The sequence below is a fragment of the Saimiri boliviensis genome, chromosome 3 (assembly GCF_048565385.1).
Source record: "Saimiri boliviensis isolate mSaiBol1 chromosome 3, mSaiBol1.pri, whole genome shotgun sequence".
NCBI classification, from domain to species: domain Eukaryota; kingdom Metazoa; phylum Chordata; class Mammalia; order Primates; family Cebidae; genus Saimiri; species Saimiri boliviensis.
Genome location: NC_133451.1, coordinates 4,190,535 through 4,257,500, shown reverse-complemented (window position 1 = coordinate 4,257,500; position 66,966 = coordinate 4,190,535). Strand labels below are relative to the sequence as shown.

The 66,966-nt window shown below is 58.1% G+C and overlaps 2 protein-coding genes across 2 annotated transcripts; both read left to right on the top strand.

Annotated features, from left to right (window-relative positions):
- The first annotated feature begins 8,193 nt into the window (after positions 1-8,193).
- Positions 8,194-14,092, top strand: GPR78 (G protein-coupled receptor 78). Its single transcript, XM_003934714.4, has 3 exons — positions 8,194-8,861; positions 9,736-9,849; positions 13,855-14,092. Exons 1-3 carry the CDS (start codon positions 8,194-8,196, stop codon positions 14,090-14,092), a joined length of 1,020 nt encoding a protein of 339 aa, XP_003934763.2.
- A 4,884-nt stretch (positions 14,093-18,976) lies between these two features.
- CPZ (carboxypeptidase Z) lies at positions 18,977-45,369 on the top strand. The gene is made up of 11 exons (XM_010345236.3): positions 18,977-19,157; positions 24,656-24,688; positions 26,687-27,061; positions 29,519-29,731; positions 32,263-32,459; positions 32,998-33,159; positions 33,735-33,893; positions 38,847-38,982; positions 39,777-39,916; positions 43,993-44,092; positions 44,841-45,369. The coding sequence occupies exons 1-11, from the start codon at positions 19,073-19,075 to the stop codon at positions 45,200-45,202; spliced, it is 1,962 nt and encodes a 653-aa protein (XP_010343538.2). The 5' UTR covers positions 18,977-19,072; the 3' UTR covers positions 45,203-45,369.
- Positions 45,370-66,966: the final 21,597 nt, after the last annotated feature.

Below are 66,966 nucleotides of genomic sequence, written 5' to 3'. Positions count from 1 at the left end.
CTACTTAAAGACACACTGTGGGTTTCCTTACCTTCTCCCGAGTGAGAATCCTGACTGTTCTCATGGTAAATGTCACGCTTACTGTGCCTAGGGCTCCATAAGAGGCAGGCGAAGGTGCTTCCCACACTAAAGGTAAGAAGAGGCAGGGAGATGGTGGCCTCTCTGCCCGAGGCCACTCACGTCCAAGAGGCAGTGGAGGAGGGGAAGAGGGAAAGGATTTGAATCCAGGGGAGAGCCTGTCTCTTAGGCTGTTCTGACCACCCAGTGAGAGCTGACGGCTCCTCCTCTGTGTCCTGCTGCGTGTGACCTGAGTCCCTCTCCCAGCGCCCTGCTCCAGCCTGGGTGTGGAGGCAGCCACCGACCTCCTGGTTCCTGCCTCAGCCCTGGCGCATAGGAGGTGGAAGCGCTTGTGGACGAGGTGGGTGAAGGGATGCTCATGGGTCTCCTTTGTCCTGGCTGCAGCCCATCTGGGAGTGCATCGAGGGTGGCGTCGTCTGAGCGTCGGTGTTTCTGGGTGGCCGCCGTGGGGGCGGTTGTGACACGAGGTGGTGACACTCATGCCTCTTTTATTTATTAGGAAAAGTTTTTTTGGGCTGGGTGTTTTGGCTCATGCCTATAATCCCTGCACTGTGGGGAGCTTAGGTGGGTGGATCACCTGAGGTCAGGAGTTCAAGACCAGCCTGGCTAACATGGGAAAACCCCGTCCCTACTAAAAATACAAAAATGAGCCAGGCGTGGTGGTATGCACCTGTATTCCTAGCTACTAGGGAGGCTGAGGCAGGAGAATCGCTTAAACCAGGGAGGAAGAGGTTGCTGTGAGCTGAGATGAAGCCACTGCCCTCCAGCCTAGGTGACAGAGTGAGACTGTGTCTCAAAAAAAAAAAAAAAAAAAAGAATTTGAGTCAGGGTGTTGCTCCGTCGCTCAGGCTGGAGTGCAGGGGTGTGATCTCAGTTCACTGCAGCCTCTACCTCCTGGGATCCAGTGATCCCTCCCCCTCACTCCCTGAGTGGCTGGAACTACAGCTGTGGGCCGCCAGGCCTGGCTCATTTTTATGTTTTTTATGGAGATGGGGTTTCACATGTTGCTCAGGCTGGTCTCAAATTGCTGGGCTTAAGTGACTCGCCTGCCTTGGCATCCCAAAGTGCTGGGATCACAGGCGTGAGCCACCGCACCCGGCAACTCATGCTTCTTAATCCTCATAGCAACCCTGTGGGAAAGCCCCTCTGTTCCCATGCTATAGATGCGGAAACGGGCTCAGAGGGGCTGGGGCCGTACTGTACAGAAGAGCGGGTGCAGAATCCGAACCCAGGCTGGAATGGCTCCTTGGTTCCCAGGAAGGAACCTGTCCTTCCTAGTGCTGGAGTGTTCTTCCAGGAATCAGGAGACCCTCTCACTTTGACCACAGAATCTTTCCATCCTCATGTGCTCAATCTGGCTGAGGCTCTGGCCTCCCTCCTCAACCTCCTGCTGCAGGATGGGCCACCCCTGTGGCAGGGTCTGGCAGGCTCCCTGCACTAGGGCTGCCTCTGGGAACAGCTTCCCAGAGCTGCAGGTGCTTCAGGGGAGGGGAGGTTGGGGGCAGCCGGCATCATGCCCTGGCTGCGGGTTGTCTCTGTGGATGAACGGAGCCGGTACGGGTGGTCAGGGAGGCAGGGCTCTGGGCTGCTCTGTGACCTTCAGCTGAGCCTCTAGGACCCCCCCCCCCCCACCCTTCCTCCTCTGGAGGGTTCACACAGGGTGGGGCCGGTGCTGAGCTGGGCCTTCCCAGCTAAGAGCTGCTCAGCAGCAGACGCTCAGGCTGCACTGACCAAGACCCCAAAGGCCTCCAAGGCTGCCAGACTGCAGATTGGCACACAGCCCCTGCCAGGAGCCTCTGCTGACCTCCCACAGCCTCTGGACACATCCCCACTCACTTGGCCTGACATTGCAGGTTTTTAAGGCTCTGCCCTGGTCCGAGTCCACAACCTTGAACTTTGCTTCCTGCCGACCCCTTCCTCCTCCTTACCATCTAATCATCGCTTATTCCTCCCTTCTTTTTTTTTTTTTTTTTTGAGACGGAGTTTCGTTCTTGTTACCCAGGCTGGAGTGCAATGGCGCGATCTCGGCTCACTGCGACCTCTGCCTCCTGGGTTCAGGCAATTCTCCTGTCTCAGCCTCCTGAGTAGCTGGGATTACAGGCATGCGCCACCATGCCCAGCGAACTTTTTGTATTTTTAATAGAGACGGGGTTTCACCATGTTGACCAGGATGGTCTTGATCTCTTGACCTCGTGATCCACCCGCCTCGGCCTCCCAAAGTGCTGGGATTACAGGCTTGAGCCACTGCGCCCGGCCCTATTCCTCCCTTCTTGATCAATCCCTGCTGTCCTTCAAAATTCCCAAATTTCCCTTCAGAATTCTCCCTCTGGGGAGACCGAGGCTGGGTCAGGTGTCACCCCAGGGTCCCCCAGAACCCGGAGCCTCCCTCTGCTCCAGCCTCAGTTATACCTGGGGGAGTCCTGCGGGGTTTCTGGCCTGCCCTTGGCCTCCGGCCCATGAGCTCTCGGAAGACAGGGACAGATCTGACGTGCCCTGTAGTCGCAAGTCCCGGCTCCACTGCACTGGGGGGCTGTTCTGCGCTGCACTGAGGAATGAGCGGGAATGTGTTGCTGCTGAGGGCACACGTGGTCTCTAAGTGTGGGTAATACTGCCAGCTGCGACACTCTCCTCCCTCTCTGCTAAGCTAAGGAACTCATGCTCGTGATTGCTCTCTTTTTGTCTCTCCTTTTCTCTCTCTCTCTCTCTCTCTCTCTCTCTCTCTCTCTCTCTTCCCCTCCACTCCACTGTTCCTCCCTTCTCCTGGGAAAATAATTTCCACCAGGATCTTACAAAACTAAGAAGCTCCAAGGCAGGAAAACAACATTAAATCCTGTCGTGATGGTGAGGCCTCCAGGATGGAGCGCTTGGCCCAGGCTCTTCTTCCTGAGTGGTTTTCTGACTTTCCAAGCATTTCATGCTCTCACAGAAAACGTACAAGTGACAGGAAAGTGTAAAGACACAGAAAAACCACCCCGCACTACTGACTCCACCAGCTGCTGCTGAGCACAGCTGCCGTCCAGCATCAGCCTCCGGTCCTGCCGTGCCTTGTTCAGAGGGTCGAGGGCCCAGTGTTCTCAGTGGTTCCCACTAAACAATCCACAGTGGGACTTGTTCTTGAGACACCTGGTTTTTATTTTATTTATTTATATATTTTTTTGAGACAGAGTCTCATTCTGTTGCCCAGGCCAGAATGCAGTGGCACAGTCTCAGTTCACTGCAACCTCCGCCTCCTGGGTTCAAGTGATTCTCCTGCCTCAGTCTCCTGAGTAGCTAGGATTACAGGTGTGTGCCACCATGGCTGGCTAATTTTTTATATTTTTAGTAGAGACGGGGTTTCATCATATTGGCCAGGCTGGTCTTGAACTCTTGACTTCATGATCCACCTGTATCTGCCTCCCAAAGTGCTGGGATTACAGGCATGAGTCACTATGCCAGGCCTATTTATTTATTTATTGTAGATGGAGTCTCACTCTGTCGCCCAGGCTGGAGTACAGTGGTGCCATCTCAGCTCACTGCAACCTCTGCCTCCCAGGTTCAACTGATTCTCCTGTCTCAGCCTCCTGAGTAGCTGGGAATACAGGTGCACACCACCACACCTGGCTAATTTTTGTATATATATGTTTAATAGAGACGGAGTTTCACCATATTAGTGAGGATGGTCTCGAACTCCTGACCTCAGGTGATCCACTTGCCTTGGCCTCCCAAAGTGCTGCGATTACGGGCATGAGCCGCCACGCCCGGCGGACACCTGCTTTTTAATGGCTGCACAGCGCTCTGCTGTAGGGGAAGAGAATCATGCACTTACTGCCTTCCTGTTGTTGGGAGTTTCGTTCATTTCCGTTTCTTTCCATCTTCCTCCTTTTCCTCTTCTGCCCGTGTATGAGCAGTCACTTCTGCCAACACGCCAGGTTGTTCCTTCCGGATGCTTTCCTGCAGTGGGGGCTTGATGGCAGTGGTCTCCTCCAGCCCCTCCAAGCCTTCTAAGCGACCACGTGTGTGCAGCTCTGGGGAGTGGTGGAGGCGTCAAGTGGCTTCACAAGGAGACTTTGGTGTAACCACTCCCAGCAGCCCCTGTCACCTCTCAGTGACTCCACGGGGAGATGATTCTACTTGCAGGGGAGCAGGGAGCATCTCTTCTGAGACATGAGTGCAGGGAAGCTTCGCCAGCCTGCATTACAGAAAGGCAGGCCATTCACTCATCCACAAGGATGTATTGCGTACCCAGCATGCCCAAGAGAATGTGCTGGACACCGCACGTGAGGCTTGATTCCTTCACTTTTTTGCGCAGAGAGATGTGGCCAAAATGAGATCTGATCAGCACAACCTCCCTGGCTCCCCAGGAGAAGGAGCAAGCTTATTTTTTGAGGCAAGTGAATTGTATCAGTCACGTCATCCTGAAGTTCTGTCCGCAGTGACCAGTGCATTTCCACAGACATACACTGACAGCTTGTTACATGCAAATGGGGAGGAAAGTGAGAAGAGGGGAAAGAATGATGGTTAACTGAGCTCACTTGATTTTAGTTAAACTTATTTTGTTACTAAGCTTATTTATTTTAGACTTATTGAATGTAACCTTATTTAATTCTCACCGCACCCCTCAGAGATGGGTCTTCCTGCCCCCATTTTTCAGATGAGAAAACAATTAAACCATTTTCTTTAATTAGGTAGCAGAGGCATCATTGTTCCAGACCAGCACTACTTCTTTTTTTTTTTTTTTAAGACAGGGTTTCACCATTTTGCTGCTCTTGAACTCCCGACCTCAGGTGATCCGCCCGCGGTGGCCTCCAAAGTGCTTGGATTACAGGCATGAGCCACCACACCTGGCCCCAGACCAGCACTTCTATTGGGGCTGAAATGAAAGTCTCGGCAGGTGCCCTGAGGAGGTGTGCCTCTCCCTGGCTGACAGATAGCGGGAGGCTTAGCAGAGCTTTGTGTTAGAGGAGAACCGTTAGAGAAGGGACCAGCAGAGGGGCCGTTCAGGCCAAGTCAGCAACAGACAAAGTTGGGACGTGTGGGTTAAGTGCACGGGTGAGGAGTAATGGAGATGTGGCTAAATGGGGTGTGTGTGTGTGTGCCTGTGTGTGTGCCTGTGTGTGTGCACGCGTATGTGTGCATGTGTGTGCATGTGTGTGTGCCTGTGTTGTGTGCATGTGCACGTGTATGTGTGTGCGCATGTGTGTGCATGTGTGCCTGTGTGTGCTCACGCGTGTGCGCCCCTGTGTATGCATGTGTGTGTGCACGCATGTGTGTGCGTGTGTGCGTGTGTGCATGTGTGTGCATGTGTGCCCCTGTGTGTGCATGTGTGTGTGCACGCATGTGTGTGCGTGTGTGCATGTGTGCCCCTGTGTGTGCATGTGTGTGTGTACGTGTGTGTGTGTGTGTGTGTGTGTGTGACAGCAACAGCAAAGGTGCCAGCATGAGTGGCTGAGACCCAATTTAGGTAGGCTTGGAGGGGCCCCTAAGGGATTTCATAGGCAGTGGGGAACCATGATCACTAGGCAGGGGAGGGCCTTCGGGAGCCAACCCTGAGCTCCACCGTTGCAGGGCATGTCTCCACGAGAATGAGCAGGCTAGCGTACTTAGGAGGACTGCCTTACTTCTTGAAGAAGTGGTGAAAATATTTACTATTTTAATATACTTTTTCTTTTTGGAAGATAAATGGATTAGGTCCAGGATTTCACCCTAGAGAGGATTTAGATCTTTCATCAGGAATAAGGTTTGAGTGTAAGAAGATTAAATGATGTTATACTGATAAGACCACAGAGTTTAAAACCACCCCCTACAACCCAGGGAAAGGGGGCAGCCAGGCTGGCAAGATCTGAGGCCAGAAGTGCTGGGGGGCTTTGGGGAGAGCAGCAAACAGAACGGAGCTAGACCTATCAAGGTGCCCCCACCAGGGTCCAGCCATCTCACCACACACATTCTGCCATACATGCCAGTGCCCAGTACATCCTTGCAGGTGAGCAAATGGCCTGCCTTTCATAATACAGGCTGGTGAGCTGTCACCGTGCTCATGTCTCAGGAGAGATGCTCTCTGCTCCCCTGCAAGGGAAATCCTCTCCACTTGGAGTCATTAAGAGGTGACAGGGGCTGCTGTGAGTGGCTGGACCAAAGTCTCCCTGTGAAGCCGCCTGATGCCTCTACTACTCCCCAGAGCTGCACACAGCCACTCAGCAGGCTCGGAGGGGTGGGGGTGGGGGCACTGTTATCAAGTCCCCACTGCCACAATGACTTTGTCTGAGCTATTCCCCTGTGACCCTGCCTGACTTGCAGAAGCTGCAGAGTGGCCCACTCTTCCTGGGCATGTCAGGAAAACTTCGACATGGCTGGTCTGTTTCAGGCAAGGTCTAATTTGGTGAAAATTTGAAAGCAAGTTGGTGGGGGTGCCAGGGAGAAATGGGGAGAGAGAAAGATGCTGCATTTGATGGATGGCAATGGTTTGGAGCTGGTGTGGCGGCCTCTCTGGATGACAAGGACATTGCAGTTAGAGCCAGAGGATGGAGGTATGAATCCTGGCATTCCTGGTTTGTAGTTATGGAGCCTTGGCACAGACACTTGAATGAAACTTCCTTTGCCCAGCTATAAGATGGGCCCCTAATAAAGGCTGACTTTGCCCTGATCCTTCCCTGCCTGCTGGGATGTTCTCAGCATTTTGTGCACCTTGGCCAATTTAACCCTAACAGCAACCACAGAGGCAGAGGCTACTGCTGGCTATTAATATTCCCATGTCACAGATGAGAATGTGAGGCCCAAGGGGGTAAAGTCATGTGCCCAAGGCACACAGCCAGGGGTGCTTCAGCAGGCCACGTTGTGCGTCTGTGGCTTTTCCCCTGGCCACTTTGTAGCACTGGCACAAGAACGGCCCACGGGGTGAGCCCCCACCAGATCAGCCACGCTTTACTCCTCAGAGAGGGCTGGCAGAGCCTGCAGGTGAGGGTGGTGGTTGTGGAGAGGGGTGGGCAATGGTCTGCCCTTCATGTCTGTCCGGTTGTGGCTGCCACTGGGGAGACAATGCCAAAAAGTTTCCTGGAAGAAGCAGCTTCCAGAAGGCTTCACCATATCCTTGTCCTGCCAACTGGCCACGAATGGATTGGAAGATTCCCACCAGGTGAGAAGGCTCAGAAGCTACCAGAGGGGATGGCGGAGCGGGGAGAGACATGCATCTCTCACTGTGGGGCTCCAGGAGTCAGGCGAAGTCAGCTGGGGCCCCACTCCGGGTGGGTCCTCCCAAGCGGTCCCCTTCTTTCTCCTTCCCTCTGTTGCTTTTCTCTTCCTCCTCCCTCTTTACCTTTTCTTCTTCCTCTCTCTCCTTCCCACATTCCTCTCTCAACCTTGTTTCCACTTCTTGCTGCCCTTCTTGCTTCAACAAACGTTGATGCAGTCCCAGTTCCTGGGCTGAGGCTGGGGGATGGGAGTGAAGTCCTGAGGGCAGGCACTGCTGTGTCTCTCCAGCTCCCGCCCCAGCCAGGTCACGCCCTCTGCCCCACCCGCACAGCTTCTCACCACTTCATTCCTGCCCCCACCGCCCCTACCGCCCCTATACGCCACCAGGTCGCTCCAGTTTGGTACCAGTGCCTGGAGGGAGAGGCGCGGCCAGGGCTATGCAGCCTAGGATCCACCGATTGGCTCTCGCTGGTGTCTCAACTGCGCACGAACCAGCGCTGGGAGGCTCGGCTGGAGGTGTGACCAGGGCAAGGACCAACCTGACCCAGAGCAGAAGCGCTCAGAGTCCCATCCTGCCACGCCACAAGGAGGGAAGAAGGAAAGACACAGTGGCAGCAAAGAGCCCTCTCTCACCCTTGCGCCCCGCGCCCGCGCGCCTCCCTTCAGCCTCAGGACGGTGCCACCGGGGCAGTGAGTGGGTTCAGCACCCTGGACAGCACCGAGGTTGCGCTGCCTTTTGGGGGTCCCCTGGGCTGCTCCAGCTCCGAAGGGCAGCGCCCTCCGCCCGGGCGCCCCGGACCCCGCACTTGCCTCGGTTTTCCTCTCTGGACATCCCGGAAGCCGAGGCGTGCCGTTCCGCCTCCGGGCGCCGCTCCGCCGCCGCGCTTTCCCAGGCCCGCGCCCGAAGCAGAGCCATGAGCACCGCGGGGTGCCAGGAGAGCCGCTAGCGCCATGGGCACCGGCGAGACGCTACTGGTGGGGCTGCTGGTGCTGGTGCTGGCCGTGGCGCTGCTATCCAACGCGCTGGTGCTGCTCTGCTGCGCCTACAGAGCCGAGCTCCGGGCGCGCGCCTCGGGCGTCCTCCTGGTGAACCTGTCTCTGGGACACCTGCTGCTGGCGGTGCTGGACATGCCCTTCACACTGCTCGGAGTGCTGCATGGGCGGCCACCGTCGGCGCCTGGCACGTGCCAAGCCATCGGCTTCCTGGACACCTTCCTGGCGTCCAACGCGGCGCTGAGCGTGGCGGCTCTGAGCGCGGACCAGTGGTTGGCTGTGGGCTTCCCGTTGCGCTGCGCCGGACTCCTGCGACCGCGCAATGCTGGCTTGCTGCTGGCCTGTGCCTGGGGACAGTCGCTGGCCTTCGCGGTCGCTGCCCTCGGCTGCTCCTGGCTTGGCTACAGCAGCGCCTTCGCATCCTGCTCGCTGCGCCTGCCGCCCGAGCCCGAGCACCTGCGCTTCGCTGCCTTCACCGCCGCGTTCCACGCCGTGGGCTTTGCGCTGCCACTGGCGGTACTCTGCCTCACCTCGCTCGGGGTGCTCCGGGTAGCGCGCAGCCACTGCCGGCGCATGGACACCGTCGCCAAGAAGGCGCTTGTGCTGCTCACCGACCTGCACCCCAGGTAGTTGCCCAGTGCGTGCCGACCGGCCCAGGCCAGGGACTCGGGCGCTCCCTGGGCAGCCTGCGGACATCATCACCGTTGCTCTGCCCAGAGCTCACCGCCGTGGGGCTGCCCCTGCATGATGCTCGCGGCGGTTTCCCGTTGGTTCATTGGTGCAGACACGGCAGTGGCCTCTGTTTCCTGGAATATGTGCTCACAGTGCACAGGGAGCTTTGTGCAGAGCGGTGGGGTGCGCGCCTCCGTGAGGGGTTCCCCGGGCCCTGCTGGGGGGACCTGGCCCCACTCCTCCTGTGCGTGGCTGTGGGACTGAGGCATCTGCTCGTTTCTGCCCGCTGCTGACCCAGTGCCCTTGCATGGCCTTGGGCTGTAAGTCTTGGGCAGGGCCCAGTCCCCTGTGCTTTCTGCTCATGACTTGGCAGGATTTCTCCCCTCTCTAGCTGGTGTCACCATGGTTCCAAGTTACCCCTGTAGGGTGTTCACCCTCAGCCCCCCTCCCCCGCCAGAACCCCCAGGAGGCTCTCCTGCTGGTGGGGAGGGACCCGATGAGGTGGCTTCTCCCTCCCTGAGGGCCCTAGCTTTGCCCCTCCCTCTGTCAGCAGGCCTGCCTCAGTTCCCTCTGTGTGGAGAAGGACGAGCCTGAGGGAAAGGAGGATCCAGCCCTTTTTTCCAGGCCTCCTTTATTTCACCTACAAAAAAGCAAGCCCGCTGCCTTCCATCGTTCTTTCCCCCTCTGCCATCCTTCCGTCCTCCTCAGGTTCTAGGCTAAACATCCTCCTGAAACCCTCCCGGCTCCCTCACTCCAGCCCCTGGGCTCTGAGCCTGGGCTCTGTCCCCGCCCTTCCATCATCCTGACCACTGTCCTTTGTCCCCACAGCGTGCGGCAGCGCTGCCTCATCCGGCAGAAGCAGCGCCACCACCGCGCCACCAGGAAGATTGGTGTCTCTATCGCCACCTTCCTCATCTGCTTTGCCCCATACGTGGTGACCAGGTGGGTCCTCGCAGTCGGGCTCCTGTCGTGGGAACAGCAGTGTGGGCTTGGCCTCAGTTGGGCAGGCCTCTGAATTCTCCCAGCTGGGTATCTGGAGGGTGGCCACCATCACAGGACCCTCCTCTACACCTGACGGACTGTGGGCCCTGCTGTAGCTCCTGGGAAAGACCCTGGAAGAGAGGTGACGCTGTCCCCTATCCTGTCCTCGAAATCAGGAGACTCTCCTGGGCACAGGCAGAGATGGGATCAGGGAATCAGCACCTGGCTCTTTAAACCCAGGAAGCTTTCGGTGTTAGGGGCCCTGAGACCAACCCAGACCTTAAACTCCAAGTCTCCTGGGCGTGGAGTCGGGAATCTGGGTGGAAGGTCCGGCTGGAGCCTCGGGGCAGTGACGCCGCCAGGTGAGTGCTCTCTGCTCCTCTTTCCTGGAGTCCTTGGCCTCAGCGCTTGTCCAGTCAGAATTACCTGGAGCCACAGGTAATTGGGAAAGATTGCGTGTAGAGAGCTGCTGGTGCCATTGTCACAGTGCAGTGCTGAGGGGCAGGGGAGTCTGCAGTTTTTGCCTCTGGGGTTCCTGGGTCACCTACTCGGCCACTCGGCCAGTACCTTAGCTCTACTCAAGGAAATGTGTGCACCCTGCCTTGCTGGATAGCACCATGGTTAGAGGGAGGCACGCTGTTTATCGGAGATGCCGACTGCTTGCTGTCATGTCTCACCTTTCTTGGAAGCCCGTGGAATTTTTGACCAGTCCCCTGCAGTGCCCAGGCTCTTTGGGAGGTCCCCACCTTGTGTGTTGTGCCACCCAGGAGGACCCTCTGAAGGAAGAAGCTCCTAGGAGGGTCCATGGCCCTCATCCTCAAGGGCCCCAGGTCCCTGCCTCCGGGGAGGGAGCCGGCAGGAGGAGGGTACCAGAATCCTGGCTCTGTTTGTGTAGGATCCTCCTGGGGTTGCTATCTAGTGCAAGCTTGTAGGGTATGCTGGCCTCTCCAGATGTCTGCCTGTGTTCCCAGGTCTCTGGGTTTCTTAGGTGTTGGGTGGGGGCAACAACTGTGTCCCAGGAACCCGGGAGGCCCCCGAATGCCCATGCAGAGTGGCTCGGGCTCTCCCCTGCCTGCCAGGCTCCCTCTGAACTCTTCAGAATCAGCCCTTGGGACACGAGCTCTTGACCACTGATCCCATCTGGCTTAGGGACAGGGAGCCAGGTTTCTTGGGGATCACAGGCACCCTCCTTTCTCACATGTGTATGTTGTGAGGGCACGTGTGTTTACACACATGCATGTGTGTGTTCATACACGTGTATGCACATGTGTGCAGAAGGCGAGTGCTGGAATTGCAAGAGCTCCAGTATTTAGTTTTGAAATTTTAAATGGATGAGGAGCGAGACTGGCTCACTCAGCTGTGCTGTCACGTTGATTCACGTTTGTGACTGTTATTTTCATGCGTGTGGACAAGGCCCTGAGCATGTGTGTGAGCACACATAGCTATGAGCGCACACATGAGTGTAAGAGGAAGAATCCCAAGCAAAGCCATGAAGCCTGCCTCTCAGAGTTGTTTCCACAGCTCCAACTCTGGGATCTGGGCAGCCGAGGCTCTCTTCTCTGTGAAAAATGTGGATACGGTACAGCATGAATGAGGTTATATCTTCCTTCGTGCACTCACTAAGCATTCCACAAGCTCCTACTCTGTGCTAGGCTTTGTGCCTGGTCCTGCAGTTACAAAAGCAAATGGAACACAGGCTCCTCTTGGTTCTGATGGCGGGAGATGCAGGTCAGCAAGACTCGGCAGGTGTTTCAGCAAGGCAGGGGCCTTGAGGGATGGAGTTGGGAGAAGCACAGCTGGATCAGAGTTCAGACAGACCCTCCTGACCGGCGCCTCTCGTGTCATAGGAGGGAACCCACACAGAGCCTCGCTCCCCAGTGCGTGCACGAGGTTCTAATGTGGTTGGTGGCTTAACCCACAGAAGTCAGAGACCCAGGAGCGCACGGTTCCTGCTGCCCCTTAGAAGTCAGTGCGCTCGTTCCAATCATTCTTCAATTGCTAAAAATATTTCAGAGCGCTTCTCCTGGGACTTGTTTTCAGAACTGGGATGCATTGTTAGACTCTTCTGTGGACATCTTGAAGGTGAATTTAATCTGGTTAGAAATAGCTCGAAGTCACCTTGAGCCAGCTCACATGGATAAAGTAGATAAGAGAGCTGGGGACATAGGAGTTTTCTTTTATTTCTTGCTTGTCACCCTTGAGTTTTACGGACTTAATCAATGGTGTGCAGATTAAGCCCCAGAGGTGTGCAGCACTGACACCGGCGGGGGGGTGGGGATACAGAGCCTCCCTTGTAGAGTCTGTGGTCTACTAGGGGAGGGGCAGATGGACACGGTCACCAGGGGCTGAGCATCAGTGGACACATGAGTGAGCCCCCTTCTCCACAGGGTCTGGCCGGTTGGAATCCTGGTGGTTGACACATGACTTCTGGTCCCAGTGTGGCTCTAGGCACAGCCTCAGCTCGGTGTTTCTGATGACTTCCACCTGCACTGTGGCTTAACCAGGGGACATGTGCATGCTGGGATGCCTGTGGCTTTCTGACTCAACTGCAGCTCAGTCCCCTAGCGACTGAAAGACATGCCATACTTCTCAGACCCGTTGATATGACCCTCCTTCCCACTGGCCTGATGGCTGGTTGTGACCAGTCTCCAGTCCATGCTTGATGGTGGGCTCCCTGGAGGTGGGGGTAACAGTGTACCTGGTGTGAATGTGCTGGCCAGTGGCAAAGCCCTTTCCGGACTATCACTTACTGTAATTGGACCCTCACTGCAGCCTGGGGTGGGCGGTTAGTGTCATGACGGCCTTGGACCCGTGTCCCTGCGCTGGTTTTTGGCTCCTGGATGCCTCTTCTCTGGCCCTGCCCCTCCTCACCTTCTCCCTGCCCTCTCACTCTGGCCCTGCCCCTCAGCTTGGCTGCCTGCCTCCCCACCCCCATCCTGCTGGACTGGCCCCCTTGTGGCGAGGGATTCCGTCTGATCCGTTGCTGCACCCCAGCGGCAGCTGTGTCTGTGGGTGGTCAGCAGGTGGTCTCCAAACTAACGAGTGACCCAGCCAACCTTGTAAGTCACAGGGCTGCAGTCCTTCTGAGTAGGAGTGGGACATCCTGGGGCAGAAATTCACTGCCTGGGGGGTCATCAGACTGACAGGGAAGGCCTTGGCCTTTGGGCCAGTAACTGAGGGGTGAAACAGCTGCCGCTGGTCAGCAGGTACGCTCGTGACAGGTGTTAGAAGCTTTGTCCTGACTCCATGGCCTCCGCCCGGGGCTGTGCTGAAAGCAGAGGGGTCTGTCAGAGTCCCCAGAGGCCCACCCCCTGCTGCTTTCCCGTACTGGGAGCCCAGTTAGTCCCTTCCACTCCGAGTTCTAATCTGGTTTCAGATTAGAAATCAGAGATGCCCTCAAGCCTCTCTGAGTGATGCTTTGAGATGGTGGGTAGAGAAGTGCCCTGCGTGGTGTGCAGTGCCCCGGGCACCCCGTGATGACTTCTGTTCGTGTGGGTGAGGTGCTTACGCTTGCTCAGGGTCTGTTCTGCAGCCCAGGTTGACACCTGTTACTCCAACGTGGTTATTAGCCTTGTTCCGATTTGTTCTCAGCATTGCCCAGCTTTGGGAGACAAATGCCAGGGGGAGTCTGGTTGGGGGCTCCCAGAGCTCACATCTGGAGTGTGTTGGTCTGCAGCTTGGAAGTGGTAGTGGTCCCCTCGGTAGCTGGTTCTGTGAGCAGGTGTCTGTGGCAGGTGTGCGGGCAGGTGGGTGGACTGAGCGGAGTGTCTCAGGAGTGTGTCTTGTCACCCCATTTTAGGAAGAGATTCCCGAGGCTCAGGGTGCTGGTGCAGAGCCCCCTCGCTAGTGAGCGTCAGGGCTGTGGCGTGCACTCAAGTGTGGTTCTAGCGCCTTCTGCCCTCACAGTGCGAGTGTGTGGCGGGTGCTGCCACCGTGGCTGAGTCAGCTGCTCCGCTTCTCCAACAGGCTGGTGGAGCTCGTGCCTTCCGTCACCGTGAACCCCCACTGGGGCATCCTCAGCAAGTGCCTGACCTACAGCAAGGCCGCGGCCGACCCATTCATGTGCTTCCTGCTCTGCCGGCCGTTCCGCCAAGTCCTGGCTGGCATGGCGCACCAGCTGCTGAAGAGATCGCCGCCCCCGGCATCTGCCCACCACAGCTCTCTGGACGCAGAGAATGATTCCTGCTTGCAGCAGTCACTCTGAGGGCCTGGCAGTGCATTGACGCTCCCCGCCCCCTACCCTCATCTAAAGAGCCCTGTGGAAGGGACACTGTCCCTGCCGCAGAAACACTGCTGGGGACCCCCAGACACTGGCAGCTTCACTCTGGGCTGAGGCTGAAGCACAGGAGCGGGGAAGGAGGGGGCGGATGTGGGTGTGGGCAGCAGGAGCAGCGGAAGAGAGTTCCAGGCTTGACCCCCTGGCCGCTGGGTGGTCCCGGGACAGTGGCTTTTCCTCTCTGAGCCTCAGCTTCCTCACCCTTGTTCTGGGGTTGCGGTGGTGCTGCGAGACGGTGGGTAGAGAGGTGCCCTGCATGGCGCGTGGTGCCATAGGCGCCCGGTGATGACTGCTGTTTGTGTGGGTGAGGTGCTCACTCTTGCTCAGGGTCTGTTCTGCATCCCAGGTTGTCACCTGTTACTCCATCCTGGTTAGTAGCCTTGTTCCAATTTGTTCTCCGCATTGTGCAGGTTTGGACTATAAATGCCAGGGGGAGTCTGGTTGGGGCTCCCAGCACTGACAGCTGATAGTCTGCGGACAGAGCCCAGCAGGCGCGGGCGACCCCTGGGATGCACCCATCTCTGGAAGGCCGGAGGTCCCCAGCTCCATGCCTGTCCACTGTGACTGCCTGAGCGGGCACACAGATGGAGCCTGCCTCCCTTCTGCCTTTCTGTGGTTTGCCGGGGGGTTTGGCATCTTGACTGGGGAGGATGTGAAGAGTCTGTGTGCTCAGAGCCTTTTCTGGTGAAGATATCATCGGAGCACATGACCTCTGCTTCCTTCCCCCGAAGGCCACCGCTGGGCCTCTGGATCCTAGACATGAGACAGTCAAGAGATAGAAGTCATGGCCAGGTCCCAGGTGTCTGGAGAACGTGGCAGGATGGGGAGGGCCTCGCTCCTCAATGGCAGCGCTGGGGGGAGCCAAGAGAAGCTGGAGTGCCCCTCAGTAGCGGTACACATCTCCCCCAGGCTTGAAATCTTGGGACGCCATTGCCAGGTGGGGGCACCGGCCATCGGTGTCATCGAATGTCCCCATGGGACAGTGTTGAGGACCTGTGTGCACATCTGTCCTATTTCACAGTGCAGGGAAAGAATGGTGTGCAGCGCACGCGGGCCTTGGTGGAGAGGGGTGTGCGTGAATGAATGAGCGGCTGAATGAATGGACACAGCTCTCTCTCCAGCTCCTGGCATTGCTGTTTTCTTCAAGGCCCAGGGCCGTCCCCTGCAGAAGCAGGAGGGCTGCAAGACCTCCACTCAGGGGACTCTCTGATGGAGAGCCCGCCCACGGGCTCTTGCACATGTGGAGCCTGTATCACAACACCCTACACCAAAGGTCGGCAGTGCAGGGAGAGCGTGGACACCACGTTCTTTCCTTCCAGGGGTGGAGTTCTGCACAGACGCTGCACACGCAGCTGCCACTGGCTCTTGGTATTAACAGTGGACAACCCAGCTGAGGCAGCTTCACAGATTCTTCTCCAAAAAATCCGGGTGTTATTTTTTTAAAAGCGTTTTGAGACACGATCTTTCTCTGTTGCCTAGGCTAGAGTGCAGTGGTGCAATCTCAGCTCACGGCAACCTCTGCCTCCCACGCTCAAGCTGTCCTCCCACCTCAGCCTCCTGAGTAGCTGGAACCATATGTGTGTGCCACCGCACCTGGCTAAGTTTTGTATTTGTAGAGATGAGGTCTCACTTTGTTACCCAGGCTGGTCTTGAGTTCCTGAGCATAAGTGATCCACCGACTTTGGTGGGCCCCCCAAACTGCTGGGTTCCGGGCGCGAGCCACGGCGCCTGGCCAAAACCAGGTGTTATTGCTGACTCACCAATGCCTCCCCCAAAAGGATGCATTTAATTAAGAGAGTTTGTCAATCATGAGGCGTAATTCAAACAAAACAAATTACTGTTTGGAATAACAGCAACTCTAGGTATGTGGTCAGGAAGCAGTTAAAAACATGAGAACACACAAGCATATCCGGCGAGTTCCATCCAACCCAGCACTCCAGCCCTCCGAGACCTCCAGGCTGGGCCCTGCGCCCTGTGTGTGGGGAGTGAGGGCGCCTTCTCCCATTGTTTTGATGGTAGAGCCGAAAGCTTGGGAGGCTTTCCCCTGGTAGGCGGGAAGCAGAGAGCCCGGGACGGGGTGGGGGTGGGGGCTGTGAGGCTGGCAGGGAGCTTGCAGGACAGAACTGCTCATTTATTTTTTGGGGGACCAAGGGATTTTTATTGATTCCATCTGTCGCAGGGCTGCAGCAGTCCATGACGGGTGGGGCAGAGGGAGGCCCTGTGGGAGCCCAGAGTGACAGGCCTCTTGGCTTGACTTCTTGTCCTTTCAAGACCATGATCTGTTTCTCTCGAGCCTCCCTCCTGCTCTCACGGGCTGCAAACCCAGGCCAGATGGGGTTCTGAGCCAGGAGCCCTCTCTCCATCCCCTCTGCACTCGCTGACTTTGGCCCTCCTCCTGCCTCACGTGGGCACCCATCCACGGCCAAGCCTCCGGAGCCCTTCCCGGGCCCTGGTGAAGCGGCCCTTCCCTGCACCCACCCTCCATCAAGCAGAGCAGGTTCCTGGAAACGCGGCTGAGAGCAAGCTGTGCTCCTACCGGAAGCCCCGAGGAGTCCCGCGCTGTGGTCTCTGCTGTGAGCCTGGCATTGCTGGCCCTTTCTGTCGTCTTCCCCACTGCTCCCCACTCCGATCCACATGGCCTCAGGCTAAAGTGCTGGGTGCCCTGGTCTACCGGCCCCTCCTGGGGGCTGCATCCTTTCTGGACCTTCTCTTAGTACTTCCTCCTCCTCTGCTGAGCCAAGTCCCTCCAGCTGGCTGAGACGTACACACCCTCCCTCTTCAGCTCTCACAGGCCCAGCGCCCCTCTCAAGGGTCCAGCCACATGGCAGGTAGGAGTGGGGTCAGATCCACTTTTGTCCCCAGCACCCGCTGTGCAGCATGCACACGTCATGTCTCGCTGGGGCGCAGGCTTCCAGCCACTGATGGGCTCTTCTGGTCTGCCACGGTTCCCTGACCCCATCCCCATGAGCCCCGAGGTGGGCACTACATAATTTCTCAGTGGAGAGGCCCAGGCTCGAGGGGCCAGGCCACTGGCTCAAGACTTTGAGCAGTGAGTCTGTGCTCTTTTTTTTTTTTTTTTTTTGAGAGGGAGTTTTGCTCTTGTTACCCAGGCTGGAGTGCAATGGCCCGATCTCAGCTCACCGCAACGTCTGCCTCCCCGGTTCAAGCAATTCTCCTGCCTCAGCTTCCCGAGTAGCTGGGACTACAGGCGCAGCTAATTTTTGTATTTTTAGTAGAGACGGGGTTTCACCTTGTTGACCGGGATGGTCTCGATCTCTTGACCTCGTGATCCACCCGCCTCGACCTCCCAAAGTGCTGGGATTATAGGCGTGAGCCACTGCACCTGGCCGAGTCTGTGCTCTTTTGATGACACAAGGCGGCTTCTCTCCTAGAAGCTTGTCCTGCAGCCCACCCCCACTCAGCTGTGGGCCTACCCACCTGGCCCGGGGGGGCTGTGCTGTTTGTGCCGCACCTGCTACTTTACTGACCCCACTGTGACTGCGCAGGCGTGGCTGTGTCCTGGCCCCATGGCCCACTGCCCCCTGGGCTGGCTGGACAGTGTGTGGGGATTGGTGGGGCCGGAGGACTTGTTTTCCTAGTCACACCCAGGCATGATTAACCCCGTCCTGTGATTCGCCCCTGAAGAACCATTTGGTGGATTGGACCCTCGTCGGTGAGATGCTGTGAATTAGAGGCTGTTCCTTCCAACTTAATTGTAGAGGAGAGAAGCTGGTTCCAGGAAGGATGACCAGATTCTTCTCCCCCCGAGTCTTAAAAAGTGACACGAGCTAGCACTCACTCTGTCTCCTCAAATCTAAAATGCCTTTGATTTGACGCTGTCTCACTGTTTTATTACCGCTGGGAAGGAAAAACTCAAAGGAAGGGCTGTGCTGGGAGATACCCTCACAGGTGGGCCAGTCATCGCTGGACTAAACCTGCCATAGCAGGGGCAACAGGGAGGCGCCATGTCCCCACCCCAGCGCTCAGGGAGGAGAAAACCCTCCCCACCGGTCTGCACACTGTCTGAATTCGCCCTCAGACTTGGGCTGGAAAACTCAGACAGGGAAGCCAAAGGGCCATGGCCCGGGGGGCTGGCGGGGGCGGTCAGAGGTGCTTCTGGAGGCTCCGCTGTGTCCAGGCAGAGAGGGTGGCACTGGGCCAGATGCCCCAGATCCCAGGGGTGTGGAAATGGGCATCCTGGAGCAGATGACCTCAAGGAAGCAGCACCCACTGGGTGCCAGTGATGAGTTGGGGCCACAGTGGGTACTGTTTCCATTATCCCAACCTCTGGGTCAAGAGGCTTGTCCTGAGTTTCAGGGCTGAGGGGCAGCTGGCTCCGGCGCCTGGTGCTGGTGCACTGGTACAGCTGGTAAGGGAACCCATGAGGCATATGGCTCCTAAAGGTTCAGCCGCCCAGCAAAGCCCACTCTCCTCATCCACACGGGGGACAAGGGTGGGAAGGTGGGGACAGACCCTGGGCAGGAGGACTTGGCCTGGCTCACGGCCAGCTGGGGTCAGCACTGTGGCCAGAGCCCCCTCGCCACACAGACCCAGCCTGTGCAGGACGGGGGTTTTAGGATCAGCAGGCAGTCCCCAGAGCAGCTCCACAGTGCGCTCGGGTGGCAGATGGGAAAACTGAGGCCCAAGGAGGGGCGGGGGTGGGGGCCCTTCGGAAGGGGCGGGGTCCTCCGCCCAGAGCAGACAGGGGCATTGATCTGCTGTCCCACCCCCTCCCCCAGCGGCATCCTTTCTCTAGCTTCTGGCGCTGCCCACTGTAACCCGACTCCTGCATTTGCGTTTGGGGCGCCCTCCCTGCGCTGGGGGCGGGAGCCCAGTGAGTGCAGAGCCCCGGCCTGCGCAGCCCGAGTGCCACATCACTGCGCCCGCCCGCGGGCCCGCCACCCCACCATGCTGCCCCTGCCGCTGCTGCTGCTTGCCGTCCTGGTCGCCGCTGCTGCCCGGCCCGGGTGCGAGTTTGACGGGAGCCTTGCCGGTAAGGCCACCCCTGCCCCCATCCTCCACCCTGCAACTTCCGGGGAGTGTGACCCGTTGCTTCCCAGGGGCCCATGAGCTTTCTCCCCGCGGATCACACGCCCATGGCCCCGGCGACAACATCTCCAAAGTGGGCACCATGTGGCCTGAGACTGGTAGGGTGACCTCGCCCCTGGACGGGGGCACCAGGCGGGCTCTGTGTGGCATCCAGGCGGGGGCACCAGGCTGCAGAGGGTTACCATGCCTGGGCCGGGGTGAGGTCCCTCTCCTGTTGGGCACAGGAGCTGGGTGCCCTACAGGTGGGTCCGAGGGAGCAGGTGCCAGGACTTTGCCAGAGGCCATCCAAGGTCCCGGAGTCCTTCCAGGAACGGGGCGGTCTTTCTGGGCTGTGGCGAACTCTTGACCCCTCCCTCCCAGCCGGGGCTGTGATGTGGACTGCATGTCTCCGGAAGTGGCCCTGAGGGCTGGGTGGGCCCCTGGAGGGAAGGGGTGCTGCGATGCTCTGGGACCTCACCCAAGGTGTGTGCAGTGGCTGTGGGGAGCAGGCAGAGGCTGGGGGCTGGATCCTGGGCTCCCGCCTGGCCTCACGGCCTCTCCAGGTATGGGGGTGCATCTGGCCAACTGCTCAGGGCTGTCATCGGGAGCAGACATCTGGGCTCCTGCAGGGGTGGGGCCCCGTGTGGGTCCCAGGGTGCAGGGTGTCAGGTTCAGAATCGCTTGTTCTCGGGGTTTTGTGGATACCTGAGAACCGCCTGTGCCCGGCAAGAGGCTGTGCCAGGAGAGATGCCTCTCCGTCCTGTTGATGCCTGGATATCCCGCCATATCTGCTCCTCGCCTTACATCTGAATTCTTTTCTCCCCACTGTGTGGGAGCACATGCAGGTGTGTGTGTGTGGCTGTGTGGGTGTGTGTATGGGGGTGTGGGTATGAGTGGGGGTGTGTGGGGGGTGTGGGGGGTGTGTGTGTGTGTGTGTGGCTGTGTGGGTGGGGGGGTGGGGGTATGAGTGGGGTGTGTGTGTGGGTGTGTGGGGTGTGTGTGAGAGTGTGTGTGTGTGTGTGTGTGCTGCTGGAGCTTGTGCAGTGTTGTGGATGGGCCTCCCCTCGGCTCCTGAGAGCCCAGACAGTATCTAGAATCAGGCTTGTTGGAGACCAGAACCCCCTCCTCCAGGAAGCTCTCCTGACCTGCCCTATCCCAGGGAGAGGTGTAGCCTCCTCCTCTGCACGAGGCAGCACAGACCGCCCTGTCCTCACGCAGCTGGATTTGGCGGGGGGCTGGTCTCTGTCCCTGGCAGGTGCTGAGCACCGCTGTGGCCTCGGCGTGTTTCTAGGGTAAATTACTCATCCTCCAGTCCAGTCTCCCCTCTTGTGGGCGAGGGTGGACGTCAAGGACCTTTCCGGCCCACAGGCAGAAGTGGGCAGAGCCGGGCAGCTGCAGCGCAGGCCCCCCACCCCGAGCTGCTGTGTCCCTGTCTCGCCATCTGGGGCTCTCTCAGAGCAAGCATGGAGCTCTTCCCTCTATCTCACCCTTTCCTGGTGGAAGGATTCCCTGTCCTCACCAGACCCTGGGGACTTTCTGATTCAGATTCTGACTCCTCAGCTCTGCTGTGTGACGCTGGGCAGATGGCCTGACCTCTCTGACCTCATTCAGGTCTCATCCCTGACCTGGGCACAACCATGGTCAGTTGAGGAGTGGGAGGGCTGGCTCGATCTCACTCCCCCATCGAAGAAATGCTGCCACCTCGTGGTTAAGAGGCTTAGAACCATTTCAAAAGCAGCTTTCAGACCAGCGCCGTCCAACAGAAACACAACGCCAGCCACACACACAACTTTACATTTTCTAGCAACCACACTGAAGTGGTAACAGAAGCAGATGAAATTGATTTTAATAAAAAATTCTGTTTAACTCAGTATGTCCAAAATATTCCAGCATTTTGACATTAACATAAAAATTATTAATGAAACATTTAGACCGTGTTGAGTACTGTCTGAAATTTGGTGTGCATTTTACACATCACACACGTTGGTTTGAACGAGCCACTTGTGAGGGGCTCTGTAGCCACGTGGCTTGTGGCTGCTGTACTGGAGAGCAGGGCTTGAGAACCTTCTAAGGGCACAAGCTTTCATCCCGCTGTGCATTTGCGAGTCTGCAGGGGGATCTGGGGATGTCTGTGTCCCACGGTGGGTGGGGTGGGGAAGTGATGGTGAACAGACCAGCCACCCACGTGTGTCCTGGCTTTGCTCTGTGGCTACCAGGGCAGGTGTGGCCTGGGATAGGCACATAGTGGGCTTTGGGTCAGTGGGCCCACTCCCGTGTGGTGAGGGGCAAAACCAGAGGCCTCTGGAGGCTGAGCCCGCTGGTGAAGGTCCAGCCACATCCTGGAACTGGCTGTGTGGTCTTGGGGCAATTGCAGCCCCCGTGGGCCCCTGCCAGGCCATCCTCACTCTCCTGTGGCCACAGCAGCACCCACTGGGGCTTGCTGATTGTTGGGGGTAGAATTGCGTCTTCCAGAAAAGACATACTGATGACATCATCCCTGGTACCTGTGAATGGAAACTTCCTTGGAGATAGGGCCTTTGCAGATGAAATCAGATTACCACGAGGCCACACGGGATTGGGGCAGGCCCTAAGCCCAGTGACTGGCATCCCTAGAAGAAGAGGGAGATTTGGACAGGGACAGACCCAGGACAGAGTTCATACATGACAATAGAGGCAGGGACCAGAGGCTGTGGCCACAAGCCAAGGAGCACCTGGTGCCACCAGGAGCTGGAAGGGGCAGGAGGGGTCTTCCCTTAGAAACCTTTGGAGGGAGTGCTGCCCCGCAGACCCCCTGATTGCAGCTTCCGGCCTCCAGGACGCTGAGTTTTGGCTGCTTTAACCCACACATGGCGGGCACTTTGTTAGGGCAGCCCTAGCAAACAAACCCACCCCCTCTGTGCCTTGTACATGGCGGCCAGTGGAAGGGGGGTGACCGAGCCCGCAGACACTCTTCCGGCCCCCTGGGAAACCCCGATGGGGCTGCACAGCTGGTTGGGGGTCACGATGAACGGTCCTGCTCCTGTCTACCGTGTGCCCCCAGCCTCTGTTGAGCGCTCACTGGGCACCTCACCCTGCTGTCATATGAGACTCGATGGGTCCTCTGACAGCCCTGTGAGGTAGGGGTGACCATTATCCCAATTCACATGAGGAAACTGAGGCACAGGGAGTGGTTCATCCTGGAGCCTTAGTGCCTTCATCTGGGAATAGGGAAGACCCAAAGCCACAGGAAGCCAGGAGGGCTCACCTGTCCAGGCCCTGCATGATGGTCACTCATGTGGCTGCTCAGTGGCTTTGGAGAAGCAGGTGCAGGGATGGACACCTCACCTTGCAGCTCCCAAGGCCAGCGGAGGCCCCGGGGTCAAGTGTCTTTAGCCGCACAGACAGGCAGGTGAGGGCAAAGTGTTCCAGGCAGAATCCCAGATCAGGTTTTTTTTTTCATTCCTTTTTCCCTAAAGTGTGGGTTCAAGCTGTCATGCCTCCTTTATGCTGCAGATGGGTGGAGTCTGGGGACGCTCTGGACCCTGAAGGCCTGAGAGTCACTGAGGGTGCCCGGAGACCCCACGCCTACAGGCCTATGACAGCTGTCTGGGGTACTCAAGCTCCCTATGCTCACCCCAGAGCATGTCATGGGCACCCGTGGGCGTGGATGGGCGGCCACAGGTGGGCAGGCACATTACAGCCCCCTTTCAGATGCTTTAGGAAAAAAATACCCTTACCTGCTACTCTTCCCTGCTTAGCACAGAACGGGCTCCTGCAGCCGGTCTCTGCGTTGTTCTGAAACTGTTGCGGTAATGATACGCATCGTGACTCGGAAGCCTCTAACCCGTGTCAAATCCTGGGCTGGGCCCGGACTATGGACCATCTCATCTCAGTATTTCTGCAAAATGATGATAGTGAACTCATGTGAAATGGGGGAGACAGAGACACAAAAGAGCCTCGTGTCTGGGCCCCCCGCTGCGATGCAGGGTCTGCATCTGGGCCCGGGGGTCTGGGGCTGGGCGTCTTCCCTGCCCTCCACGGCCCTCGTGGTTGCCCATGGTCCATGTGGCCCATGGTCCATGTTCCCTACCAGCTTGGACAGGGAGGGAGAGTGAGCCCAAGCACCACTGAGCCTTCCCCAGGGCCGCCTGCACACACCCCGTTCCACACCGGGGAGCACTGTGCCCACCCCTTTGGTGGTCGCTTACGGGCGTGGAAACCCGAAGTCTCCTAGGAGCACCTAGCGGTGGACAGGGCCCTAAACGCCTCCATCCCACGCTTTTGTGAGCCGATTGGTGTGGGGATCTGGGACTGGGGTTGCCCAGTCCACGGTGGGGTAACGGAGTCCCAGGAGGTTCCCGAGAGTGGGAGCTGCCTGGCCGCCGAGCAGCCCAGGTCTCTGTGACCGTGAGGGTAGCTGGCCTCTTTGCTTCCTTACCTGTGCTCAGCCACGTTTTCACAGCCCCCAGATCCAGGCTGAGCGTGGAAAAGTGGCCTGCGTCTCCCAGCTCCAGGCTCCGGGTTTCGGCCGGAGGTGCAGGGTCACAGCCAGGCCTTTTCCTCCGCTCCAGCCTGCTTGCTGCCTCCCCCTGGCCTCCCCACCCACTCCACACGACCGGAGGGTCACGTCCCCTCTCCGGTTCCCACTGCTGCCACTGCCCAGCCTGCGACCCCTCTGGCCGGATGGACTCCGGCATGGGCTGGATTTTAAACCTGCCGCCGGGTCCCTGCCTCGGAGGTGTCCTCCCGCTTCCTGCACACAGAGCCCTGAGCGCTGCTTCATCGGGGCCCCTAGCAGCGGCGCTGCCCACGGTGGGTGGCTGTGCTTGGCCTTCCTGGGGGTCTTACTGTTGGGGTCTGTGTCGGGGCTTTGGAAAGGGCCCTCAAAACCCAGGATTGTGAGGAGAGTTTTGTGCGTTGACCCTTCTTTCTTGGAAGAGAGCCCCTGACTCAGGAAACAGGGAGAGGTCACACCCTGGTGGTGGCCTTGGGGGCCTGGAGCCTGCGTGGCTGACTCTGGGAGGGTCTGAGTCCGTGGTACGGCCGTGCCTGCTGGTGAGGGCCCCGGGGGCAGACTGTTAACACTTCTGGAATCTTCTGAGGACTCAGCAGCTTACTGTGGGAAGCTTGAGGTTGGCCCCGGGAGAGGGACTTGCACCACGGTGCTCACAGACCCCACGTCAGGGCTCTTCTGCCCCGGACAGCAGGCTGTGGCCACTGCTGCTCAGCCCCGGGCTTTGAGCTAGATGCCACTGACCCCCACTGCTGCCCAGGTGTCTGACCTTAGGCAGGTCATGTGAGCTCTCAGACGCAGCCTTGGCACCTGGGAAATGGGGGTGACTGCTGCAAAGACTCCATGCGGTGGCACTGGCGGAGGGCGGCCCAGGCTGGTCCCCGCCGGCGCTCAGGGGCGCTGGGTGTGTGTCGCCTGGTAAGTGAGGTGGGCGAGGCAGGCCCCTAACGGTGCTGTGTCTCTCTTTGCAGGTGAATGCCACAGGCCGCCAGCTGCAGACAGCGGTACAGTACCGGGACCTCCCTGGCTTCTGTTCTCTAGGAGGGCTGCGGCCCCCACACTGTCAGAGCACTTTAGGCAGCTGAACACGTGATGTCAGAAGTGGGTAATGGATAACACAGCCCGTTGATCAAACCAGAACCCTCTCGTAAACAGCCAGAGAAAAATTAGACACAACAAAAAAAACATCAGCCAGGAGAAGGTTCCCCGGCTTCCCACGGGGCTACGCCCAGCCTGGCCCCTGCAGAGACGTCCTCTCCATCCGTCCCCCAACCTGCGTGCTCCCGTCCCCACTCCAGGGGTCAGCTCCAGGTGGGCTGGGCCAGGCCTCGAAGTCACACGTGCTGCGTTTGGCCCTTGTCCACGTGCATTTCGTGGTCTCTGGCTCTGTGCCAGGCCCCTGCTGAGTCTGGGGTGTGGGTGAGTCCCCTCCCCTGCTGGGCCCCGATTTCCTCCTTTGTGAAGTGAGGAGGGCTAGACGGAGCTTGTGAGATGGTTTCAGAAGTGATGTGAGATCCAACCAATGTCAAGTGCTCAGGTCAGGGCTTAGGACAGGGCTTTTTCCCTGAAAGGAGCAAATGTTTTATGGCGGCCTCCTGACAGATTTGGGCGTCTGGTGTATTCGAGTGGGGAAACTAGGCTTTTAAAAAACCAGAAAAAAGTTTTCCCGGTACAAAATCAATGACATATGTAAAATGTCTCTTCTATTTTATTTTTTATGTATTTTATTTTTAGTTTTAGAGATGGGAATCTTGCTATGTTGCCCAAGCTGGTCTCAAACTCCTGGCCTCAAGTGATCCTCCCACCTCGGCCTCCCAAAGTGCTGGGATTACAGGCGTGAGCCACCACACCTGCTGTAAAATGTGGGGAGCAGGGCAATGTGAGGCAGAAGGAATCCTGTCCTGGCCGGGGGTGGAGGCTCACGCCTGTAATCCCAGCACTTTGGGAGGCCGAGGTGGGCAGAGCATGAGATCAAGAGATTAAGACCATCCTGGCCAACATGGTGAAACCTGTCTCTAGTAGAAATACAAAAATAAGCTGGGTGTGGTGGAATGAGCCTGTAGTCCCAGCGACTCAGGAGGCTGAGGCAGGAGAATCGCTTGAACCCGGGAGGCAGAAGTTGCGGTGAGCTGAGATAGAGCCACTGCCCACTGTACTCCAGCCTGGCAACAGAGCAAGACTCCGTCTCAAAAAAAAAAAAAATAAAAAAAAAAAAATATCCCGTGCTTTCTAGACTTTGACATGAGAAGTGGCAAAATGTCGTGAGTTGTCCCATGCGATGCCACATCTGGAAAGTCTAACTGAAGAAGAGAGAAGGCCGCCTGGGGGTGCGGGCGTGGAGCCAGCAGCTGTGGGGACACAGTCTGCTCCCAAAGGGGCTGGAGGGCCCTGCTGGGCTGACAAGGGCCTCAGAGGTGGGGCATCTGGAGCTGGACAAACAGCTGTGATGAGGAAGCAGGAAGGGGCCCAGCGACAGTGAGGACCTGCCTCTTGCCTGGGCTTAAGTTGTCCCTGGGAGCTGCGGAGCAGAGATGAGCCCGGCTGAGCCCTATCTGCCATTACCTGCTTCTCATCCAAGTCCTGAGCCCCACCTGACCCTTTCGGGTCCCCAAAGACATGATACACCCAAAGCAGGGTGTGTCTTTGGGACACGTTTGCGCTGCGCTATGGCTCCAGGTGCGTTGTGCCTGACCTGCCTAAGTCAGTGTTGGCTGGCCACCTTCATGGGCCCTTGCGCAGAGGGAGACGCCGAGGCTCAGGGAGCCTGCCGCAGTGCGCTTGCCAGTGGGGAGCTGAGTCTGGTTGGTCTTAGGCACCTTCTCTGGTCTCTCACAGGCTCTGATTCCTGCATAGGGTCTGTTGTCCTGGTCCTCCCCCGCCAGACTGTGGGTACACCCTCCCTGAAGGCCCTGGCCCTACGTAGGGTCCCCTTCGTAAATGTCTGACGCATGACAGTCAGGGCCACTGCAGGAGGGACTGACCTGCCGACCCTGCCTCCCCAGCCACCTGCGTGGACCTGCAGCTGAGGACCTGCAGTGACGTCGCCTACAACCACACCACCTTCCCCACCCCGCTGCAGCACCGGTCGCGGGAGGCGGTGGAGGCCAGCTCCGAGTACATCCTGCTGAGTGTCCTGCACCAGCTTCTGGAGGGCCAGTGCAACCCGGACCTGCGGCTTCTGGGCTGTGCTGTGCTGGCCCCCCGGTGTGAGGGCGGCCGGGTGCGCAGGCCCTGCCGGCACGTCTGCGAGGGCCTGCGTGAGGCCTGCCAGCCAGCCTTCGACGCCATTGACATGGCCTGGCCCTACTTCCTCGACTGCCACCGATACTTCGAGCGTGAGGACGAGGGCTGCTACGACCCGCTGGAGCAGCTTCGGGGTAAGGGAAGGTGGCGGGGCTGTCCGCGTGGTCACGGGATCCAGGTGGTCACGGAGGACCAAGAGCCACACTAGGAGAAGCGCGAGGCCTTTTCCGTGGGCAGCGATGGTGCAGGCATTGGCCGAGGGCAGGGCTGCTCCCCAGTCAGCATGTCCCCACAGAACAGTGCCAGGCAGGGCTGGGGGCTCAGTGCACATGGGGGATCCTCTCGCTGCCCAGGGGCCCCCAGCAGAAGGCTCCAGCCCCTTAGGGACAGGCTGGAGTGGAAGGTGCTGAGTCTGAGTGGCGGCAGTGCCCCTGCCCAGGGTGCAATGAGGGGGCCTCCTGTGGGGGAGCCTGGGCTCAGAGGGCAGGGCTGGCCCCGGGGTCCAATCCTTGGCCACAGACCCTCCAGCCGCAGCGCTCTCCCTGGACAAGGGTGGGCAGAGCATTTATTCTCCCCGGGAAGCCCAGCGGGCAAAGCTTCATGACTGCCCGTTGCTGGGCCTGGAAGATCACACAGAGGGTTTGGCCTGAAGCGACTTCTCCCAGCCGGGTCTGCACTGCCCTGTGGGCTCAAGGAGGGAGGGGGGCTGTGGAAAAGCCTTCGGGGTCTCATGTGGATAAACTGGTGGAGGGGGAGTGGGCAGGCCTGGGCCACGATGGGCCACTTGTCTCTGAGGTGAGCAAAGAGGTCCCAGAGGGTCTCTTGGCAGCAGGGCTGGTGGGAGCCCTGCATGGAGGTCCCTGTGTCTGCCGTGCCACGAGTCAGCGTCCACCAGAGACCCTGCATGATCTGCAGCAGCCCTGGCCTGTTAGACTGTCCTGTGGGAGAGAAATGTTCTATTCCGTGCTATTTTAGACAGTCACATTGGCCGCCTGTGGCCGCCGAGGCTGGGCTGTGGCTCTTGCCTCTGAGGCCTGGCTGTGGGCATCTCATCGCATCTGAATGAGGCTGAACCTGCCTTTGAACAGCCGAGGGCCAGCGTGTGCCATGCTCACCTGTGCAGGGCAGCGTCCGCTCGTGGTTGGGTTCAGAGGACCTCACTGTGGGTACCACACGTGCTGGCTCACGTGAGTCTCACGACAACCTTGCTCCGTGAAAGAGAAAGCGGAGTCTCAGGAAGGGTGACAGCACCAGGATCTTTAGCTGGAGTGGCCCAGGCCCATCACGGGTTGGAGGGGTGGATTGGCCGTTCATCAAACAGCGACCGAGCGCCCGCTGTACCTGTGGCTCTGTGCTGGGGCGTTGAGGAGGGCAGGAGAGGGGACGCAGATGCGCCTGGGCTGGGCTCCATGAGCTCTGGGTTCCAGGCTGTGTCAGGCACTCAGGGTTGGTCCTGGCACGTCCTGGAGCCTCTGGCTCCCAGTCTGAGAAGGGCAGACCTGTCTACTCTGGGTTTCCATGCGGATGAAGCAGTGGGGGCTGCCCTTTGCCAGCAGGTGGGAGCCAGCTGCCGCCCGAGCTCAGTCCCTCAGAGGCGGTGGAGGTGCCAGGGGGAGGCCAGGGAGGCGAGGACGGGTGCCAAGCCCACAGCCTGGGAAAGCCCAAGGACACGGCTTGAGGTTATTTTGGGCATCTCCTCTGCCAAATTGCTGGCTTCCTCTGCTGTCTTTCCCCTGGAGAACCGTTTTGAGCAGAAGCAAAACCACAGGGCGAGGAGAAGCTTAGAGAAACACATTAACCCTCTGCGGCCCCAGGAACAGCCCGCGGGCACCTGCGTCATGCTCCTGTGGGCCTGGCTGGGCCGCCCTGGGCGAGGCGGAGGGAGCTGGGGGTCACAGGGCGGTCCTCAGGGCGCCTCTGTTCTAGCGGAGGAAGGATGGCGGGGAAGCCAGCGCGTATGCGGCATAGAGACATCCGTTTGGTAAATCCAGGACCCTCCCTCTTCCCCCAAGTCCTTCCCAGACCCCCCGCTTTCGATTTCCTCCCTGGTGCAGGCGCTCACCGCTGTACTAGTGAGGCAGCAACAGCAACACTGGTCAGCCTTGCGGCAGCGGGGCGGGGGGCGGGGGGCGTCGCTAGGAGCCTTCCCGTGGACGCCGTTCGCCACGCAAACAGAGCAGAATCCTGACCTGCTGATCTGCGGGAGCACCACATCGCCATGGAGAACGCAGCCAGGAAAAGCCCCTCTGCACACCCAGCCGGGCTTTGCCTGGGGTCCAGGACCCCACCGAGCTCTGTTCCGTTCTGTGGTCCTGCTCTGTATCTCAGGAACTTCCCAAAGTGGCCACAGAGGAAGTGCATTGACAGTCACATTAGGAGCCATGGCGCTGTGCCGTGTACACATCTTGGGTGCCGTTTGGCTTAGATACTGCTGTAGGCACTACAGGGAGAGTTTGAATTGGAGATAGAGCTGTCCAGGCACTGCCGTCATGCAGAGGGGACTGAGGGGGCTGTGTGTGGTCAGTGTTCCCAGGCCGTGGTAGGAAACCTCTGGGTCTGACACTGACCGAGCCCCCCTGCTGCTCCCCCAGGAGGCCTGGAGGCCGACGAGGCGCTGCCCTCGGGGCTGCCGCCCACCTTCATCCGCTTCAGCCACCACTCCTACGCCCAGATGGCACGTGTGCTGAGGCGGACGGCCGCCCGCTGTGCCCATGTGGCCAGAACCTACAGCATCGGGCGCAGCTTTGACGGCAGGGACCTGCTGGTCATCGAGTTCTCCAACCGCCCCGGCCAGCACGAGCTGAGTGAGTGCTCTTGGGAGGCCTGGCCTGGCCCTGCTTCAGGAAAGGGCTCGGGCCGCTCCGCCTTGGGGTGCACAAGTTGGTGGGGTGTTTGGGATCCTGGGCGTGGCTGAAGGCGTCGGGGCGTTGCTGGGGAAGGCAGCACCCCACTGGGCATGTGCAACCCCCCTATGTAAAAAGGAGACTTTCCCCATACATCCATCTTGCTTCAAAATTTAGGCAGGCAGGCTAGGTTATTTCATAATTATAGAGACATTGATCTAGTGGCTGAAAAGACATAAAACAAACAGCCGCTCTTGTCACCCAGGCTGGAGTGCAGTGGCGCGATCTCGGCTCACCGCAACCTCCGCCGCCCGGGCTCAAGCATCTGTGCCTCCGCCTCCCGAGTGGCTGGGACTACAGGTGCGCGCCACCACACCCGGCTAATTTTTGTAGTTTTAGTAGAAAAGGGTTTCACCATGTTGGCCAGGCTGGTCTTGAACTCTTGACCTCAGGTGATCCGCCCACCTCGGCCTCCCAAAGTGCTGGGATTACAGGTGTGAGCCACCGTGCCTGGCCAAACAAGAAATTTTAGATGGAAAAGATGATGCGGGGATGGGGGCTTGCAGGGAGATACTGAGACTGTCCGGGAGTCTCCTGGGAGGCTGGAGGGAGGAGGGCACCATCCCTGCATGGCACAGGCGTAAGTCAGGGAGAGCAAAGCAAAGGCCACAGAAGTCCAGACCCTTCTGTACTTAGCAGGAGTGAGTGGCTGCGCGCTGTGCGTTTTCTCCGCTTGAAAACCTTCTCTGTGCAGCCCTTGTTCCCGAGCGCCCGATCGCTCCTTTTCCAAACTGTTCCAGGAGTGTGACACGCAGAGTGCTATAAATAAAGAGATTTTTCTATTTTAAAAATCCAAGTCCGTTTTCATTCACATCAGGCTTTGGATCCTGTTTTGAGGTGGGAGCGGGCCGTGTGGAAACTGCTAGGCACTCTTGTTCCTTCAGAGGCACCTTCCTGCAGGGCATATTAGGAAATCCATTTTATCGCTGTCATAATTTGCTACCCTAAGTTGCAAAGAGCCGCTCAGACCGGTAGCGTTTAAGAATCTAGGATGTTCTAGCAAACACCCAGACCTTCTGGATGGGCGGCCTCTGCTTCACATGTTGGGGAGGTCCCTCTCCCCCAGGGCACTGAGGGCATTCGGGGTTGGAGTCCAGGGCTCCCTGGGGGTCAACGAGTCCGAGTCCTGCCTGGGCCTCAGCCCCCAGCCCACCTGTCCCATGAGCACATTCGTCAGGCGTAATTGATCAGTCTAGAAGCAGCCTCCATTTGACTCTTGATGCTCACCAGTCACTGGAAGTGTGCCTGTTCTTGGGCTATGGACTCAGCCTTTTCAGGGCTGGCAGCCTCAGCCAGTCTGCATCCTTCTGGCCCAGGCAGCACAGACACCATGAGCCCAAAGGCCCTCTCTCTTGCCAAGGGGCCAGAGGCCACCTGGCCACACCCTGGCCCCCAAGGCCCACCATGCTCCCCCTCCAACTGTGACATGCTCTGGGCAGGAGGCAGAGACTCTCCTTATAGCACTGGAATTTGAGGGCAACGGGTGTCCCTGTGCAGAAGCCAAGGGAGGTGGCCGGCACACAAAGCCTCCTGGGTAATTTATACCTCGGGATGTGGCATCTGAGGAACATGGGTGTTTCCCCTCATCCCTGGAGGTCCCTCAGCCACACACAGCTGGGGAGGGAGATGCCATTTTCCAGGTGAGCAATGTGAGGCTTAGAGAGGAGGGGTGACTTGCCTGTGGTCACACAGCTAGTAAGGCCACGGGGCCTGGTCCACTCTCCTTCCTGTAGTCCACTCATTTATCCATCCATCCATCCATCCATCCATTCATCCATGCATGTAGGCATCCATCTGTCCATCCATCCATTTATGCATGCATAATTTATTCAACCATTACACATCCATCTATCCATTGTCCATCCATCTATTCATTCATGTATCAATTTATCCATTATTTCATCCAGCCATTATTCATCCATCCATCCATCCTTGATCTATCCATGTATCCACTCATCCATTGATATATCTATCCATCCACCCATCCACCCATCATTTATTCATCCATCCATCCAGCCATTATCCATCCATCCATTCATCTGTCTATCCATCATCCATATATCCATTCATCCATTCGCCCATCCATTCATCCACTGAAGGACCAACTGCCTTCCCAGCCCAGCACCAATGCGCACCTTGACTTTTTGCACCAGCATGAGGAGTGACCACCTGCGGAATCTGCATGGATCGATGATAACGTATATCATTAATATTCTTGAGTTATGCTAACTAATAATTCTGGCTAGGTATAAAAAATGAGCTCAACGTAAGTGATGACGTTGATGAGACCTCATTAAATACAGATTCTTGAGTCAAAACAAGTGTGAGTCAGTCCCAGCCCATCTGGTCACCCTTGCTGAGTGGAGGGGCCTCACACCTCTGGGGACCCCAGGCTGTGAGACGACACCCCAAGTCTCCGTATTTGCCCCCAGTGGAGCCCGAGGTGAAGCTCATTGGCAACATCCATGGAAACGAGGTGGCGGGCCGGGAGATGCTCATCTACCTGACCCAGTACCTGTGCTCCGAGTACCTGCTGGGCAACCCCCGCATTCAGCGCCTGCTCAACACCACTCGCATCCACCTGCTGCCCTCCATGAACCCCGACGGCTACGAGGTGGCGGCCGCCGAGGTGAGCACCCAGATGCCCGCACCACCCCTCACTCGTTCATTCACGACTAGTTTATGCTAGCGGTGCTTTGCTTCCGCCTCTCTAGGAGAGGGGCATTCAGCAGGTCCACACTGGCAAAGCCCTGCTTCAGGGGCTTGGTGAGAGGGAAGGCACGGAGAATGCTAGGTGTATTAAGAAGGCGATGCCTGTGATAGAGGAAAATGATGGGAAGGGAGTTGACGGTGCCCGTGCGTGTCAGAGGGTGTCAGGGAGCTCTCGGGGAGGTGGGCAACGAGTAGAGCAGGTCACTGTCGGGGGCGCCCCACTCAGGGGGAGCAGCCAGGGATGGTCCTGAGGCTGTGGCGTCAGCATGGATCCCCGGGAAGGGAGTGCCGGGGTGGAGAGGAGGCCGAGGGCGCCACGCATGCTCCCCAACTCATCACATAAAGCCGAGGAAAACCGGAGCCCCCAGCCCTGACCCTCAGCCCAGCGTGAGACACATCCGGAAGGAGGAAGGAGGGGTGTGCTGACTGCAGTCGGGGGCTGGCTGTGTTTTCAGGGTGCCGGTTATAACGGGTGGACGAGCGGGAGGCAGAACGCGCAGAACCTGGATCTGAACCGAAACTTCCCTGACCTGACTTCTGAATACTACCGGCTGGCGGGGACCCGCGGTGTGCGCAGTGACCACCTCCCCATCCCTGAGCACTACTGGTGGGGTAAGGTAGGAGCTGCTGCTGCCCACGCTGTCACCACTGAGGCATCCAGGGGCCCCTGGTCACTCCAGGCCTCTCCAGTGCTGTCCTTCCCTGGAGGCAGGAGAGCCTCAGAGCTCCTGCCTCAGTTACCTGTCTGTGAAATGGGGACAGCTCCTTGCTGGGCTGTTGGTGAGGTTCAGAGATTAATGTTGGAAACGCCTAAATCCCTGCAGGGTCCCAGTGATGGTGCCCGAGTCTGGCTGGCGCATTGTTGTAGAGACTGTCAGTGGCTTTCTAGGATGTTCTAGCAAACACCCAGACCTTCTGGATGGGCGGCCTCTGCTTCCCATGTTGGGGAGGTCCCCCTCCCCCAGGGCACTGAGGGCATTCAGGGTTGGAGTCCAGGGGTTCCTGGGGGTCAGCCCCCACCCCACCTGTCCCATGAGCACATTCGTTAGGCGGAATCGATCCGTCTAGAAGCAGCCTCCATTTGACTCTCGGTCCGCACCAGTTAGATCCAGAGGGCTGTGGGAGCCTGGGGCATGGCTGGGGGCCGGCGGGGAAGCCCAGCGCTGAGGGCGGCCTCCTCTGTCCTGGGCAGGTGGCCCCGGAGACGAAGGCAATCATGAAGTGGATGCAGACAATCCCCTTCGTGCTCTCAGCCAGCCTCCACGGGGGCGACCTGGTGGTGTCCTACCCCTTCGACTTTTCCAAGCACCCACAGGAGGAGAAGATGTTTTCTCCCACGCCTGATGAGAAGGTAAGAGGGTGCGTGCAGGGAAGGGAGACTGTGTGCGTGGTCCCTTTGGAGCTGGTGCGCTTCCGGTCCTGGTTCTGAGCTCCTTGAAGACAAAGCTCCTTGGCCAGCATCCGGCCAGCATCACCTCCTCCAGGCCCAGCTCTGCAGAGGAGCCTCCTCCTCCTGGAATTCTGCAGCCTCAGGAGCCCTCGCTCCCCTGATCTCTCTGAGGCTGGCTGCACTGCCTTTCCCAAGTCTCCATCTGGGAGCTCCTGGGGTGGGGAGCCTGGCTCGCCCGCTGTTCCTCTGAGCGCCACCCTGCACTGGCTGGGTCCCCAGTGCTGCCCACCACAGGGGAGTGTGTTTCCAGGAGGTGCCGGCAGAGAGCAGTGCTGCAGCGTGCATGGCGGCTGCCCCGCCTGCTTCCAGGGATCCTGCATGTTTCTCACCTGGGCCCCCCTGGAGTTAGCAGGTACAGGCGCATAGGGAAGGCGTTCTGGCTCCACCATGCACCTGGGCCCTTAGGTGAGGCCCCTCCCCTATCCAGACCTCACTTTCTCCTACTGCTTGCAGAGCAGCCAGCGATGAGACTCGTAATGATGCTGGGACTCTCCCAACCCATCCTAACCTTAGGAAGACCTGCTGGGGGAAGGGTGTGGAGTTGCTTCTCACACTGCAGATGAGAAAGCGGAGGCTGAGGGAGGGGTTGTGATCAGAGCTGGGCCCCAGCCCCCAGCCCGCAGCTGCGGATCCTGGAGCTTAGCTGCCTGAACTGCCCCTGGAAGTCCCCACCCCACCAGAGGCCAGGCCTTCCCTCCACCCGGCCCCTGGATGGCCCTGAGTCACTCCCCAGGCCTTGTGGAGAGCCAGGCCTGCCCTGCGCCTCCCTCCCTGCACTTTCCCTTGGTGTTTGGGGGAAGGGGCAGGGAGAGAGGGACTGGCCTTGGGTGGCCAAGTGCCAGGTGCCAAGCCCCTGATAGTGGTATTCACACGTCATTTGTTCTCTTCTCTGAGGCCACCCAGCCAGGCACACAGCTGGGCCCCCATTGGCACTCAGATATCAACCCTGCCTCACCCAGCCCCTCCTCGTCCTGAGGCCACCACTGCAAATGCAAACGGGACTGGTCCCTGTGCTGGGGGTCCTCAGTCTAGGGTGGGAGATGGGGCCAGAAACTGGCAAGGAGATGGCCAGGTCAACAGAGGGGCTGTGTGTGCACGTGTGTGCAAGGGTGCCTGTGTGTGCATGCATGGGTACTTTGTGTGTGCACAGGTGCCTGTGTGCATGTGCATGCCTCTGTGTGCATGGGGGTGTGTGTGTGTGTGCAGGCATGGGTGCCTGCGTGTGCGTGTGCATGCCTCTGTGTGCGAGTGTGCATGCCTCTGTGTGCATGGGTGTGTGTGTGTGCGCGCATGGGTGCCTGTGTGTGCGTGTGCATGCCTCTGTGTGCATGGGTGCCTGTGTGTGTGTGTGTGTGCATGCCTGTGTGTGAGTGTGCATGCCTCTGTGTGCATGGGTGCCTGTGTGTGTGTGTGCATGGGTGCCTGTGTGTGCGTGTGCATGCCTCTGTGTGCATGGGCGTGTGTGTGTGTGCATGGGTGCCTGTGTGTGCGTGTGCATGCCTCTGTGTGCATGGGTGCCTGTGTGTGTGTGTGTGCATGCCTGTGTGTGCATGGGGGTGTGTGTGTGCATGGGCGCCTGTGTGCATGTGCATGCTTCTGTGTGCATGGGCGTGTGTGTGTGTGTGTGTGCATGTGCATGCCTCTGTGTGCATGGGCATGTGTGTGTGTGTGTGCGCGAATGGGTGCCTCTGTGTGTGTGTGTGCATGCCTGTGTGTGCATGGGTGTGTGTGTGTGTGTGTGTGTGTGTGTGCACGGGTGCCTGTGTGCACGTGCATGCCACTGTATGCATGGGCATGTGTGTGTGCGTGCATGAGTGCCTGTGTACGTGTGTGCATGCATGAAAATATGTGCATGTGTCAGGGGTGAAGCCCCAGTCTGGTCTGGGACTGAAGGAGGGCTTCCATGAGGTGGCAGTTTCCCAAAAGGAGCCCATGGATGAGGTGGAGATTTCCAGCCGTGGGGCAGGGAGGGGCACTAGAGGCACAGGCCACCTAGTGCAGAGACCCAGGGGAGCCCCGGGGAGCCTGCTGCAGGGGCCCATGCTGAGTGTTGTGGCCCAACAGGAGTAGGGAGAGCAGGCTGAGCACCCTGCAGCCCAGGGGCGGAGTCAGCAACACCACGGCCACTGGCGCGCTTGCCCTGCATTTGTTCATTCTCCCTCCCGTTTACTCCTTTAGTTGTTCATCACTCACTAACTCACTCACTCCCTCACTCATTCACTCACTCATTCATTCACCCATTCACTCACTCCCTCACTCATTCACTCACTCATTCACTCACCCATTCACTCAATCCCTCACTCATTCACTCTCATTCACTCACCCATTCACTCAATCCCTCACTCACTAACTCACTCATTCACTCACTCATTCACTCACCCATTCACTCACCCATTCACTCACTCCCTCACTCATTCACTCACTCATTCACTCACCCATTCACTCACTCCCTCACTCATTCACTCACTCATTCACTCACCCATTCACTCACCCATTCACTCACCCCCTCATTCATTCACTCACTCATTCACTCACTCATTCACTCGCTCATTCACTCATTCCCTCACTCATTCACTCACTCATTCACTCACCCATTCACTCACCCCCTCACTCATTCACTCACTCATTCACTCACCCCCTCACTCATTCACTCACCCATTCACTCACCCATTCACTCATCCATTCACTCACTCCCTCACTCATTCACTCACCCATTTACTCACCCAGTCACTCACCCCCTCACTCATTCACTCACCCCCTCACTCATTCACACTTCACTCACTCCCTCATTCATTCACTCACTTATTCTCTCATTCATTCATTCACTCACTCATTCTGTCACTCATTCAGTCACTCATTCACTCATCACTCATTCTCTCATTCATTCATTCGCTCACTCTTATTCTTTTTTTTTTTTTTTTTTTTTTTTTTTTTTTTTTTTTTTGCGACGGAGTTTCACTCTTGTTACCCAGGCTGGAGTGCAATGGCGCGATCTCGGCTCACCGCAACCTCCGCCTCCTGGGTTCAGGCAATTCTCCTGCCTCAGCCTCCTGAGTAGCTGGGATTACAGGCATGTGCCACCATGCCCAGCTAATTTTTTGTATTTTTAGTAGAGACGGGGGTTTCACCATGTTGACCAGGATGGTCTCGATCTCTTGACCTCGTGATCCTCCCGCCTCGGCCTCCCAAAGTGCTGGGATTACAAGCTTGAGCCACCGCGCCCGGCCATCACTCTTATTCTTTCACTCATTTACTCGTACACTCCCTCCTTCCCTCCCTCATTCATTCATTGACTCTTCCAGGCAGTACGCTCCAAGGGTGCAAGGGGGTGAAGTGTCTGGTTCTCTTCTCAGACCTTTGTAAGTGCCCACAGGGGTGACTGGGTAGCCTTCACTGTTGGCCTGGCCTTGCGCCCCTGTGCTCTTGGGGGCAATGGCGGCTGGGCAGGGCAGGTGTCCACCTCTGCACAGGCCCAGTGTTTCTCAGCCTCAGAGCCAGATGCGAGATGTCCCAGGGGGGATGTTCACCCTGGGTCACCCATCAGAACCAGAGAAAATGAGATTGTTCCCAAGCCATCAATCATCAGGCTGTGACGGTGCCGCCCGGTGGCCGGCAGTGATCTCTGGAAACCAGAGACCCAGGAGGGGCCTGGGGCTGGTGGGGGAGCATGAGAGGGGTGGGCTGGCTGGGGTGAGCCAAGGCACCCTTTCCCCAAACTTCCACGGTGCCCTACAGATGAGAGCCAGCACCTGGGGGCAGTGTTCAAGGCCCTGCAGGCTGGCCACAGCCACCTCTCGCCCCTCCGTATCTGCCCTTCTGCCCAAATGCTGCTCACACTCTGGCTCTGCCCGCACTCGCTGTGGGAATCAGCATAGCCAGTTTCCCAAGAGCTTCCTGGGGCAGGAGCTGGGAAGGCTGCGTTTCCCACAGTCCGCAGCCTGTGTTCCTGGGTCCCTATTCAGTCCGGCTTCTCTGCTCCCACCTGGTTTCATTTATCTGTGTCTCTCCCTTGCCCACGTGCACCCGGCCTCTGGACCGACAGCCCCTCTCACATCCTTGTCCTGCACCTGCCCTCCCAGGTCAGGCCTGGGCTCCAGCGCCCCAGGATTTTGGGGATTGGTGATCAGCAGCCACCTTCCATGCCTTAGCCCTAGAGACCGACCAGGGTCAGCCTGGGACTTACAGATGGCCGAGAATCCCCACAAAGGAGGACCTGTGGACTCTGCCTGGGGGATGGGCGCAATGGGGGAAGCTCTGTGCTGGGGAGGGAGGGAGGCCCTTGAGGAGGGGCCTACGATCCCAGCCACACATCCAAACGTGCCAGGGGCGGCATGTCCCGGGGGCTGTGTCCTGTCCCTCTGTCAACTGCAGTGGAAGCTGGAAGATGGGGCGGTCAGGGAGGGGCTTCCCGCAGGCTGAGTCCCAGCCTCTGGTGGTGCTCGGGTGGGGAATGAAGTGGTGATTATTCACAGAAGAAAGTTGGCTTTGGAGATGAAGTCTGTAAAAATGCAGCCCACCCCTGCCTTCATTGCTCCAGCAGCCCCAGCTTTATAAACTGCCAAGCCAACCTGCACGCACCCTGCAGACACCACGTCAGCGCGCCCTCAGGAGAGAAAGCCCCTACTCCCGGCCGGGTGCAGGGGCTTGGTGATCACCCCAGGTGCCCACGCACCTGGCCTCCAGACTGACTGTGACCCACCTCCGGTCTTCGCACACACTGTCCTTTGCGGGACACCGTTCCCCTCTCCCCCCTGCACTGCAGGTGTTTGCACCGGAGGCTCCTCCCCTTGACCCCAGCTCTCAGGGCATCCTGCAGGGGACCCTCTCCTGATCTGAGCCGTGTCTCTTTTCCAGATGTTCAAGCTGCTGTCCAGAGCCTACGCCGAGGTCCACCCCATGATGATGGACAGGTCGGAGAACAGGTGTGGAGGCAACTTCCTGCAGAGGGGCAGCATCATCAACGGGGCGGACTGGTACAGCTTCACGGGAGGTGCGGTCCCTGCGGGGAGGGGCTGGGGTGGGGGGGATGAGGACGCTGGGTGGGGTGGGGCCAGGAGGGTGCAGAGGGACGGGGACGGCAGCCTCACTGGGATCTGGGCAGGGACCCTCAACGGCAGCTGCAGGCTCTGCGGCTCAGGAGCTCTGAACTTTGGACGGCCATGGGCTCCTTGTGACCCTCAACACAGCCAGCCTTGTGGGGGCTGTCGCCCCAGGCCTGCTTTGGAGATGGTCATGGCTTCTGCTGAGCAAGAAACTCCAGGAGCAGATGGCTCACAGGGCAGAAGCGGGTGTGGGCGGGGTCAGTCCATCTTGCTCCGAGGCCCTCTCGGCTGGCCAGGTGGCTGGTTGACCTGTGGTGTCCCTGGGAGATGGAGCTCATAGGACCCTCCTAGGCTTTCATCAGGACAGCATCTGAGTAACGGATGTTGTCACCATGGGCCAGAAGTTGGGACGCCAGGGGCCTGTGTGGCTGCCCCATGCTGCAAGCCTTTCCATTAGAAACCCATTCATCCCTTACCTCACCAGAGACAGCAAGGGGGCGGGGAAGCCTGTGGACTGTGCCGCAAGCCACGTGGTTCAAGACGCAGCTCTGCCCTCTCCTGGGGTAGGACCCTTACCTGCCTCATGCCTCCATCCGCACGTCTGTGAAGTGGGGATCGTCCCGCCCACCTCACCATGGCTCAGCCCCTCAGCCCTAGGAGGTGTTGCTGAGCACCCTCTGCGCTCGCCTGCCTGCTGGGCGCTCGGCCGGCGCCCCTGACGTCCTGGTCGTCTCTGCCGCAGGCATGTCTGACTTCAACTACCTGCACACCAACTGCTTTGAGATCACGGTGGAGCTGGGCTGCGTGAAGTTCCCCCCTGAGGAGGCCCTATACACGCTCTGGCAGCACAACAAGGAGTCGCTGCTGAATTTTGTGGAGACAGTGAGTTCTCAGAGGGGCTTGGGGCTCCGGCCCAGCAGGGACCTGGGAGGGCTGGGTCGGATTCGGGCTCCCAGGGCGGCCCCTGCAGCCTGCTGCGCCACACACCCTCGCCCCTCTCACTTTCACTTGTTTTGGGGTTCACTGCCCATCCACTCGCGACGTGAGATGCAGCAGCCGGCTCTCCTCTGCGTGCCCTGTGGGGGGCCGGGGCGGCCAGGCCGTGTGTCGGAGTCCCTGTGAGCAAGGATGTCACAGCCTAAAGCAGCACAATTTAGCAAGGGAGCATAGGGCCTGGGCAGCCTGGCAAGGCAACACACCCAGCCTGGAGGCCAGGGGGCTTCCTGGAGGAGGCGGCCACTGAGCTTCATCTTGAAGAAGGGTAGGAGAAATCAAACCACAGGACAGAGAGAGCTCCCAGCAGAGGGGAGCATGCTAGAACCCCGTGGGGCTTTTGAGACCCTTGAGAGGTGCTGAGGCTGTGCTGAGGACTCAAGCCGTGGGATGGGGCGGGTGCTGTGCTTGCGGAGGCGTGGGAGTGAGGGCTCTGGGCAGCGGGGTAGCTGTGTGGCTCAGGCAGGGCTTTGGGACCTCAGAGGGGAGGGCACAGGCAGGAAGTGGCTGGCAGGAACTGGGGGGGGGGGCAGGGTGACCTGATTGAAGTGGGAGGTGAATGGGGATGACTGAGAATGTGTCTAAAATGACCCCCTTGCCGCCCCAGAGAGCCAAGGTCTCCCCAGCACTGAGTGTCAGCGTGGAGACTCTGTGCCCGTGTCTGCTCCCCTTCCAGCAGGGCTCACACCGAGGGTGCTGGGGACCCCAAGGAGGGCCCGGGATGTCACATGGAAGAGCCTGGTTTCTGAAGAAGCCTCTGCTATTTTTTTCCCAAGTATTTTCAAGAATCATGCAAATTGCATATGCGTACAGATGCCCAGTGAGATGCAGGCCTCGGAAGGAGTGTGCTGTGGTAGCAAGGAGGGTTGAGGGCACAGCACCCACAGCACCGTATGGTTGGCACCCACCCACACAGGGCACCCCGTCCTCACACCGGGCTGGGCGGTAGACGGGGCGCCCCATTTTATAGATGGAGCTGAGGGGATGCTTGCGACTGACCTGGGGTCTCCAGGCCACACACGGGCTCGTGCTCTGGGCTCCCAGCGTCTGTGAGACAGCCGGAGGAGGAGACAGAGGGTCAGAGAGTGACGCGGCTGTCTGGTGTTGCCCAGATCTGCTTGTTCCAAAGCTATCCGTCCATGAGCGCCCTCCTTTCTAGAAAAATCAGGAACCTTCCCCCAGGTAAGAATCAAGTGAACTCCCGAGGGCGGCAGCCCCCGAGGTAGGAAAGAAACAAAGCCCCAAAGTAATAACGGAACATTCCGCCGCTGGCGTCTCCTTCTGAAGGCCGTGCCGCAGGGACGCCACCTGCACCGAGTCTCCTTCTTCCAGGAGGTCTCGTGCCAGGCCTGCGCACGTGGCATTTTGCGGCTGTCTGGTGAGCAAGAGGTTGAAGGAGCCTTGAATGCGGCTGGCATCGCTCCTGGATATTACACGTGAAGTCTTGGGATATGAAGATTTACAGCGAGCGCGGACCTTGGAAGGCCGGGCGGCTCGCTGGCCGGCTCTCAAGACAGACGTCTTGGAGGAGAGCCGGGTGCGGCCTCCTGATAAGGATCAAGCCTGTCGTGGCCAATTGAGGCCTTTTTCATAGTGATCCTGGCCAGACCTCGGAGGGGGGTCTGTATCACCCAGGCGAGGGGAGGGGCGGCGTGGCAGCGCTCCATCCCTGCCAGAGAGCCCCATGTACCCCGGCCTTCATGAAGGTGACCCTTGGGCCCAAGAACAGGGGCAGAACAAATCCATCCAGGGCAGGCCGATGTTGAGTGAGGGCCATCTGTAAGAGACCCTCCTGGGAGAGCCCCCAACTGGGGCTGCAGGAGGCAGAAGTGAGAGCAGGGCTGGCAGAGAGGAAGCCTGGGGCTATGGGACCCTGGGGTAGAGCCCCCAGCATGGCTGGTCATCAGGGAGAGCTTCCTGGAGGAGGAGGAGGATTGTGAGCTGTGTCTTGAAGGGAGAGAAGGAATTTTCCCAGTGAGGGGCTGGTGAGGGTATTCTAAGCAGAGAGGGCTTGGGTGCCATCTTGGGGTGAGGAGGTGCCACAGGCTGGCTTCTGAAGCCATCTGGTTTTTCCATCACCTCTCATGCAGGAAAGCCTTACTTTATTTTTTGAGATGGAGTCTTGCTCTGTCCCCCTGGCTGGAGTGCAGTGGTGCAGTCTCAGCTCACTGTAACCTCTGTCTCCTGTGTTCTAGTGATTCTCCTGCCTCAGCCTCCCAAGTAGCTGAGATTACAGGCACATGCCACCATGCCCAGCTAATTTTGGTATTTTTAGTAGAGATGGGGTTTCACCATATTGGCCAGGCTGGTCTCGAATTCCTGACCTTGTGGTCCACCTGCCTTGACCTCCCGAAGTGCTGGGATTACAGGCCACCATGCCCAGCTGAAAGCCTTACTTTTAAAGTTATAACTCCCTCCCCCTAAATGCGAGTCCACAAGCCATTGTTTCAGGAGCACAATTCCATTAAGCCATGAAGTGTGGACAAGAGCATCCAGGTGGGGGTCAGAGCCCCAGAGGGCAGTGGGCAGTGGCCGTCACTCCCTCTCCACCTCATCAGGAGGGCTGGGACCCCGTGATGTGTGCTCATCACGGATTCGACGCGCTCTGGCTTCCTGAATCTCCTCCAGCACTGGAGGCAGCATGGCACAGAGAGAAGCACTAGCGTCTGCTTTGTGGAGCTAGACGGGTGCCTGGCTCCTCTTCCAGCTACCTGTGCCACCCAATGCTGGGCATGAGCGTGGAGCAACAGTCTGGAGCCGCGGGGCCTGAGCCTGCTAGCTGCATGTGTCTGCGAGTTGGTTTCCGCGTCGGTAACGATGGGGGTCGGCCACGGTGGGATTAGAGCTCACGTTTTTGCTAAAATCATGGGTCCTGCAGAAGCCGCAGTTACTTTGGCCTCATGTACATTTTACAGCTGAGGAAACTGAGGTGCGCAGAAGCAGAGGTTTGTCTGAGGTGAGGATCCCTGGGGCAGGGCTGGTTCTCTGGCCCAGAGGAAAGCCAGCGCCTCTCGGGCTCACGTCCCTGGGCCGGGGAAGGAAATGATACTTTTACGACTGTAGACATGAAGATGAATATGTAGGAAAACGGTCTCTCCAGCCTAAACGTTTTGCTTTGATCCTGTGATTTGAGGAGGAGCGAGGGAGGTCATTTGCATGGTTTCTGGAGGCACAGCGGCCCTTTCCCTGGAGGACCTGTTGCTGCAGAGCCCCGGGCAGGGCTGGGCAGGGCTGGGCAGGGCCCGCCTCGCTGGCCCCACCCCTCCTGCAGGCATCCTGGTGCCGCTCGGCGTGACCTTCGGCATCCTTGCACCCACGCTGCGTTCTGCTGACTAGAGCAGGGGTCGTGGGCGTGATTTGTCATTCGTTGTTTTATAAGAAATGTGGACAGGATCAGGCAGCTCTTGGGAGGGGCTTTTTGGGTGAAAATGTTGGATCCTGGGCATGCAGGGAGCTATGTGCTAAGGACCAGTTTGTGCCGAGTCCAGACGGGCAGTACCAAGGCAGGGCACATTATCCTCGTGTACAGAATCCGTGCTGCTGTAGCCAGGGTGCGGGCATTCAGTCCTCATCCTCTCTGATACCCACGCTGCCGCTAGGAGCCTCAGCTCGGAGAGAACCCGCAAGCCCCGCCGTGGCTGGGAAGGCAGGGAGGGAGAGCCAATGAGTCGGAAGAGTGGCAGGAAAGGGTTCCCTGCTCAGTGCCCGCGGAGATGGATAAGAGGCAGGGGCATTCGAAAGCCCGGAACTGGCTCCGGTCCATTGCCAGAGAGGAAACTGAGGCCCAGAGAGGGGAGTGACTGGCTTGTTAAGATAGAGGAGCGAGGGCTGGCACAGTAGGGCTCTGTGCGGCGCTTCCCCTGAGACCCAGAGCTCTGAAGAGCGCGTGGGGCACACGCGGGCTGGGCTCCATGCTCATCGGGAGGGCTCGTGCCATCTCCGTGACCTCTCCCCGGTCTCTGCAGGTGCACCGGGGTATCAAAGGCGTGGTGACGGACAAATACGGCCAGCCGGTCAAAAACGCCCGGATCTTAGTCAAAGGCATTCGCCACGACATCACCACAGGTGAGCACGTCCCTGGCTTCCCCGGGTGCCACGTCTGCCAAGGGAATGCCACAGTGGCAGCTGGTGCCCTCAGGCACTCACACGTGCCCCGAGCTCGGCAGGACGGCTCCTCTCCTCCCCAGGCTGGCTGGGTCGGGGAGGGTGGGCAGGAACCGGGGTCTGCGTCGGCTGCAGGCTGCATCTCTTGCGGCATTTGGTGAGGGAAGAGCTTGCCCGGCCGTGGCTGCTTGGTCATGGTGGATGTGTGCTCTGTATTCCCAGGAAAATGCCTCCTTCTCCAAGATTGCTGGGGAGAGCCACCTCCGTCCATAAGCCCGTTTGTTTCTATCCCAGAGTTCATACCCCACTGACAAGCTGGGGTGTCCAGCCCTGTGTGGGCTCTGGTCTCCCTTACGGGGATTTCACAGCGGATGCAAAATGACAGTACACTGTGATGTGTGCTACCTGACAGAGACGTGGTCCAGAAGACACGGGGGGGACTTCTGCTAACTGTGGGTTGGGCATGGGGGATGGGAGTGGTCATCGAAGGCTTCAGAGAAGAGGGGGTGCCTAAGCAGGGTTTTGAGGGATGAATAAGAGTTTGACGGAGAAAAGATGTGGGAAGGACATTCCAGGCCCATGCAGAGGCCCGTGTACATTTGGCATCTGGCTTCCATGCTACCCTCTCCCCACTCCCATCCACTACCCATCACCCTGTGGCTGGGTCCGCGGCCCTGGTGAGAATCATTTTTCATCTGTTTGTCCACAGCCCCAGATGGTGACTACTGGAGACTGCTGCCCCCTGGTACCCACATTGTCATCGCCCAAGCCCCTGGCTATGCCAGGGTCATCAAGAAAGTCATCATCCCCGCCCGGATGAAGAGGGCTGGCCGCGTGGACTTCATTCTGCAGCCTCTGGGGGTGGGACCCAAGAACTTTCTTCCTGGGCTGCGGAGGACTGGGCCCCATGACCCGCTGGGAGGTGCCAGCCCTTTGGGCGAGGGCACGGAGCCCAACCCCGACCCGCTTCGGGCACGTAGGCAGCCCTCTGCCGGCGGGAGCAAGCCCTGGTGGTGGTCCTACTTCACATCACTGAGCTCCCACAGACCGCGCTGGCTGCTCAAGTACTAGCCCCGGCCCGAGTGCGCACCGGATGAGTACTATGCCGGCCCGAGCATCCGCCCGGATATGGAGGCCCAGGCCCACCTCCGCGTCCCGGGCTCCTGGCTCTTGATTTTGTCTGCCACAGACATCCCACAAAGCCGCTGCCATTTTATTAAAGTGTTTTTTATCCACTTTCCACTGTAATGAGAGGCTCTGTGTAAGGCGCCCTCCAGGGAGTGCTGAGGACTGGCCTTGTTGGCGGAGGGCAGCTGTGGCCTGGGCCCCGCGGGGCCACCCCGCGCAGCTGTCCCGCTCCCACGGGTCCCGACTGCAGTCCCGAGACTCCAGCCCGTCTGTGCTGGGCCAGGTGGACTAGCTGGCTTTTCCCAGATCACCAGGCCTTGAACTGACTTCAGATGGGATACAGGTGGGCTGGGGTGAGAGCCTCTGCAGGAGCTGAGCCCTGGATCCTGCAGCTGAAGCTCGTGTGTCCTGGAGGGCAGAGGAGAAGGCTGAATGGGAGGATGGGAGTGGGCAGCAGGTGACCCCAAGGCACAGTCAAGAGCTCAAGGGGAGGAGAGCTGGCCAGAGCCCGGGGACCCATGGCATGGTGAGGGGACCACACTCAGAGGCTCCCAGGCTTCTGGGGGGGGGCCCGGCTCCATGGGGGTGGATATTCCCGGGCCCTCCCTCATCCTAATCATGCTACCTGGGTCCAGGGACCCCCTCTTGTCCCCTCTCTCACCATCAGGAAAGTCTGTTGGCCCTGGGATCTGCCAGCAGGGGTCTTGTAGCCTGAGCAGAGAACGCAGCAGAGAAGGCGCCCAAGCCGGCCAAGGGCTGCGTCACCAAGCAGCAGAGCCCCGTGCTTCCGCAGCCAGAGGTTCGTCCTCCCACAGCCCCGGGGGCTGGCAGCAGAGTCCCGTGGGCAGGGTGGGCTCCTCCTGGCGTGTCGATCCCTGGCTCCTTGGCGGTCATCTTTCCCCAGCTCTTCCCCTCACCGCCCCTACATGTGCCTCTGTCCATACTTCCTCTTCTTGCGTCGGGCTAAGACCTGACGGAAGACCCTAGCGACCCTCATTTTAATTTAGTGACCTCTAAAGATGCCACCTCCAAATAAGGGGCACACTGAGGACCTGGGGCTGGGGCTTCAGCAGATGAATTTTGTGGGAGGGACACGGGTCAGCCCATAGCAGAGGGCAGCATCTGCCACGCAGTGGCTCCTCATGTGCTCCTGGCTGTGGCATCAGCCGCCCTGGTTTCCAGAGCCCCGGGCCTGAGCGAGGTCTTTCCGTGGAAATGGGGATCCACTCTGAGCCATGCCTTGACCTCAGCTGAACGACGGCATGGTCCTCACCCACACCCCCAGCCTCATTCCACCGCCTCCTGGCAGCTGTGCCTGGACATGGAAGCCCTCGGGGCTCCCAGCTGAAGCCCAGAGGCGCAGGCACGCTCCCAGGCTGGGTGCTGTGTTCTGGAGGAAAGCATAGGGAGGGCGCGGGCACCAACAGCCCCCTAGACTTGGCTGGCACAGCAGCCCTTGGTTTGCAGAGCAAGGCACGGATAATGATCTGGAGCGTCTGGGAAACGTCTCACAGCCTCCCAAGCCCCTGCCCCCTACATTCACCCATGTGCCTAGTAGCCTGAAGGTCTGCATTTATTTGGCTCCACTGCATACAGGGCACTGTGCAGGGGTCCTCTGAAACCCCGGGGCAGGGTGGGGGGCATGGAGCAGCAGAGCTCTGCTTCCTGCTTCTGGGTGTGGGTGTGGAGGCAGCTGGCGAAAGTGGCCCAAGACCTCGGGGGGGGGGGTGCAGGTGGCCTCTCAGTCCCCCCTTGGGCACCTGCGCGAGGCCTTCCCTGCCCTTTGCCCTGCCACCGCCTGTTCACGCTGTCTAGAGAAGAGCCTGCTGCAATGGGTATGGGGGGTGGAAGAACTCATTCCGGCACCCAGCTCATGTCAGGGTCCATGGGCCAGGCCCGGGGTAGAAACTGGGACGGGGAGTCAGTCAGGGAGCCTTGGGGACAGCTGTGCAGGGCAGGCCGTGGCAAGAATGGGGGCTGGGGACGGGGAGACGAGAGCACGGCATTCTCCCCACATACCACCCCTGAGCTGGCCAGCGGGGGGGCCTTCCGCACCCCTTCTTTTTTTTTTTTGACCAAGTCTCACTCTATCACCCAGGCTGGAGTGCAGTGGCGTGATTGAACTCCGCCTCCTGGGTTCAATCGATTCTTGTGCCTCAGCTTCCCTGGTAGCTGGGATTATAGGTGCACACCAACACGCCTAGCTTATTTTTGTATTTTTAGTACAGATAGGGTTTCACCATGTTGGTTAGGCTGGTTCCTGACCTCGGGTGATCCACCCACCTCTCCTTCCAAAGTGCCGGGACTACAGGCGTGTGCCACCGTGCCTGGCCTCGTGTCCTTCTGCTAGAACCTGCACAGTCCTGGGTGACGTCCTGGACTCTGGCAGCACAGCCTGGCTGGGCCCCGCTGCCCCTCTCACTTTCCACAGTCCTCTGATTCCACTGTCAGAATCCAAATGGAGGCTCTTGTATTAAACAAAACAAAACCCAGACAGACAGAGCTGGGAACAGCCCTGACGGCATTCCTTATGACACCATCACAAAAGACGGCAAATACCACAATCTCGAGCCAAGTCCGTCACAACCTCACACAAAAAACACCTGCCAGGGCGTCTGCCAGGAACTGCCTGCCCAACCTCAGACCGTTACCACAGTGTTACTGATTCTGTGACAAGGATAGTCATCTCAAAACAATTATGTGATCCTCCTCGCTTTCCCGTGAAAACGTCTGTGCTTTTCCCTCCCTGAGTACGCAGAGCGTGACTGGCGTAGGTATTTCCATTGCAGCGTCCTCCTCCCGAGCGAACCTCATGTTCATCGGGAGAGCCTCCCTGTGAGCGGCTTGGGCGGATGCTAGCGTGGAAGAGGCATGGGGAAACGTTGCCCAGGCACCGGGCTGCCTGTAGCTCCAGGGGTGCTCACTGATTCTAGGCCCATCCGTGGACAGACCTGGGTATTGAATTGTTTTTAAAGGGAAAACGCACGGCCGGGCGTGGTGGCTCATGCCTGTAATCCCAGCACTTTGGGAGGCCAAGGCAGGTGGATTACCTGAAGTCAGGAGTTCAAGACCAGCCTGGCCAACATGGTGAAACCCCATCTCTACTAATAATATATGCAAACTAGCTGGGTATGATGGAGCAGGCCTGTAATCCCTGGAGGTCCTCAGGAGGCCGAGGCAGGAGAATGGCTTGAAGCTGGGAGGTGGAGGTCGCCATGAGCCGAGATCTCCCATTGTACTGCAGCCTGGGAGTCGGAGCGAGACTCTGTCTCAAAAACAAAAACAAGAAAAAAGGGTAAACACAGAGGGTTGATGTTGCAACTGCCAGTTCCAAACCAGAATGGTCTTCTCCTATGCAGAGACCCCAGATTTCGGGGCCGGGGAGGGAGGAATAGAGTGGAAAGTCACACAACTGTGCCTGCTTTACCCGAGGCACAGAGGACAGACTCCGCCCAGTCCCAGCCCACCACCCACAAGGCAATCACTGAAAACAGCGCTGGCTGTTTTTCCAAGTTCTTCTGTTCTGGGATATAACCCTTGAGGGCTATATATAAGGTCTGATGATTGGCTTCTGATATTCCTGGCAGCTGAGAGGACCACAGCCCGTCTAGAAACTGTGCCTGATCAGGGGGCTGTGTGGCCAGAGCTGAGACCCTGCGGGGTGTGTTGCCAGGGGACTGGCCTCAGGGGAGGTGCTACCTTTCAAAACACAGTGACAGACACGTATCCAACTGAACAATCTGTGGACCCAGAAATGATCATTTGTGAACCAAAACCCGTTTACGAGTTGAATCAGAGGAGAGACTCGTGTGTCTCTGAGTTCTGAATTCATGTTGGGGAGTAACAAATGGAAGAATTACTGGAAACACGAAACAAAAATACCGCCTCGAGGAAGTTATGAGGGAAAAGAGATTTTCAGAACAGATCCAGCAGCTCCATATGCAAATGACAGGGACAGAAAATGGCATAGAAAAAAGGCCGGGCATGATGGCTCACACCTGTACTCCCTGCCCTTTGGGAGGCCGAGGGCGGCAGATCACTTGAGGTCAGGAGTTCGAGACCAACCTGTCCAACATGGTGAAACCCAGGCTCTACTAAAAAAAGTATCAAAAATTAGCTGGGCGTGGTGGCAAGTATTTGTAATCCCAACTAAATTCAGGAGGCTGAGACAGGTGAATCGCTTGAACCCAGGAGGCAGAGGCTGAAGTGAGCCGAGACTGTGCCACTGCACTCCAGCCTGGGTGATGGAGTGAGACCCTGTCTCCAAAAATAAATAAATAAATAAAAGAAGATGCGCTGATGTCTACAAAGCATTCAGAGGAAAGGGCTGTGCCCTGATACTCCCATGCCCCAGCATGAAAAATAATAACAAATGATATAATAATAGCTGATGCCCATGGACTGTTTTTCCTATCCAGGCACAGCTTGAATGTCGTCTGAGCTTGTTTAATTTGTTTTCTGTCCTTAAGGAGAGACATATTAGATGATTCCCCATCTCACAGACACAGGCAGGTCAAGTGACTTGTGCACCATCACCCAGCCGGGGATCAAAACCAGAAAACCCGGCTTTGGGATGGGTCTGTGTCCTCAGCTACTCTCACCGCGAATTCAGATAGAATTCACGGGTCACAGAGAGACAAAGACATGCCCAGATTGGCAAGGATGAGGGGAAGATGACCCCGGACCCTCCTCGGAGCACGGCCTCAGCACAGGGCTGCAGGAGGGGGAGGAGGCAGGGGCCGCCCAGCTCCGGGAGGGATTCCAGGGCATGTGAGGGCCACGGGAAAGTGAGATTTGAATGTGGACTCAAGAGCATGCGATAGAGAGGCATCCCACGGCCGACCTCCCAGGCCTGGGGTGGGGGCAAGCACGCGGACGCCCCGGGGGGCTCAGGCGCGGTGGGGAGACGGATTCCCAGTTCCTGGTGGAGAGCAGTGCCCGGGTTCCTGTCCTGCAGGGCTGGGAGTCCAAAGCCGAGGATGGAAGGGAGCAGCGACGCCTGGTGGCACGTGAGCGCCAGGACCACGCGGGGACCCTGAGCAGGAGTGAGCCCTCTGTGTAAACTGGGAGAGAAGCCTGAGGCAGCTGCAGACCCAGGGTACCTCACCAGATCACAGTAACACAGGACAGAGAATGGGGAGGAGCAGGACCCGCAGAGCGGGACTCGGATGCGGGCTGCACTCCCCGTCTAAAGACCACCCGACTGGGCTGAAGATACGTTGCATGCGTTTTAAAGAAGCGTGATTATGGGTCGGTGATGAACAAGGCTTCAGATAAAGTGGGGCCAGGCAGCCGCAGGCTGGACAGCAAGACGAGGCGGAGAGCAGGGTGTCAAGTGTGAAGGAAAGATGTCAACAGCCAGTGAGTGAGGCAAAAGATAAATCCGTGTCGTACACGAATCAATCCAGCAGCTCACTCTATAAAAGCCAAGTTCTTTAGAAATCCAAGAACTGAATAAAATCAGGATTCCAGATGGTCCCATGCAAGGTCCCATCTTCAGAATCAGACCAATTTAGTAGATGATAAATAAATAAATTAGATTTTAGAGAATTGAGCCACATAATCAGCAAACTCGATTTAATAGATGTGTAAAACATCTCCCACTTCACGTAGAGATTATACAGTTTGTCAAAGAGCCAGTGAGCATTTAGAAACATTGATGATGTTTGTAGTTGCAAAGAAAACCTTACGAAAATGGAAAAGGTCAATTTTTTTCTAGTTGTATTCTAGAAAAATTAGAAATAATAAATTTTTGCTCCTCTTCCCCAAGAAACCCTCATTACATGGAAAGTAAGCAATATACTCTTTTTTCTTTTCTTTTCTTTCTTTCTTTCTTTTTTTTTTTTTTTTAATTTGAGACAGGGTCTCACTCTGTCACCCAGGCTGGAATGCAGGGGCGTGATCTCAGCTCACTGCAACCTCCACCTCCCAGGATCCAGTGATTCTCCTGCCCTGACCTCCTGAGTAGCTGGGACTACAGGCATGCACCATCATGCCTGGATAATTTTTGTATTTTTAGTAGAAACAGGATTTTACCATGTTGGCCAGCCTGGTCTTGAACTCCTGACCTTGGGTGATCCACCTGCCTTGGCCTTCCAAAGTGCTGGGATTACAGGCATAAGCCACTGTGTCCGGCTGCAATATACTATTAAATTGGACTTTTTGTCTCACAGAACAGGTTTAGCTGCATGGCTGAGATCCAACAGAGGAGTGTATCACCATGATGGACATAAAAATTATTTTTTTCTGTTATTTCTAACACAAAAGCCTGGGCTGTGTGGTGGGCAGGGAGCTGGGTGCTCTCTGAGGACGTAGGCTTCATCATGCTGCTGGTCCACGTCTCGGGGTACCCTACTCTACATGGTCCCAGGTAGCTCACCACCACACTCAGACCCCAGCAGAAAGGCATGGAGAGCGCCATCACTGCTGCTCACACCCAACTGGCCAGACGTAGTCACATGGCCACATCTGACACAGGGGCTGCTGGGAGATGCCGCTTTTATCCTGGGTAGAAGTGGACCCAGGAAACGCCAACGGTGCTGTTCCTACAGGGAAAGGGGAGGGGACATTTGGGAAGGGAATCACTCTGTATGACATTCTTGGAATTAAAAGGAAATGAAAGCTGGAGTTAGAAACGAATCTGAGAGCCACGAAAAGGGAAGCTCCTCAGTGAGAAACGAAAAAGCCTTAAATACATTGGGATTGAAGAAGAAAGACTCCAAGAAAGGAATGGATCTATTGCTTTAAGAATGCATTAGAAGCCAGGTGCAGTGGCTCACGCCTGTAATCCCAGCACTTTGGGAGGCTGAGGCAGGCAGATCACTTGAGCTTGGGAGTTTAAGACCAGCCTGGCCAACATGGTGAAGCTGTGATCCTACTAAAAATACAAAAAGTTAGCTGGTCGTGGCGGCGTACACCTGTAATCCCAGCTACTCGGGAGGCTGAGACAGGAGAATCTCTTGAACTTGGGAGGCCGAGGTTTCGGTGAGCCGAGATCATGCCACTGTACTCCAGCCTGGGCGACAGAGTGAGACTCAGTCTCAATAAATAAATAAATAAGAAAATAGAAAAAGAGATGAAAATGACAGCAATAAAAGATGAGATAAAACCAACAGAAAGCAAACAAAAATGGTAGAAAATATTCAGAAAGCCCCAAGTTCTTTAAAGACAAAAAAAGAGACACAAAAATAGACACATCTCTCATCAACCTGATTAAGAAATAAAGACAGCAAAAGAGACACAATGAAAAACAAGAAAAGAGTTGTGACTAAAAAGTTGGAAGAGATTTAAAATGTTTTTTTAAAAAAACTTCATAGAACTCTTTACACAACTCTCAACAAAGTTGAACACCAAGAAAAAGAGATGACTTCCTAGAGAAAAATGAATTAAGTATATAACATATACAAAAACATAAGTGGGTAAAACCGACCTAAGATGACGTAGATGACTTGAACAGCTCATGTACCACAGCAGAGAAGAGATCGTGGCCGCCGGGGCTGGGGGATGTGTGGCTGTAATGGGCACGTGTCTTTTGGGGGATGATGAAAAGTTTCTGTGGTTGGAGAGTGGTGATGTCTGTACATCTGCGAAATACTAAAGCCCAAAGAATCACACTTTGAAACAGCTAGAATGATGACTACTATGCTATGTGAACTTTAGCTCAATTCGTTAAAAGGAGTCAGAGAGAAGCCTCTGTGGAAGAGACCAGGGCGGGATCTCCAGAGAGGAGGCAGTGAAACCAGGCAACAGTGTTGATGGGGGCATCCAGGGTGAGGGGGATCTGTGGGGAGCACGTGTTTCGGGTCTGGTGCACACCCAGGCCTTCCCGTCCGTGCTGGTCACCGGGTGCTCTGCTCGGCTCACTGAGTGCCTTCCCCTATCTGGGGTCCCTGCTGACCTGTGAGCCTGCGCGGGAGGGAGCAGTGAGCTGTGTCTGACCCCCTCAGCGTCCCAGGTCCGAGCAGAGAACTGGCCACCCCGATGCTCGCTGGGCAGAGAAGAGAAGGTGGATGAAATGATTGAACAAGAAACAGAATGAAAACTGGAATCCGGCCATTGATACTGGTGGTGCGGATGTCACATAGACTGGTCAGAGGCGTCTCTGGGGTGTGGTGGAGGGTGGGCTGAGCCGCCCATGAGGGAAACAGGGCACCGGCCCTCACTGGGGTATGGAAGAAGTCCAAGGGAAGGTGCTTGTCCTCTGGAAAGGGGATCAAAACGATTCTAAGTCACAAGTGTCCTGAGCCCCCACTCTGAATTGGGAAAGGGAGGTGGGGGGGGTGGGGTAAGAGGGGGCGGAGGGGTGGGCCTCGGTCCCTGCTGGGGCTGTGGGCCTCGGGGACTGGAGCAGCCGGAAAAAAGGTGAAATGTGTGTGGTGGCTGGAGGCTGGGAAGTGGAGACCCTGACCACCCCCGGCCTCTGTTTTCTCTGTGCAGTGGGAAAACAGCTGTTCTCAGAGAGAGGGGAGGTGGGAGAGTCAGGATGAGGGGAGCCACCCCTGGAAATGGGCAGGAGCTGAGCAAGACCTAGGAGCCTTGCAGGGTCAGGCTTCACTGAGCCCCATCCCGGGCCCCCCACCAGCTCACCCCCAGCACGGGCTCGGCACTCTCGAGATGCCTGGACTCTTGCTTTTGAAATGGCCTTGAAGGACACCTAGACACACCTGCACCAGCCTGATGTCCTCTCCAGCACCCCTGCGGGTCGCTCTCACCACCCTTGCCCGCTGCCTTCAGGGATGGGGTGAAATGGGTGTCGGGAAGCCGTCACTCCTGGATTTTTCTCATTGTGAAAAGCACTTCCTCACATGGAACCCAATTATTCTTTGAACCGTCCACGGAATGTGGCCCTCTGCCACTGCCCTGGCCGCCACGTCCTCTCTCTTCCCTGTGAACAGCGTTTTGACCGCAGGGCAGATCCTGTGGCCTTACACCTTTCCTCTCCGCTAAACGCCCCATTCCCTTCTCCCAGGTGGAAGGGGCGCAGGGAGCCGAGAGCAGCCATGCAGGGCCTGGCTCCGTGTTCCAGCCGGCATGACACCATAAAACACTCGCAAGTGATCAGGGCCAGGCCTTGTGTTCCACCCGGCATGACACCAAAAAGCACTCGCAAATGATTTTATGAGAGTCGTTTTTTTCTCTTCCATTTTCGTATACAAATCTAATCTTTAGAGAACCCTCTCCCTTCTAACTCACATATTATGGGCTTTCATCAATAATAATATACGATCAATTACCCAAATGTAATTGATTAGTCGAGAGAACCGTATTTCCCCTCTTAGTCTGTGTCTGACTGGTTATAAAGCACAGCCATTGCGGTGGGTGGCGGCCCTGCCCTTTAGCTGTGGGCTATCTTTACCTTTTAGCGGAGATTCAATTTATATGCAATTTACTAACGTTAGCTTAAGAAAAACCCAAAAGGGCACTTTGCAGCCTAGCCCTGCAGAGGACACCAGCCCGCCTCCACTAAGGCCCGCGGCTGAAATGGTCTTTTGTGCTGGTTCTGAGCTTCGTCCGTCTTTATTTGGCCACACAGATAATTTTTTGTCATCAGAAAGTTGAGTTCCACAAATCCAATATCCCCCAATTCAATAAAAAGAATTAGAGCCTGTTTTGACCAGTCTGTGTCTCTCTGTCGGCTGAAACAAACCTGGGGTGTTTTACCAACATGGCAGGGATGCCCAGACGGTGCCCAGCACAGCAGCATGAGGAACAGCAGGCCTCCGCCCAGGACGCCGTGGCCTCCCACGCACAGGGGAGACGGGTCCCAGGACGCTGTGGCCTCCCACGCAGCAGGGACAGCGGGTGTTCCCAGCACCCGAGCTTGTGCCTCTCTTCACCGCTGACCTATCTACCAGCCTCCAAGTTCCCATCTGGTGATGTGGTTGCTCAGGACAGGCAGGATCGTGTGGCACAGGACCTGAGCGGGAGACTGGAGCTCAGCCTGTGCGGTGACGCCAACCATCCTCTCCCGCTTCCTGGGAGAAAGGTGGGTGGCAGGCCCGGCACTGGGGGCTAAGGAGGTGTCTGCAGGCTGGCCATGTCTGCAGCCAGTGGATACTCCTGAAGAGACAGTAGAAACAGGGGCTCCTTTGAAGCTCCGCGTCCCTCAAGGGCCCACACAGATCCTACCCCTGCACGTCAGCTTCGCCATTGCCCTGGCAAGGATTCCTTTCTCCTTCCCCACCGATCCCACAGCATGGAGCTGATACGGCTCTTTAAGTCCTACCAGACAGGAAGAGATGACGGCAGGGGAAGAGGGGAAATCAGTGAAACCTGCCCCCATCACCTGACAAAGCACTTCAGGGTCATTATCTTCAAGGAGCTCGGTGCCGTCTCTCTGCCGTCCGCTCTCCTCCGTCCTCACCACACTCAAGGGCCAGGAAACGATGGCTTCGATGGCTCTGCCTTCTCACTGTCATGTGTCCCTATCTGGGCTTTGACCTCAGGACAGGCTAACAAGTGTCTGTCCAGTTTCATGGCTGCTGGCAGGAGACATGAAGCTCCTGGGGCAGAGACAAAGAATGCTATCACTCCAGCACAGCAAGCACAGGAGTGTCACCTCACCGTCCCTTTCCCTGGCCGCTGAGTCCCACGAGAGTGACTCAGAGAGTGACATTGCACACACAGCAGATTTGCGTTGCTGCAGAGGAACCCCGGGCTGCGGCGTCTGCTACTTTTAGAGCAAGCCTGCCCTTTGTCCAGGAGGGCGATATTGCTGCATCCTTGAAGGTTGCTGCTACAAATGCACTCTTGAGAGTTGGCGTGGGGACAGAGCGGTCAGGGTCTTCCTTCTGGGCACCCCAGCATGAGCGCGCAGACGGCCAGGGCCACGGCCGGGTGCCTTTCCCAAGCCCAGTCCTTGCGATCTGGCTTTCCCGGCACCCAGCGGCTTCTTCCCCGACCATCCCACTCCTCAGCCCCCATCCTGTGCGGTCTTATGTGTCGCGCGTCGCCACTGCCGGCCACGCCTCCCTCCTGGGATTGGGGTTCTCTGTCGGTCTTGGGTCATCATCCTCCCCTCCCCGGCCCAGCGCTCTCGCTGCCTTTTCTTAGTCTCCTTCATGTTCAAGTCTTATGTGCTGGGGCCCTGGGGTGCCCCCTCTGCCCGGTCCGCTACTCTTCCCTCTCCCTGGAGGGGAACACCCTCTCCTAGGGTCACAACCATGTCAAGTTCTCCCGCTGCTGGGAAGCCTTCATCACCCTCACGCCACTGTCAGCCGGACCTGCGGCCTCCCAGGCCGTTGCTATGGGTGTGTGACCTTCTCCTGGGCCACCCACATTTGCTTTCTCGTCTGCCACCCACCCCTGCCCACCCAGACCAGGAGCTCTCCGAAGTCTTTCGGGAACAAAGACCGAAATAACGTACATCCATGTGTGTGCACAGGTACGCAACCACACTCACACACACACACAGGCACACACAGGCACACATACACAGAGGCACACACACACAGATACACACACTGGTACACACAGGTATACACACACACTCACACAGGCATGCACGCACAGAGGCACACACACACAGACACACACATGCACACAGACACAGGCACACACAGAGGCACACACACAGGCACACACACACAGGCACACACACACAGACACACACAGACACTCCAAGCTCCCTGAGGAAGGACTGCTCCTTGCCCCCGAGGCGCCCTCAGCATTTAGTGCTGGGCACTCAGTGGCTCAGTCATTTCCGAATTACTGAATCAGCTCTCGAGTACTCGCTCAGCCAGTTGCTGTGAGATGGGAAGTGCCGAGCAGGACCTCCGTGGAGCCCCCACCCAGTAGCCCGCATTTCTGAAAGTGTTCCCAGGAGGTGAGGCGCATACGTGCCCCTCCTCCCTACGCCCTCTCTCCTCGGGGTTCCTGCAAAGTCCCCTCAGAGAAGCTGGTTCCCCAACACTGCCTGGAGACAGAATCAGCAAACCCACACCTGAGTTGCAAAGCACACTTCTAAGCGCCTGTCTCAAAAAGGCCCCCTCAGCCCTGTAAAGAGAAAGGAGAAATCACCAGCTCCTGTCTGCGGATGCTGAGGTGGTGTCACAGCTGCCACATTGATCCCCCTAGAGGTGGAGATGCGCCCCGGACGAGGGCCCCGCCTGGGCTGCAGACGCCTCCTGGACCCTCTGCGGTGTCTGTGTATGGGCTTCACATCTGTATCTCCCTAAGCCCCGGGGCGATGGTGTCTGGGGACCAGACCTCCGCAGGGCGAGCGGGTTTAGATGAGGTCGTGAGGGTGGGTCCTCATGACAGATCCCTGCCTGTCTAGAAGACAGAAGCGCTCGCTCGCTCTCTTTCTCTGTCTCTCCTCTGTCTCTGTCTCTGTCTCTCTCTCTCTCCACCCCCCTCACAGGCACTAAGAAAGGCCTCAGGCCTCAGGGAGAAGGCAGCTGTCCGCATGCCAGGAAGAGGTCTCACCAGGAACGGGACGCTCTGGAGCCTTGATGTTGGACTTTGTGGTCTCCAAACTGTGAGGATAACTGTCTGTCTGTCGCTTAACCCCCAGTCTGGCGTTTTCTGATAGCGGCCCCGAGCTGACTGAGGGACCTGGATTCCCGAGGTGACACGGCAAGGTGACCCCTGGGATGGGGTGCCCTCCCACTGCTGGCCACGCAGACGGTATGTGATGCTGGAGTTCTCTGTGCTGAATGTGCCCTGCAAGGCGCAGGCAGGCTGAGGGCATCTGATGTCTCTCTGCAGGTGCCACCTGGAGGTAAATCCCGGCTTGACCGAGTGCCGACCCCGGTGAATGGCAGCAGCCTCCACCCTGGCTCTGCAGGGGAGGCCTCCTGCAGAGCCTGACCCCTGGCCTCACCCCCCGACGGGGCCACGGCTGGCTTGTGAACAGGAGCGCTTCAGCCCTCATTCCTCAGGGCCTTAGGCTGGAGCGCCAGGGAGGGTGGGCGAGGCTCCTGCCTTGCTGGATGCTGGCACTGTAGGAATCCTGGTTTTCCAAGCTGGGAAACGGAGACTTCCCTACCAGGATTAGCAAAGGGGCTTTCCAAGACTCAGGCCTGCGTCGGATTCCCGCAGCCGCCATCACAAAGCCCCACTCATGAGGGCCTAAAATAGCAGAGATGGCTCCATCCCAGGCCAGGGGGCCGGCAGCTCCACATCACCAGGGCAGGCTCCCTCCTCGGGGTCCCGGCCTCCTCCTCCCCCCGACTCAGTCTGCGTGTCCCCCTCCCCTCTTCTTGTGAGGATGCCAGTTCCATGGGATCAGGACCCGCCTTGCCCAGCAGCACCTGCTCTTAACTAACGACACCTGCAATGACCCGAATTCCAAAGGAGGCCAGAGGCCGGGGCATGGTGGCTTAGGACTTTAGTGTCTTTTGCGGGAACCTAAGTGAAGAGCTTCTCTGGGGCAGCCCCCGGAGGCCCTGGAGCAGGCCTGCTGGGCCTCTCCCCCTGTGCCTGCTTTTGTCCCCAGGGTTACTGGGGTTTCCTCCTGGCTCTTCTTGGGACATGGTCGAGGAACGAATCCCCACAGGGAATGGAGCAGGCGACGGCTCCAACCCTCCATCCACCCTGATCCTCGCTGACTCTGCACCAAGGGGTGGGCGCTCCTTGTCAGCTGCCTGGACCCCCAGAAGAAGGCAGGTTTCTGAGGACCCAGGCACACTGGATCGGGGGCCCCCAGGGAAGCTGCCATGCAGATCGTGGGCAAGGCTGTGTTCAGGGCCAGCCTGGCGCTATGGCTGCCTGAGTTCTGTCGAGTGGGACATTGAGGACAGAGAGGAAGAGGCCTCTGGGCCTTGGGGGCTCTGAGGTTCCCCTCAGGCCCTGGGGTGTGAATCCAGCTTCACTGCCTCCCGCCTGCCAGCCCTTGGGTGGGTACTCAGATGCTCTCCCTCTGCGACTCATCCAGAAAGCAGGACCATGATGCGACTGTCCTTCCGGGCTGCTACGGGGACGTGGAGGTAAGGCTGGTGCAGCCCCATGGCTTCAGCCACGGAGGGAGGATGAGGGACAGCTCCCCTCTGTGTGTGTGGGTGTGGGGACATGGGGACAACAGGCCCTGGTGCAGTGGGACTCACCGTCCACAGGACCCCTCTGGATATCCTGGTGCTGGTGGGAGGCAAGGTGAGCGCCTTCACCGTGCTGGGGTAGGGCCGCCCGGGGGAGATGGTGGGGGGCCTTGGAGATCCCCGGCCCTTTCCTGCGCCTCATGCCACGGGAGGGGGCTGAGGCCTGGGCTTGGAGATGCCACCGTCCCCCAGCTTGTTGGTGACCGGCTGGGTTCCATGCCCAGCATCCACAGCAGGCTCCAGGTAGGCCCCGAGGCCATGTCTCCTGCTACGACGTGGCGTGGTAGGAAGGAGTGCAGCATGGCTGGCAGGGTGGTGCTGTGCGCCAGAGGCGGCTCCCGGGCCACAATGTCACCCTTCCACACTGGTGACAGCCAGCCCCGAGCAGGGCGCCACTGAGGACTGTTTGGCGCAGATGCTGGGTGGATTTTGCGGTAGGAACCCTGACTCTGCCTGGCCGCGTGGTGTGGCCGGTTCTCCTGTGCTCAGCTCAGCACCTTGTCTGTAGGGGATCAGGTGACATCGCACGTCCCCTCCTGGTGGAGACCACAGGAGGCAGGGCCGGCATTCTCTGAGTCTCGGAAAAGGCAGTCCTCGTGGTTGATGAGGATGGCTGGACCCTGCTGTGGGGTGAGTGTGGTGTCCTCAAAAAGACACGCTGGAGTCCAGCCCCGGGTGCCGTGGCCTTATTTGGAACTAGGGGCCGTTGCGGATGTCGTGAAGTTACAAAGAGCACCTCGGATTTAGGGTAGGCCCTAACCAGGGACTGGTGCCATTATGGGAAGACAAGAGGAGATGCACAGACGCCTGGAGAAGGTGACAGCTGAGGCGGAGGCTGGAGGAAAAGGCCACAGCCGAGGGACGTTCGGGCAGACCGGCGACGCGGGGTCTGCGAGATGCCGAGAAGGACGTGGAGTGTAGTCCTGCCGCCACCTTGATTTCCCATCCTGGCCTCCAGGACCGTGTGAAAATAAGTGTCTGCCGTCGAGGGCACCCCGTCTGTGGGACTTCCTCCAGCGGTCGTGGAAGACACACACAAACCCTCCCAGGTGACGGCCGGGTCCGTGCACCTCCGCCAAAGTGGACGGCTCAAGGACAGACGAACTTGGGTGTGGTTCCTCGGGAGCGACACGGCATCTGCCTCTCCCCCCGAGGGGGTGGACGTTTTATGAGAGAAGTGGAGGAAAAAAAATCCCTTCGGACGCTTTAAGCCCGGGCCGGAGTGCCTGGAGCTCAATGGGGCGGGCATAATTTGTTTGCTTTGCGATTCTCTCCCCTCAGTGGAGACAAATTGATTTATACGTGGAAATGGGCCGTGGCTGGGAGGCGGCGGGCTTGTGAGAGGACACGGTTTGCCGGGTTTCAGGAAGCGCTGGTCCTGGCTGGCAGGCCATGGCCCACCCACTGCTGGTGAGAGTGTGACAGTGTGCCCAGGTGAGCCCCCTCCGGGACCCGGGACCCTAAAACTGGGCCGAGTTGTGCCATGACAACCGCGCTGCTGTGCTGAGCCTCTCACCCTGCGTCCGGGGGTGCGCTTGCTGGGCATGTGTTTACGGAACATCTCCCTCACACAGGGGTGCCCTGGCAGTGCCAACAGAGGCAGGGAAGAGGTGAGAACGGTAGGCCGGGCCTGGGCTGTGGCCTCCTGAGACAGCAGACACTGAGGTCAGTGTTCAAAGGCTGTCTGATGACAGCCGCCATGCGGAAAGGCCAGGGCATTGTTCGGCAAATAACGGTTTAAAATGTATATTATTATGTCACCCAGACGGCAGTACAGTGGTGCGATCTGGGCTCATGGCAATCTCTACCTCCCGGGCTCAAGCGATTCTCCCACCTCAGCCTCCTGAGTGACTGGGGCCGAAGGTGCACGCCGCCATACCGGCTTTTTAAAATTTTTGTAGAGACGGGGCCTCCCTAAGTTGCCCAGGCTGGTCTCGAACGTCCAGGCCCAAGTGATCCTCCTTGGCTTCCCAAATTGCCATAATTATATATAGGTGAAGCCACTGTGCCCAGCCTAAAATATTATTTTTTTAAAAATCCAAAAACTTAATATTCCACAGGAGGAGACAATACTCCTCGCCGCTATACCGAAGAATGAATGTGGCTGACGTCCGCAAAGCGCTCACCTCCGCCAGGCTGGGGTCTTTATGGGTCTGATCCCGCCTCACCCCTGACCATCTCCAAGTATTGAGTCCCGGTCACTCCCAGCAAGGGAGCCTCCAGGCTGCCATGAGACGCAGCTGTGAGCAGGTGCGCAGGGGAGAGGTTTAGTGCTGGGGAGGTGCCTTTTCATGGGTTCTGTGGCAGCGCAGCACAGCGAGAATGACTCACAGCAAACACTCGCCAGGAGAGCCGGCCCCGAGTCGTCACATGGGCGCTGTTCATTTTGCTTCTCTAAATGTTCTGTCTTTTTCCAGCTTTCTATGGTGAGCGTTGGTGAGATTTGAATATGGTGAAGGATGATCGATTGAGCGGACTCAGTGCTGATTTGGAAAGCGCTGGCTTATTTCTGAGTGGGGGACCCGAGCTGGGGACCCTCAGGCGTCTTGACGGAGCTGCCTGCACTCGGCTGGCTCAGGCGTCCCACATGGACAAGTCAAAACTTGGCTGGACAGCAGCAGTGTATGGTGGACCGGAAACCCAACAGCGCTCTGTGCCCTGCAGAGCTGGAGACCCGAGCCTGGCGTCCGACACCTGGGGGCCACGGTGTCGGTGTGAGTGAGACCTGACGCACCCGGGAGTCCACAGCCAGGCCCCTCCCCTCCTTTTTGGGCCACTCAGAGAAGAAGCTTGACTTCTCTGGACCTCAGCGTCTTCATCCATGAAATCAGCCTTGCATCCAGTTCACGGGGAGAAGCAGGGCCCACTCCAGGCAGGTTCGCCACAAGCAGAAGGCAGCCGACGCCGTGACACACACGGCCGGGCAGAGCAGGACGGCAGGCCACACTCCGCGGCCCTGGTTGAAGTCTGCTTTTCATTTAATTCAGGTTTACAGTGGTGATCTGGTTGCCCATGGAGAATTTACCCATGGGCCTTTGAAAATACCTGATCCCCTGCCACAAAAGAGACATACCGCAGCGTATACGGACACCGAAACAAAGCAGGATGCGATGAATAAGTGATGGAATTCGGGCAAATGAAACGTGAAGGGAAATCTAAGAGAAAGTCAGAGGTAAGAACCAGAGAGAGGCCAGAGCCCTGCACAGGTACGTGGGCTTCAGGCCAAAGATGGAGCAAGGGTCATTGAATGAGTCCCAGAGGCCGGCACCAGTTATGCAGAGGAAAGACGGCGTCCTCATTCTGGGGCCGAGTGCAGTTGGTAAGAGAGTGGGTGATGAACCGCTGCCTTAGGCAGAGGTGGGTGGAGGACCTTCTGGGTGTCCTGTGCTGGGTGCTGGGGATGAGCCTCCTGTGAGGCCCGTGGGGGAGCCATGTTTTATGTGTGCACTGCCCTGAGCCCGACCACAGCCCACGTGGCAGGCCTCGCCAGTCTCACCTTACCTGTAAGGAACCCGATCGGCTTCTCCGATCCTGCTCCATTCAAGAATAAAATGTGAGTGGAGGAACGGGTGGGTTTCAGGGCCTTCGATCCACCCAGCCTCTTGGCCAGCAAGCTCCTCTCACGAGGCCAGGGCTGGAGTGGGCGGCCTTGCATATGCGATGAGAACAGGCAGGAAGGCGGGAAGGGTGGGCTGCCGGTTGAGCCTCGTGTTGGGCTTGGCCCATGAGTCCAGAGTGAGTGACGGCAGAGAAGTTTGAACAGAAAGAGCGGTGGCCCCCATCGCCCCAGAATCAGGGGTCAGGCGGTCTCCGGGCCAAGCCCATGTTGCCAGAATTAATATGTAAGATAAACAGACCCCTGGAGGCGCCGATCGCATTCTCCAAGCCCAGGTCAGAGGTCTGCTCTTTAGGTGTGAGAAAAGGTTTAGGGAGGACCAGGGTCAAATATTTGCAGCCCAGACAGGCTGACAATGGGCTGGCTACTGGCCTCTCCCAGGCCGGCGGGGCTCCCTGGCTGCGCTTGGGGGGAAGGGGAGCGGTCAGAGTGGACTCATTACTCGGAAAGCCCGAGAAACTTGTCTGCAGCTGCTCTCGGCTGCCAGAGCACATCAGCATCAGCCTCTGCCCGGGCCCCCGGGCCCCGCTGCCCGCCTGGCCCACAGTTCCAGGGAGGGGAGGGCCGTCCGCAGAGGGGTGGGCCGTGGGCGGAGGACGTAGGCCGGCCACTTCATCTTGTACACACGGCCCTCAGCCCCGGGACCAGGAGCACGCTGCTTCTCGGACACTTTGAGGGACTCTGAGCATTGGTGACAGGCCGGGGTTTTACCAGCTTTCATCAGGCTCTCCTGAATGTGGTCAGTCTCAGGCCCCTGCTGCGAGTGGGGAGCAGGCCCGGGTGGGGTGTCTATCCCTGTTTTCCGGTGGAGTGCCTTGGTCAAGCCGTGTAGCCTTGGGGTTCCGCTCCTCATCCAGGAAGCCAGCGAGGCACGTGGTAGGCAGGTTCCCCTGGCCTGCACGTCGGGGAGGTGGTGGGAAGGGTTGAGCTTCGCTTTTTGGTCAATGGCTCTAGCTGGGATTGCAAGACCCCTTCTCTTAACCCTCGATCGGAATAAAAATCCCATCAGGCGCATCCTCTTGAGGTCCCAGCCTAGGTACAACAATAGCTGTTGATAATAACGCCACTGCTGCGCTTTGCTCAAAGCCCAGGTCACTCTTTTTTCTTTTTTGAGACAGAGTTTCGCTCTGGTTGCCCAGGCTGGAGTGCAACGGCACAATCTCGGCTCATGGCAACCTCTGACTCCTGGATTCAAGGGATTCTCCCGCCTCAGCCTCCCAAGTAGTTGGGATTACAGGCATGTGCCACCATGAGTGGCTGATTTTGTATTTTTTTAGTAGAGACGGGGTTTCTTCATGTTGGTCAGTCTGGTCTCGAACTCTTGACGTCAGGTGATCCGCCCACCTCAGCCTCCCAAAGTGCTGGGATTACAGGCGTGACTCACCTCGCCCAGCCTCAGATCACTCCGTACCTTTCAGAGTTTCTTCCTCAAAAGAGCGAGACAGAAGCCACCCTCCCCCGACCCTCCTGCAATCTGTGTGCCCACAGTAAAGTTGAGACTGATTTAAAATATAAATGAGCAACACCCGGCAAGTGTTTGAAATCATACATTTATTCCAATATTTTTACAAGGAAATGTACAACCAGGTCTCATGCCAGGGAAACCCCGTGAGCTGGGGGACATCTAGCCACGGGCATCCCTAAGCACTCATCACAGACTCTCCGCGCAGTGGGGGATGACCGCCTTCCCCCAGACGTCCGTCTGTCCTTCCATTCCTGTGCTCCTTCATCAAACACGCCTGCTGAGCACTCAGAGTGGTCCCAGGGACCATGCTGGCAGCTAAGGACATACTGACAACTGAGCCGGGGGTCAGGGCAGTCACAGGCAGGAGAGGATGAAGAGCACCATGGTGGACTGGGTCAAATGCAGTCACCACACAGAAGGGGAGTGAACTCCCCTGCCTCAGGTGGAGTGGGGCATTCAAGGAGGGCTTCCGGGAAGAGGAGGCACAGAGTGAATCTTGAAGGCACATTTGGAGCTCCCCAGGGCACTAGCAGGGGAGGGCATTCACGGACAAGGTACCTGGAGGCCTTCCCTGTGTCTGCTGGGTCCTTCTTCCCAGGCCAGGAGGAAAAGTAAAAGAAGGAGAGTATCTTCAAGATGGGCCTGGCTGAACTGGTCTTCAGAGTCTGCACTGTATCCCTTTTTAAAAATAATTATTTTTTGCAACAGGGTCTTGCTCTGTTTCCCAGGCTGGAGTGCAGTGGTGATCATGGCTCACTGCAGCCTCAAACTCCTGGGCTCAGCTCATCCTTCTGCCTCAGTTTCCCAAGTAGCTTGGGACCACAGGTCCATGCCACCATGTTTGGCTAATTTTTTTTTTACTTTTCTGTAGAGGTGGAGGGTCTCACTATGTTGCTCAGGCCGGTCCTGACTCCCGACCTCAAGTGATCCTTCTGCCTTGGCTTGTCAAAGTTCTGGGGTTACAGGTGTGAGCCACTGCACCTGGCCGGCTTTCTCTCTTTACCCAGGAAGAAGCGCTGGGGAGGAGCAGGCTTTTGAGAGGCCGCATAGAACCAAGAGAGCCCCTCACTCCAATAAGGTTTCCAGAATGATCTTGGACAGTCCCATGATGATAAATCCTGAAAATCCAGCAAGAAGAAAACGAGCTCACTCTAACCCAGGGGCCCTCAACTCATTGCACCACGAACCCCTTTTTGAGCTTAGGGAACCCCTGGGGCAAGTTCACTCTAACTCAAGGGCCCTCAATTGATTTCGCCATCAACCCCTTTTTGCACTTAGGGAACCCCTGGGCGCTGGTGACCAGCCTTGATGGTACAGTGTGCACACGGCTGTCACTCACAGCGGCCCTTGCTGTTGTGGGGCAGGAACTCCAACCCCTGCAGTGGGGAGCCCCGCACCAGCCTGGGCACCTGCCTGGTTGGGGCAGGAAAGCACCAGGCCTTGCAGCCCTCCGGCACCGCCAACACGCCTCCCCTGCAAGAGGAGGCTGGGCCGGGGGCAGAGAAGATGTCCGCCCAGGCCTGCCCCGGCGCGGGTGCGAATGCTGCAGGGACACCTGCCTCTCTGAGCTTCTCTGCCCGTCGGAGAGCTGGGAGAGGAAGCGCTCGCAGGGAGTGAGCCTGTGTGAGCCGGCTCTCGGGCTCAGCGAGGCTTTGTCCGGCTGGGGAGATGCCCGCGGTCTAGCCCGGGGCAAGAGGCTGGTGAGGTCGGAGGGGAGACTTTGTGGCCAGGACGTCCACTCTGATGGAGGCACTGGGAGTCAGGACTGCAGTTCCCGCACCCTGACAGCCGCCTTCTCACCCAGGCAGCGCACGAGAGTCCTGTGCCTGTCTGGCCTTGAGGGCCGAGTATGGATTCCTCCTGGCACCTGTGAAGACTGCCCCCTGCCCCAACTCCGCTCTGGTGCTGCCAAAATTGGAAGCAGGTCCTTCTGCATCCCCAGACCCAGCGATTCAAACCCAAGCACGCCGTCCTTCCAGAAAGAGAGGAGCAGAAAGTCCAGGTCCCAGGAAGACGTGGGCGAGGGTGCCTGATCACCCAGCAGGAAGGACAGCTGGTTTGGGCGGAGGCCCCAGGTCGGAGGTGGCCAGCATGGCCCGTGGCTTCCTAGGGGCATGAGGGCTGGACCCTGGGGCACCAGCCTTGCGAAGAGCCTGTGGGCCGGCAGCCAACTCAGTCTGCCCCCAGCTTCTGCCTGCTTTGGCGTCCTTGACCGGAAGGGACTGAGGGCCTGGGCTCCCGGGCAGGGTTGACTGAGCACCATCTCGGCCGGTCCTGGGAAGGAAAGGCCGAAAGAGTAGCACACCCCCACTCCAAGCCAGGCCGCCTGGCTCAGCCCCGGCGCAGCCACCTGCTGGCTCCCTGCTCACCCACCTCTCTGGGCCTCAGTTTCCACATCTGTAGAGCAAGCTGGCTAACAGTCACAGCTGCTGAGCTGACTGTTGTGAGGCTGAGACGCTGCCACCCCTGCCACCTCCGCCCCTTGGCCTGGCTCCCTCCGCTCCCTCGTTCCTCTGGACCCGGCCCAGAACAACACGCCCCACAGCAGAGCAAGATCTCAGCAGATGCGCGAAGGGCCCCTGTCAAGGGG

Excerpts from the sequence above, each read along its gene's own strand:
- GPR78 (XM_003934714.4), top strand. The coding sequence starts at position 8,194 with ATGGGCACCGGCGAGACGCTACTGGTGGGGCTGCTGGTGCTGGTGCTG. Across the intron at positions 8,862-9,735 it reads CTCACCGACCTGCACCCCAG|CGTGCGGCAGCGCTGCCTCA; the intron begins GTAGTTGCCCAG and ends TTGTCCCCACAG. Across the intron at positions 9,850-13,854 it reads GCCCCATACGTGGTGACCAG|GCTGGTGGAGCTCGTGCCTT; the intron begins GTGGGTCCTCGC and ends CTTCTCCAACAG.
- CPZ (XM_010345236.3), top strand. The coding sequence starts at position 19,073 with ATGCTGCCCCTGCCGCTGCTGCTGCTTGCCGTCCTGGTCGCCGCTGCT. Across the intron at positions 24,689-26,686 it reads GCCGCCAGCTGCAGACAGCG|CCACCTGCGTGGACCTGCAG; the intron begins GTACAGTACCGG and ends CTGCCTCCCCAG. Across the intron at positions 39,917-43,992 it reads TGCTGAATTTTGTGGAGACA|GTGCACCGGGGTATCAAAGG; the intron begins GTGAGTTCTCAG and ends CGGTCTCTGCAG.